Here is a 72089-nt window from a genome sequence, read left to right as displayed (position 1 = left end):
CAAATAAAAGACCTATTTTGTTCAATATGTAATCTTTTTTTTTTGTTTTTTTATTTTTGCAATCTCTCTTAATTTAATAACCTATGGTCAAACTCATAGGATATTAAGGGGGCATCATTGGTATATATACCATTAGCTTAAAATATATATATATATAAAGTATCTGGATATAACCAAGTACGCGAGCTTAGATAGTTCGGACATAACCGAATTATCAAAAACAAAGTATTTGGATATAACCAAGTACGCGAGCTTAGATAGTTCGAACATAACCGACTTATCAAAAACATAAAGTATTTGGATATAACCAAATGCGCGAGCCTAGATAGTTCGGACATAACCGACTTATCAAAAACATAAAGTATTTGGAGATAACCAAGTACGCAAGCCTAGATAACCGAGTTATCAAAAACATATAAAGTATTTGGATATAACCAAATACGCGAGCTTAGATAGTTCGGACACAACCGAATTATCAAAAACATATAAAGTATTTGGATATAACCAAATACGCGAGCTTAGATAGTTCAGACACAACCGAATTATCAAAAACATATAAAGTATTTGGATATAACCAAATACGCGAGCTTAGATAGTTCGGACATAACCGAACTACCAAAAACCTAAAACGTTTGGAGTTAACCAGATGTGCAAACTTTACAGGTTTGGAACAAGTCGAGATAAGTAGGAACCTAAACCTATTTCGAAATAAGTCGAGATCGAGGCTGGAATATCTTAAGAGAAAAATAGTTTCAAACTCTTAACCTCGGAGCAAAATTTGAGGATGAGTAAAAGTGACTAAACAAAAAAGATATAACCAAATCATTTACGTTACATACCATATAAGTACTTCCGGGTTCATGGTTAAAGTAACATCCGACCTTGATAAATAACGAGGTCGAAAGCGGATAATTCGAACAAACTATGCATGAATGCATCGAGTTTCGAGCTTAAAATCCAAACTATGTTTGTATGAATAAATAAACATAACTGATTCATCAACATAAAATGTGCAAAATATTTCGAGCCAAGAAATGTAAAGCATGTAAAAGAATAGTTAAAGAAACTGTATCAGCCCCGTGGGCATAAATTAAAAATAATTACAAAATAGGGGGACGCAGCCCCAATAAATGACTCCCTCGAGGTCAGATTTAAGGAAGAGGAGTATCCTTGGCCTTCTCAGCATCAGTATCACCGGACCCTCCAGGACGAATAGCATGACTATCCTTCTGAGCTGCCTCTTGAGCAGCCACACTTGCCTCAAGACGAGCATTCCACCGCTCAACATATGTGGCCTCGAGAGGGCCCAGGAAGCTGGTATCGAGGTCGGCATTATCAGCCCAAAGTTTGTACATGGCTTGGTCGACCGCTTTCTCCTTCTGCTCCTTATACTCATCCAGGAGGCGGGCCTTCTCGCTCTCCATGAAGTTGAAGGTGACAGATTTCTCCTCTTCGAGCTTGGCATTGGCCTTCTCGAGCTCGGCATTCGACTTTTCCAGCTCCTCGAGACGGGTCTTCATTTTTTCAAGTTCAGACTTCGAGTCTTTGAGCTCGTCAGCCATCTTAAGCTCGAGATCCTTCGATTTTTGGGCCAGATACATGCTCGTTTGCACCTCGTTGGTCAGCTTATAGTTGAGCTGTGCTGAAACGACAAGGGCCTGAAAAACAAAGACCGAATCAGAATTGCGAACTGAGGCATAAATACTTAAAATAGAGTTGCGAAGGCTACCGCGGCGGTGAGTTCGATACTCTTATCATAAAGAGTATTGCAGTCCAAGGCCTTGTGCACGAGATCCCAGTGGTCGGCGCCGAAGCCAGCAAAGCTCTGACCCACTCGAGAAAGGACATCCGAGCTGAGCACAGCCCCTTCTGTCCCAGTGGATCCATCAAGCACGTACTCCTCAATATGAGTTCGAGCCGTTGGCAGCTGAACCTTGGAGGTATAAGGTTTCTTCGGGGGCCGAACAACTGCTAATTGGGTTTCGGTGGGAGGCAGCGAGATGGGCGCGGCCGAGCCAAACGCATCAACCTGAACAGTCGGTTCCTTGGCTATGCTCGCAGTAGTCTGGGCCGTGGGGGTCGTCTCGTGGCGTCTGGGTACCTTGGATGATCGGTCGAACCTCCCTGGTATTCTCGAACGCTTGCTCCTCTAGGGGCCAGCTCCCCCATCGCTAAAGAGCACAGCGTCGAGGTCGGGATTCATGGCGCCTGCACAGTTAAAATGAGTTAGACAATAATAATAATTTTGAAAAGAGAGGGAAACCAGGAAAAGAAAAAACCTAACTGGAACTCGCCCCCGAGCTCGAACTTGGGGACCAAGAAATTCCCCCGTCTTCAGAGGAGGCGGGGGGAGTGCCTTCCCTATAGGTGGGTGATAACCTCGAGAGGTCCCTATAATCGTTGGTCCCATATTGAACGGCTATCCCGTTCCACATCTCGTCCGTGGTGTACATGGTGTCGTATTTCCCAAGCCCACTATCAAACCTATGGACGCAGTCATCTACCCAACTCCATATGTAGAAGTGGTATCTATCCTGTGGGCACGAGACTAGCCTATTGGGCCTGTGTTTTAGTAAGGTCGGGGACCACATTCTCGAGGTAGGAAGGACTTTACCTTCATCTGAATCCGAGCTCGAGGCTTCGTCATTAGCCTCATTCCCAGACAGCGGGCTCCTTGGGCGAACTGGAAGTGGCGGCCTCGTTTCTCTCCTCGAGGGAAGGGCACCTGTGGGTAGTGGCACCTCCTCCCAGTGTTCATATTTTTTATTGGACCAGTCATAGGTTGGCTGGCCCTCTCCCAACAGCCCACAAGCTCGGAGCTTGCCCCTATGTAATAGGTACGAGAGAGACCTCCTGCCATAAGGGAGTTGGAACAAGGCCTCTCTGTGCCTATTCATTACTTCATTAGGGGTGGGACGCTGAAAATTAGCTTAAAAGCGAAACACATTTCATCTAAATATGGATTTAAGAACTAAAGTCTCGAGCATAGAGATAAAGGTAACGAGAATACTTACGAATCCGCCTGAACGAATAATGTCGAGACGGGGACAGACCATCTGTCCAGAAGAATGCTCTTTTGAAATCAGGCGGGTGGTTGGGAAGGTCCCCAAAAACCTTCGTCTCCTTGGGGTAGCTCGAGAGGTAGTAAAAGCCATCCCCTCCCCGAGCTCGGGAGGGGTTACTTTTTAAACAAAAGAGATATAAAATCTCTTGAGGTGAAGGTCCCTCCCACCCCAGCTCGTGGTACAAGGACCTCAGGGCAGACAGCACCCTGTACGAATTGGTGTTGAGTTGGAACGGAGCCAACCCAACGAAATCAGTAAAGTCTTTGAAAAAAGACTTCAAGGGCAGCAGTGCTCCTGCCCTCATATGTTCTTGGCTCCATGTCGCATATTTCACTGTGGCGTCACGGCCGCCAGGGGCGAAGCAGCTTGTTCTTGACCAGTCAGAGGTCGACACTTCAAGGTGCCTGACAAACCAAGGCCATGGAAAGCCAGGATTTCAGTTATTTGATTGGTTGTGGTAACCGTGCTCCAGTAGAGCTAGGCCTCGAACATCTCTCTCCTCGGCTGTGAGGAGGAAGGTTCCCCCATTAATGAAAATTTGAGCTCTCCGAGGGGGTATGCGACAGTAACCTTTAAAGCAAGATCGAGAGGAATCAGCCTAGGGCCTGAATTAGATTCCGGATAGATGGCCTCCCGAAGAACTCTCCTCTTCCCCTCGATGACTTCGTCTATCTGACGGTGGTAGTGAGCTCGAATGTCCTCTTGCTCGCGCGCAAGCTCGTATTCTCTTATCTGACGTTGATTCCGGGCGAACAGCGATTCGGGGCTCGGGGATTTTGGCTCGTAAGGGATTGCCAGCAATGACCCCCACCGTCTTTCCAGATTCTGTGACATCTAACGAGAAAGAAAAAATGGTGAGGGCCATGCATGCAAGAATCACGAGCTCGATGGAATGAGCTCGGAGATTTAGGAACGAGACACTAAATACTAAGACCCTTATTGAGGAGTCAGGGGCGTGTATTCCACGAAAAAGAAAAGGAGCGTGGATAATTTTTTGAAAATCCTGAAATTCAAGGGAAAGAAGAGTGGCGGTTAACCAGGAAAGGCGTCTTTGGGTTTCGTGCATTTGTCAAGGCCCATGTTTTTATCCGAAAACTTAGTGTACAAGAAACGTTGCCTAAAAATTTCAAAACCCAGAAAAATTGGAACCTCACTCAAATATGAAAACTGGGTATAAGCCAGTGATGTAAATCCAGTACGGGAGTCTAAAAAGTATCTGAGCCTATCAGATCAAAACCTCCTATCACATTATGCTAAGGATGTAAACTAGTATATAAACATACACTGCAAGAACAGTTTGAATAAAAACTGACAAAATGGGAAACAGAGATTGCTTACTTACACAATAATGGCGACTGCAGGGAGATTGTTGATTGAAGAAGAGGTTGCAAATAGGAACTCACTGACTCGAACAGACCAGGATTCTTTTGTTTCTTTGGCCGAGAAAACATGCACAGATTGGAAGCTTTTTATGAGGAGGTCTCTGGTTTCTTTTTTCTTCTTTTCTTGCTCTTGGTAAACGAAGGTAAAAATGAAGACGAAGAGTAGGGCCTTGTATATATAGGTGGGAAAAAGGCATTAATCTGGAACGTTGAAAAAAATCCTTGCAAAATCCAACGGTCAGGGATCAGTGACAAGATGGCGCCGAAAAGGTGTCAGACGGACGATCGTGGGCGTGTTTCCAAGGTACTCAAGTACCAAAAATGAGCAATACCTGGTTGACGCGTGTCCATTTTCAAAAGTGTGACGGTACAGTTCTCAAAGAAAGTAGTTCAAAAGTTTCCTTCTCTTAGGATTTGAACATATACTTTTGAGGGGGCAAGATGTTATACCCAGATTTCGAGCCATGTTAATTATGACCTCGAAAGTTGGCTTCGCAAATCAGTGAACCCATAGGTTTGGAAACATGCTCCAGGATTGTATGTCGAGCTTGCAGGATATAGACGACCTCGAGTATGGTGACCTTGAAGTATTCATGATCTCGGAAGACAGCTCCGGGAACACACTCATCTTCGGGGACAACTTCGGATCAGGGTTCCCGAGCTCGACGCACATACGATCTCGAAAAGCCATGTGACCTCGGAAGATGTCTCCAGCTCGAAAGGTGACAGGAAACCTGGGAGGCTAAAGCCTTAGAGATACGCGATAACCACCTTGAATATCTACAAGTGTTATAAATATGAGATGTAATCCTCATTTATTATTGTAAATCCCCTAGAATCATGGGATATTATTTGGTCAGTTATACGTCCCCTGGCCTTCAGGGGACGTTTCCTTTTATATCTGATTATAGGCATTTAAAGCCATTAATTTTATTTACATAAAAAGAGTAACTACCCAAAATATGTGGGATAGTATTCTGCAGCCTTCTCTATAAATAAAGAAGGCATGCACCATTGTAAAGGACTGAAATTCTGATCCTTGAGAGAAAACTCTGGAGAATTCATTCTTGAAGAATTCCTAGAGATAATCTTGAGTTTAATAACAAAGACTCGTGGACTAGGCAGATTTAACTGCTGAACCACGTAAAAATCGTGTGTTTACATTGTTTTATTTCAATTGGCCATTTTCAATTATTGTTTTCGTGCTCTTCTTTCACTATTTGATGAAAAACGGCGTCAACAAACTTCATTGCCAGGTGTCGGATTGAGGTGATGGTCTCAAAAGCCATCAGCGCGGGTTGTCCCAAAATCGCGTTATATGCAGCCGGACAATCAATCACCATGAACTCAAGTATTTTAGAAACTGTTTGTGCATCTTCTCCCAGTGTAACCACCAGTCTGATCATCCCTATGGTTGTCGTCCCTTCACCTGAAAATCCGTACATAGTCATTGAGGTCGCCTTTAGATCATTTATGGACAATCTCATTTTCTCTAGGGTGGACCTGGAAAGTACATTTACTGAGCTTCCATTGTCTACAAGTATCCTTTGCACCCATCGATCGGTGAGCTACACAGTTATCACCAGCGGTTCATTATGCAAGAATTAAATGTGGCTAGCATCCTCTTTCGTGAAAATGATTGGTTGTTTTTCCAACCGTTGTTATTTTGATAACCACTACTCTGGGACAAATTTCACACTGTTATGAGTTTTCAACTCATTTATATACCTCTTTTGTGCTCCGCTGCTCGTGCCTGCAAAATGAGGTCCTCCGACAATATTATTTATATCTTTTCCTACTATTGGGGGAGGGTCAATTCGGTTCTGATCTATCTGAGCTTCGGGCTGACTTGTCAAAGCTTACGGAGCTGGATGAGAATTTTGTCTAGCAGGTTGATTTGGAACAACCCAATTTCAGGCGTACTGGGCTAATGTTCCAGCCCAAATAAGAGTCTCAATCTCATCCTTCAGCTGTCGGCTATCATTGGTGTTATGGCCGATTTCATTGTGGAATCAACAAAACTTTGAGGGATCTCTCTTCGCCCTCTGATGCCTTAAAGGTTCTGGTTTCTTCCACGGGAGGCGATTAGAATTTTCCAAGAAAATATGTTCCCGGGTGTCCATTAGGATAGTATAGGTGGCATACAAGGGTTGAATTTCTCCACAGACTTGTTCTTCTTTGTGTCGTTCTGGTCACCCTCACCCTCACCATTCCCCTTCCTCTTTTTTTTTCCCACCTGGTTATTCTGGGTAACGGATTGAGTCATAGCTGCAACACATGTCATCGCTCCAGCGAGTTGGATAGGGGCTTGGCTGGTTCCTGCGACAGCAGATCGTGCCTTTTCCAAGTTTATCCACTCCTGAGCTCAGGCCAAGACTCATATACACTTTTAACTCATTTTCGCTGGAGTTCTTGCCATAGGTCGCCTCCCACCATGATTCCTATCCTCATCACCATGAGCTTGGAGCTATCATCAACGTCCTTAGCTCGTGCTGGAACATTGGTGAATCTGCTCATATATGCTTTCAAGGATTCACTAGGTTTACATTGGCCAATGAATCGGCCTCTACACGAGCTGCCTGTGAAGCTCATAATGCTCTCTTAAACTCAGAAGCAACTTCTTCCACGAGCTTATCGAATGTTTTTTGTACGTTTTGAACCTTTGCCTTGCAGGTCCGACCAGAGTCACAGGGAAAAATATACATCTTAGATCGAACCCAACATTGTGGGCCATCATCATTGTATTAAACATCTTGAGGTGGTTGGATGGATCTGTGTTTCCATCAAATGTTGGCATGTTTGGCATCCTGAAGCCAATAGGATACACAGCTGCTGCAATATTCGGGGTGAAAGGTCTAAGCTCCTCATCAGAGCCACAATCATCAATCCCCTTTCCAGATAAGATCTTCTTCATCTACTCCTCCATCAAGGCCAGTCGCTCAAGGGTCAAGTCCTTGGTCTCTAGGTCAGTTGGGGGCTGTTCAATAGCTCCAATCCTATTGTATAAGTCTGATGGGTTGTTGTTGTTGGGAAACTTATACAGGATCTTTATTTATTTTTATGTATATCTAAATTAAACAAATCAATATGAGATAGCCTAAAACATGTTTCTAAAATTGAATTCAAAGAGAAACAAAGAATAGAATACTTACAGTATACGCAGCGGAATGAAAGAGTCATTCATTCAGTTTCTCTAACTCTTGTATCCTCTCTGTCGCAGAGTATTATCAAGAAACTGAACTGATCTTCTATTTTCTTCACAATCTTCCAATGTATCCTTAAAATCACCTAGACTAGTGTGGGAAATTCTCAACACATGAGATATATAGAGAGAGAAGAAGAGAAAATAACAAAGAGGCTTAGAAAAGGACTTGTGTTTAGAGAGAATCTAAAACTATCAGAAAACCAGTGATTAAACTTATGTTTTGACTTCTCTCTAAGCACTCCTTTTATAGACTCAATTAGGCCATTTAATTTAATTAAAAAAATCAATAAAATAATAGTCATTTTAAAGCCCTAGGTCGAAATTATCATGGGCTTTAGGCCCGTGAAATTTCCCATGTGATTATAAGCCCACTGGACTTAAAAATCAAGGATTGTATTATTTTCTATTGATTTAATTAATTAAATAATTATTTAAATCCTTTATCAGATTAATTTTTTATAATTTGAACATTGATTTAAACTTATTTATTAATTTAGATACCAATTTATCTTAATTAATAAATATGCCATAATTTCTCTTTTCTTTTCAAAATTACACAACTCTGTGAAACTATCCAAAATTGACCTGGTCAACTTTGATAATTCTAATTGATAATTAAATTAATTAATTGAGACTATCTAGATGATTTTATCCAAGGTACAATGGGGACCATGGGCCTATGAAATCAAGCTCCAACAAGTTATCATAAATCTAACAAATAAATTTACTAACTTATTAATTCCTCGTGACTCCACTATAGACTCGAAATTGCACTCTTGAATTCATAGAACGCTCTATAACAAATATAGATACGCTATTAATTATCCATTGTTACAACCATAATTGTCACTCAATCCTCTATAGATGGTCTACAATGAGATAGGACTAAAATACTGTTTTACCCCTCATTGTATTTTATCCTTAAAACACTTAGTTTGTTATAAATGATATTTCAGTAAACTAATTTAATTACTGAAATGAGATCTCTATCATTTAACACCTTGAATCAAACTAAAAGGAAACCATCGTTTCACTTCTTCATCAGAAGTTATAGATGTTCATATCTATGATTAACACTCCCACTCAATTATACTGCCGAGTTCCCAAGATGTAAGTATGGGCTAGTCCGTAGGGTAAGCTGGTAATGAACAAGTCATAGAACTCAAATAATACAATCAGTTAGAATACTAACCACTCAGAATTGAGATTGAATTGACCTATGATCAACTATATGATATGACTAGAATAGATAATAACAGTATGTTTATTTATCTTATCAACAGTCAATATCGGTCCAGTCCGATGTAACAAATACATTTGATCTTATCTACTTTGCTAATGTTCTGGAAAGAACATAACACTGTAATGTGTAAGTAGATCATATCGTAGATTGGCAAGTCAATGTAAATCCTGTGCACTGACTAATCTTAGGACTAACTTGTTTTGAACATATAATCATATTTATATTGCACTGTGATTACGTCACTATAAATAAGATTAGCTATATGCTCAGGATTCAATAGAAGTTTATATTATTTAAATAATCATGAAAATAAAACATGTGAGCAAGGTGATTGACCAAGTCAAAAAATGATTTTTATTCTTTTATTGATAATAAAATGAGATTACAAAGAATTTAAGTTTTAATTAGGGCATAAAACCCCAACAGTTGTCCCTCCAAACTTGAGCTTGGTTTGGTGGGACATTCCCATTGTCGCGTACGATAGACGGACCTCCATCTTGTCAAGTATAACTCATATCATCGTTGTGAGCTGGATACCTTCTTTGCGAGTTCAAATGATCGCACAGGTCGAGTTGTGGATCGTACCGAGGACGTTGCACTGAGATAAGGTGATTTCTCAGATCGCTCTCAGACCTGCCTCCACGTTGGCTCCCCGTCCAGTAACTTCCATTTGCAAAACTTACAGCCCACGGCTGAGATCGAGGACCTGGATTCTTAGCACGTGTCCGTGGGGCGTAAGTATCCACTGACGGGGGAGGATTTCTCCTACTATTCCCACGATCTGGAGCATCTCGTTGTGGGCGTGGTGGTGTAGGATGTATAATCGGTGATGTTGGATGCCTTATTGGCGAGGCTATCCTTGTTCCATCAAGATGAACTAAATTTGCCCGCCTTGGGTTTTGCTTGCAGCACAGGTGGATTCGCTGGGGAGTTTTGTCTCCGTGAGCTTGTCCCAGCTCACCCTGGCGGGTTGTTGTGAGCATTTCTGGACATATGTGCAGAAGGCACGGAGCTGGGGGTCGCAGTTCTGACCGACAGACTGACATGCTGATGATGATTCCTGTGGTGACCAGTGGGCTGAGCACTTCAATGGTTTCGCTCTGAAGGTATAAAGCTCGTAGTGGCCGTCCTGATAGAACGACTAGGTTTGGATTGGTTATTCTTGTGGGACTTATGAGACCCACTTTGCCTCTTTCTGAAATTAACGTCGGTTACAAGCGGGGGTAACCGAGCCAGGACCTCCTCGATCTATCTGTTTTCCCTAGCGAGATGGCTCCTTAATTAGGAATTCTCCATCTCGACAGTAGTTAAATATCCTGGATTAGGATTTGGTGAGAGTGACGCCGAACTCCTAGCGTCGTCTTGGTCCACCGGTTGCTTCGCAGGATGTTGCTGAACATGTGGGCCCCTTTCAGTGGGAACAGCGGTATGATGGGCCTCCTGCCCACCAGGCTGCTCCATTTCATAGTCATGCATTGATTGAGTAAGCACCATGATGAATGTCGAATCAAACTTGTAAAGCACTAATTACCTCTCATCGAAAGCACCAAACTATTGACACGATTTTTCGCCAGCAATAGATTGAGAAATATAATAAAGATATTAGTGCTTAATTGTAAACCGTAATGAGATAATAAGAATCCTTTCCTACACACAAATTTTACGTAGTTCAGTGGTTAAAATCCACCTAGTCCATGAGACATTATTATTGCTTTTCTCTCACAATTTATGCAGAGTTTCAGTAATACAAAAAGGCAGTCCCTTTCCCTGTCCATTATCCCTGATATTTATAGGGGAATTTCCTGGACAGGTTTAGGTAACCGCGTGAATAAATATAGTATACATGTAATACAGATTATTCCCATTTACATTGGGATATGATTTGATAACAGAATATAATATACTCATGATATCTCGGATGATAAATGATAAATGATAAATATGTAATACAGCATGGGCATTAATGAGCATATAAGGAGCCTCCGAGTCTCTTGGGATCCTTCAGTATGCATTCTAAAAAGATTCCACGAGCTAAATATCTTCATTGAGCTGGTACAACACATAACCTTAAGCAAAAATTAATTAATTAAAATATGGTATTTTTAAGGTATTTTATGATAATTTAAATAATTAAATCATATTTATTTAAAAATAAAAAGACATACATATCATTTTTTTATCTTATAAATTTGTGTGATAGTTTTTTTTTATCAAGTGATTGGATGTCTTTTTCTTCATCAAATTCACCAAAGGACATTGCGATATACATTAGAAACTAAAAATAGTTGATGCGTGTATACTATTCTCTACATTATGACTTTTTCTATTCTTATTTTATTTCTATTATTAATTTCTTTTTAAATATTATTGTAATTTGTATATATGTCATGTAGTCATAGAAATATATACATTTATGTCAATATTGTGTTTAGATGTCATATATGTAGAGATTATTGATATAAATATTTGTGTATACTATAGAACTATAATTCATTCTATTATATACATTTTTTATAAAAAAAACGGTGAACCAATTTTTATTAAAATTATAGACAATGTTTAAAGCTTTAAAACGAAGCAAACATGCCTTGCACGTTACTTCTACTCAGTACTTATATAGATGAGAGTTATATGAATGTGATGTGTCTTCTTAGAATCAATAATAAATGATTTATCCATATTTTCATAATTTATTGTTTTTCTAATTTTTTTTATTTAACAAAAAATTAATTAACAATTTAAAAAATCTCATGTAGTACCACATATTTTTAGGCTATAAATAAACTCTTCATTGACTTTGATTTGTAATTTGTTCAAATATTAATATATTTTTTCTTATGATGATTGATTTAACTAAATCTTGTCCAATAGTTATTTTTTTTTTGAGTTTGTCAAATTTATATTAATATTTAACATATTATTTATATTTATATATATATTTAATTTTGTAGAAATACTTTTATATATTGAAAAAAATGATAAATATATAGTGTAACAAGAATGTATATATATATTTATCACCTATTTTAAAAAAAAGTAATGTTCACAATTTTTTAAGCATTATATAAAAGATTTTATGGTGTGGTGATATTGAGTTCGTTTGGAAAAAAAAAACACTCTAACATGTTAATAAGTTCAAGATACTCAAGAAAATTAAGACCCTATAATATTAATTTTTTTTGTATCATGTTTATCCTTTGCGCTAATCATATAAGATAAAAGAGAAAAAAAATGAAATTATGATATAGTTCCTCATATTTTTTATATAAGAATTAGAAAAAGTATTAGCAAATTAAAAAAAAATGATTTATGAGACAGTTTTAAGTAATGATCTAATATATGTGTATGTGTATATATAATTTCGGATGAATTACACAAACATATATAACATTAAAGAAAAGTGAAAGAATTACTAAGTGTATACAAAAATTATAATTTTCTATCATTATCAAAAAAAAAAAATTAATCTCCTTACTCATATTGTATTGTTTTTTTTTAAATATTATAAATCTGTATATATTTATATAAATGAGAGTGTCAAGGAGAATGTATTTTCTTAGTTTTTCTAATTTATTTTAAATATTATAAATCTATTTATTTATATAAAGGCACTCTAAAATTTCTCTAAATTACTCTATTTATTTTTTTATTCAACTTTTTCTAAAAATAATATATTTTATTCTATTTAAAAAATATATTAATTAACTCTCTTTTATTTTAATTTACTTTCTAAACATCTATCTATCTATATATAATAATAAATTAATTACTATTTGTTATACCCAGATTTCGAGCCATGTTAAATGCGACCTCGAAAGTTGGATTCGCAACGAATGAACTCGTAAAGTTTGAAGTATGCTCCAGGACTAAATATCGAGCCTGCAAGACTGAGACGACCTCGAATGTGGTGGTCTCGAAATATTCACAATCTCGAAGGGTAGCTCCCGAGACGCATCTATCCTCAGGGAAGACCTCGGATCAAGGGTTCCAAGCCTGACACATGTACGATCTCGAAGCCATGTGACCTCGGGAGATGTCATTAGCTCGAAAGCTTATGAGAAACCTGGTATAGTAAGGGCTTGGAGATATATGATAATAACCTTGAATATCTACAAGTGTTGTCTATAAGGGACATGTTCTGCATTTATTATTGTAAATCCCATAAAATCATGGGATATTATTTGATTAGTTATACGCCCCCTGGTCTTCAGGGGACGTTTCCTTTTATATCGGATTACAGGCATTTAAAGCCATATAATTTATTTACATAAAAAGAGTAACTACCCAAAATATGTGGGATAGTATTCTGCATCCTTCTCTATAAATAGAGAGGTCATGCACCATTGTAAAGGACCGAAATTCTGAACCTTGAGAGAAAACTCTGAAGAATTCATGCTTAAGAATTTTCAGAGATAACCTTGAGTTTAATAACAGAGACTCGTGGACTAGGCAGATTTAACTGCTGAACCACGTAAAAAATCGTGTTGTGTATTGTCATATTTTAATTGGCCATTACTAGTTATTGTTTACGTGCTCTTCTTTCACTATTGACGAAAAGCGGCGTCAACAGTTTGGTGCTTTCATTGAGAGCCTTAAGCATTCATCCCTGAAAAAGTCATGGCCACTAACAATCAGAACATGCCTGAAGAAAATTACCCAAGACGTCTTGGAAAACATCCAATGGAGAACCCGGATGTTGAAGAGAGAAGTGGGTCCTCTGATTCTCGGGGACCACCTCCTCCACCAAGAGATGAGGATTTGTATTACAATCCTGAGCGGTATGTTCCTATTGTGGAACTTGAAAACCGACAATTGAAGCAGCTGTTGGCAGAGGCCAACAAACGGAATGAGGAGTTGACAAGGATAGCCGCAGAGGCGCAGGTGGCTCAGCCCCCGCCTCCATGCGAAAACCAAGTCCCTCCTCCAAGGGACGTGCATGTTCCTCCCCGTAGACCCTGTGGGCATCCACGAAAAAACGTTGCCACAAGGAGGCCGACTCAACCTCCGGCACCAGCAGAGCCATCTGCTCCACCTAGGCCCCAGAGGAATACTCGGGCTCGGGCCCCGGCTAACCCGCCTGTGGAAGTGCCTGCAGGAACTGAGAATAACCGAACCCCTGCAGAGGCTTGGACTCAGATACCTGGGAGCGCACCAAATGCGACCGACCCATCTCGGGCAAATTCTGGACCCTCTAGGCCGCGACATGGGTGGCAGCCACCATCGCCTATACGGTTCCCTCCATCACCCATAAGATATCCTTCGCCCCCCCGCAGGAACGCTCAACCCGTTCGAGATCAGGGCAAAGGGCGTGCGGGGGGAAGACAAGGAAACGGGGAGGCTTTCCAGGAGCGGAGAGGCGCCCCATCTGAGAAAAGTCAAACGTCTCGGTCTCGCACGGTGGAGACGAGGCGACGTGGGAAGAATCCATCACGAAATAACCAAGCAACAAGTTTTACCAGTGATGATTCCGGAGATACCAGGTCGGCCAGTAAGCATGACCAAGGTCGTAAGAATACTGGAAGCCGCAAAAATCGCCCCGACCTGTGAGATCACCTGAATCAGAGTCGGGGTAATGGTGACCAGACAAATCCGGACCTGAGGGATCGCTTGAATAAGCGTAGAGATCCCTTGCGAAGACGCGAGCCTGGGATTGTGATCGACGACAACCGATTCCAGACAGTGCCTCTTGCGGACCCAGTCCAAGAAAGAATTGACCAGCTTGAAAAGGCTTTTAAGCTTTTGAAAAACGAGCAAAGGAATGATCGATATGAAGACTCTGACGAGGAACTCGAACCGTTTGCTCCTCATATTTCCAATACTCCATTTCCTCAAGGGTTTCGGATTCCTCACGTCCCAACATTTGAAGGAAAGACCGACCCGTGTAGTCACCTGAGCACGTTCAACACCATCATGAGAGCCAGTAACGTGGGTTACGAGCTCAGGTGCATGTTGTTTCTAGCATCGTTGACAGGACCTGCCAAAAGTTGGTTCGAAAAATACAAGAGACACTCGATAACTTCTTGGGAGCAGTTGTCTAAAGACTTTAAGAAGCAGTTCAGAGCAATGATGGGGGTCAGACCGGAGGCATCCACTTTGACTAACGTCCGACAACAGCCGGGCGAAACACTAAAAAGTTACTTAACAAGGTTTAATCTGGAAGTCGCCCGAGCTCGGGACGTGGATGACAGTGGGTACCTAATGGCTGTCCGAGCCATCGTAATGCCGGGAAGTGCCCTTTGGGATGACATGCAAAGGAAACCAGTAAGGTCCATAACCGAGTTTAACAGACGAGCACAAAGGTTTGTCAATGTAGAGTAAGCAAGGTCAACGCTCAATGCGACTTCCCAGCCCGAAACTACAACGATAAACATCAACTCTGCCTCAACCTCGGCGGACCCAGCGGCTCCAAAACCCGTCACGGAGAACCCCTCCAAGAGGAAAAAGAACGAAGGAAGTAACCCCGAAGCCGAGGGAGGAAAGAAAAAGAAAGGGGAGAGATATTTCTCCGTGTATAGAGTACACACCGAGCTCAATGAGTCTCGGGAGAACATATACCTGGCTAATGAAAACCAGGTCCCCTTTAGGCATCCAGACCCGATGAGAAATCAAAAATCCAAGAGGGACTCCAGTAAGTATTGCCGATTTCACAGAGGCAACGGCCATACAACCGATGAATGTCGACAACTGAAGGACAAGATCGAAGGATTGATCTCGAGAGGTTACTTCCGGCAATATGTTAAAAACCAGAGTACTAGTCAGACGGCCGCAAGCCAGAGAGTAGCCGCACCTCCGACAACACAAAACAATAATTCCCAAGCTCGGGAAGAAGACAGGCCCCCGCCAATAGATGGAGAGGATGTAATAACCATCTCGGGAGGGCCTCATCTCGCAGGAGTGGGAAAGAACGCCCAAAAGAGATATGTTAACGAACTGAAGACCGGGGACGGGTCTCCTTATGAACCCGAACCTAGGGCCCCAAAAAGCCAGAGGATTGAGACACAACCAATAACCTTCACTGAGGAAGACGCATCCCATGTCCAGTTTCCTCACCATGATCCGCTGGTCATTACTCTTCAGCTGGCCAACAAAAGGGTCCACCAAGTTCTCATAGATAATGGGAGCTCAGTCAACATTCTTTATAAAGCAACCCTCGAGAAGATGGGACTCTCCCTTCGCGACCTGAAAGCGTGTGCAACTACTTTGTATGGCTTTTCAGGAGAAGGAACCGCCAGCATGGGATCCATCGAGCTCCCTGTGACCTTGGGAGACTACCCAGTCCCGGCAACCAAGATGATGGAGTTCGTGGTAGTAGACTTACCATCAGCCTACAACGTTGTAATGACCCACTACTCTAGACTATTTGGACCATTAACGAAACTATACCTAAAACTTACATTTTTACGAAAATACCATAATTTATTGAGTAACTTGCAAAATGAGAGTTATTTACAAACAAACAGAATACTAAGAAGGATTATGGGATCCCATTGTCTTTAAAAACAAAAGATGATTTAAAAATAAAAGACATTACATAATAATGCGGAAAATACATGTAAAACCATAAAAAAACATAAAAGGAGACTACATCCTCGAATCGAATAACGCTCGGCCCCTTGACTCCATTCATCATCGATACACATTCTCCAAGCGTCACGAATCTTTCCGCCTCTAAACTTATTTTCCTGCACATAAACAGAAAGGAGTGAGCCTAATGCCCAGTAAGGAAAACCTAACACAAAGTCACATACATAATTTCATAAGAAAACATAAAGACTTAACATAACACATATAACATACACTTATTATAATGGCCATTATTACTTGGGGTCCCATAGACTAAACAAGCATATGCCCATGGGATTAGTGGGGTCCTACTAGCTAAGTAGGTCATATGCCCATAACCCATTTGGGGTCGTGTTAGTCATATGGGTCATATGCCCAAGCCTACAAACATACACATATATCATAACACTTTTAATAACATAAAACATATAGATAACATAATCACATAACATGTTGATTCTAGCCTATTTCCTTACCAAAGTTACCGAGATTATGGACTGAGTTGGGATTGTTGGAACACTCCTAAAACCATAAGAAAGAGTAAGTCTAAAGAAAGGAGATGAAATGAAAGAGATGGAAAGACTAAACCATAGAAAACATACTTACCGACTTATATGCTTAAAAGCTTGGATTCCCTAACCAAAATAAGAATAAGGTTAGGGGACTGAGTAGAAGGTTTTGAGAAAGGAAATAACATAAAAATACAGAAAAGAACTAGAGTTTTGGGTTTACCTCAAAGATTGCAAGATCAATCTAACATCCACCGAAATACTATAGCACTCACTTCCCAAAGTGTTTAATAAGCTTATGATGTTTAAGCTTATAGTTTTTTTTTCCCCAAACCAAGTGTTTACACTCTCACACTCACTTAACACTAGCAGCCTCTGAACTTAGAGCAAATGGTGAATAATGGCTGGGTACTAGGTCCTATTTATAGAGTTTGGGAATGAAACTATCTTGATTTTACTTGAATAAAAATAATGGCTTTTTAAGTGAAAATCATTTGAATAATCGTTCAGCAGAGGCTGAAGACTCGTTCAGAAGATGCTGGACTGTTGAAGGAGTTTGAATGGCTGAAGGGAAAAGAATTCAAATGTATTTGAATTCATGCTGGTGGAGGCGATATATCGCCCCCTATAGGCGATATATCGCCTGGACCTTTGTTCCCGAGGCGACCGTGCATCGATTCGTGTTTTTCGTATCTACGTGCTGCGACATATCGCCCCCTATAGCTGCGATATATCGGCATACGCTGAATATTTAAACACGAATTTACACATTTTTAGCTGAGTTTGAATGGAGTAAACAGCCTTGACTAAGCCCTCAATGTGCTCAAAGCTGCTGACTGGCCCTATACATTCAAACTTTTACCCTTATTTAATTTAATCCTCAAAAATACTTAATCCTTAATTACCATTCAAAACATGTGCTTAAAATCCTATTGGTTGATGTCTAAACCTTATAATATAATAATATAATCCTTAATATCAGACACATTAATCAAACCTTAGGTTATACTTAATATTCTTAAACTATAGGTTAAACTTAGAAAATCTATAAGTACTACTATGAGTGTCCAAATAACTCCCGGTCTGAATCAAAAATCCAGAGTAACAATGATAACACTAAACATACTATAATACTACTAAACAATTAGCTAAGTAAAGTTCTTGGACTCTACAAACGTGCTGCTCAGGAGACCCGCCCTGGTTGGGCTGGGGGCAGTTTCATCAGTAAGGCATCTGGCCCTTAAGTTCCCAACCCCTAGCGAAGTCGGGACATTGAAAGGAGACCAATTAGCAGGGAGGGAATGCTACAGCATCTCCTTGAGAGGAAAGAGACAGACGAGCGCACAAACACTCGTCATCATACAAAACCAAGATGGAACGGTCTTAGAGATTGACAAAGAGATTGATCCAAGGATTGAGGAGAAAGTTGACCTCGAACCTTTAGAGGAGCTCGAAGAAATTCAGCTCGAGGAAACCGATCCCTCGAAAAAGGTGAAGGTCGGAAAACACCTCCAAGATGAGGCAAAATAGCAATTAATTTGCTTTTTGAAGAAAAACCAGGATGTCTTCGCGTGGTCACACTCAGACATGGTGGGGATAAGCCCGAATATAGCAAGCCACGCACTGAACATAGACAAAAGCTTCCCCCCGAAGCAACAAAAGCGAAGACAGCTGGACGAAGACAGAAAGAAAGCACTAAAGGAGGAGGTTGACAGGTTAAAGGCAAACCGATTCATTAGGGATGCCTTTTACCCTGACTGGGTAGCCAATCCGGTGTTGGTCCCAAAGCCCAATGGGACGTGGCGAACCTGTATTGACTACTCAGATCTCAACAAAGCTTGCCCAAAAGACTGTTTTCCGTTACCAAGGATTGACCAGCTCGTGGATGCCACGGCGGGACACGGACTGATGTCGTTCATGGATGCCTATTCTGGATACAACCAGATTCCCATGCATGCCCCCGACCAAGAACATACGAGCTTTATAACGGATAAAGGGCTATACTGCTATAATGTCATGCCATTCGGGCTCAAGAATGCTGGAGCCACATACCAGCGGCTCGTAAACATGATGTTTTCAGAACAAATAAGGAACAACATGGAGGTTTATGTTGATGACATGCTTGTCAAGTCTCAACTCAACAAGAACCATGTTGATGACCTCGAAGAGTGCTTCGGCGTGCTCAGAAAGTGTAACATGAAGCTAAATCCTCAGAAGTGCACTTTTGGGGTGTCTTCAGGAAAATTTCTGGGCTTTATTGTAAACTCTCGTGGAATTGAGGCTAACCCCGACAAGATCAAGGCCCTAATTGACATGCCCTCACCTCGGAGGCACAAAGATGTCCAAAGTTTAACTGGCAGGATGGCAGCCCTAAGCAGATTCATCTCGAAATCTACGGATCGTGGTCTTCCATTTTTCAACTTATTAAGAGGAGGTAAGAAATTTGAATGGACGGAGGAATGCGAGCTGGCCTTTCAGGAGCTCAAAAAGCACCTTGCAGAACCACCCATCCTGTCAAAACCTGAAACGGGAGAAATACTGTACCTATACCTTTCAACCACCGAACACGCGATAAGCGCAGTGCTCGTTTGAGAAGAAGAGAAGGTGCAAAGACCTGTTTACTACATCAGTAAGAGATTACTGGGGGCAGAGTCAAGATACCCATTGATGGAGAAACTCGCGCTCAGTTTAATTCATTCATCTCGTAAACTCCGCCCCTACTTTCAGGCGCATCCCATCCATGTGCTGACTGATCAACCGCTTAGGCAAGTCTTGTCTAAACCAGAAGCTTCAGGTCGACTTCTTAAATGGGCTGTTGAGCTCGGACAGTTCGAGATCACCTACCATCCAAGAACGACCATTAAGGCACAGGCATTGGCGGATTTTATAGTGGAATGTACTGGAATAGCGGACGACGAGGTAATAACCACGGCCCATGAGCTGTGGAAACTTTACGTCAACGGCTCATCAAATGAAAATGGAGCGGGGGCAGGGGTCATTTTGGTTACCCCCGCAGGGAGTAGATTTCATTCTGCCTTAAGATTTGGCTTTAAAGCGTCGAATAATGAGGCCGAATATGAGGCTTTACTCGCAGGACTTCGTATAGCAAAGGAGCTCAAAGCTAGAGCTATACATTGCTACAGTGACTCCTAACTGGTGGTTAATCAAATCCTAGGAGAATACCAGGCTCGTGGAACAAGAATGGCAGCTTATCTGGAGAAGGCAAAATCCGCATTGGAGTGTTTCGAGTTTTACGCAATCGAACAGGTTCCCTGAGAACGGAACTCAAATGCAGATGCCTTAGCTCGACTCGCCACATCCACCGAAAATGAAGGGCTGAATGTTGTACTCATAGAACACCTATCAGCACCTAGCATTAACGAGCCAGAAGAGGAAGATGTGTGTATGATCGAAACAGAGCCGACCTGGATGACCCCAATAGTTGATTATCTCAAAAATGGAGTCCTTCCAAAAGATCGGAACCAGGCTCGAAAATTGATGTATCAACTTCCCCGCTACACCATTTTGGACGGGAGGCTATACAGAAGGGGATATTCCATGCCGTTACTTAGGTGCGTAACCCCTCCCGAAGCTAAGAAGATCATTGAAGAAATTCATGAAGGATTTTGCGGAGATCACACCGGGGGGCATAGCCTATCCAAGAAGATCATACGCCAAGGATATTTCTGGCCAACCATCAAAACGGATTCTTTCGAGTACGTGAAGAAATGCGACAAATGCCAGAGATTCGCCACAATACCCCGAGCTCCACCATCCGAGCTGACCATGTTGACTTCCCCATGGCCTTTTGCGGTACGGGGGATCGATCTCATAGGCTCTCTCCCGACTGGCAAAGGCGGAGTAAAATATGCAGTGGTCGCCGTGGATTACTTCACAAAGTGGACGGAGGCTGAACCATTGGCGACTATAACCTCAAAAATGATCCTTGATTTCATGGTAAAATGCATCGTGTGCCGATATGGGGTACCAAGGAAGATCATATCCGACAATGGAACCCAGTTCGATTGCGATTTGTTCACCAACTTTTGTGAAAAGAACGACATAATAAAGAGTTTTTCATCAGTAGCCCACCCTCAAGCGAATGGCCAGGTCGAGGCTGTAAACAAATCTCTCAAAAGTTCTCTGAAGAAAAAGTTGGAAGAAGCGAAGGGACAGTGGCCTGAAGAATTTCCCCAAGTCCTTTGAGGATATAGGACCACAGCTCGAACATCAACAGGGCATACCCCGTTCTCTCTAGCATACGGTTGCGAGGCAATGTTGCCCATCGAGGTCGAAATCCCAACGATCCGAACTCAGACTTACGATCAAAATTCAAACCACACTCAGCTCGAGGAAACCTTAGACTTGATTGAAGAAAAGAGAGAAGAGGCTCAGCTGAGAAACACTGCTTACCAGCAACGAACTACCAGGTATTTCAACAAGAGGGTTCGAGATCGAAAGTTCGGAATGGGAGATCTGGTGTTGAGACGCGTATTCTTGGCAACACGAGATCCAGCAGCTGGGGTGCTCGGGCCGAATTGGGAAGGACCATACCAGATAGAGTCAATCATCCGTCCCGGAGTGTACAAACTTACGAGATTGGACGGGAGCCTGGTACCGCGAGCATGGAATGGCGAACACCTCAGACCTTACTATCAGTAGTGTAGGAAAAGTGTTGCCTATAACCATGATTTTCTATCTGTATTAGTTTATTTGCTTTTGAATTCCATCAAATAAAGATCTATTTAGTTCAATATATTATCTCTTTTTATTTTTTCAATCTCTCTTAATTTAATAACCTATGGTCACACTCATAGGATATTAAGGGGGCATCATTGGTATATATACCATCAGCTTAAAAAATAAAAAATAATAATACATAAAAGTATTTGGATATAACCAGATACGCGAGCTTAGATAGTTCGGACATAACCGAATTATCAAAAACATAAAAGTATTTGGATATAACCAGATACGCGAGCTTAGATAGTTCGGACATAACCGAACTATCAAAAAACATAAAGTATTTGGATATAACCAGATACGCGAGCTTAGATAGTTCGGACATAACCGAATTATCAAAAACAGAAAACGTTTGGAGTTAACCAGATGTGCAAACTTAACAGGTTTGGAACAAACCAGCCAAAAAACTAATCGACGATAAGTAGGAACGTAAACCTACTTCGGGATAAGTCGAGATCGAGGCTGGAATATCTTAAAGAAAAATAGTTTCGAACTCTTAACCTTGGAGTAAAAACCGAGGACGAGGAAAGGTAACTAAGCAAAAAAGATATAACCAAACCATTCACATTACATACCATATAAGTACTTTCGGGTTCATGGTTAAAGTAATATCCGACTTTGATGAATAACGAGGTCGAAAGTGGATAATTTGAACAAACTATGCATGAATGCATCGAGTTTCGAGCCTAAATCCACACTATGTATGAATAAATAAACACAAATGATTCATCAATATAAAATGTGCAAAATATTTCGAGCTGAGAAATGTAAGGCATAAAAGAAATTGTATCAGCCCCGTGGGCATAAATTAAAATAATTATGAAGATCAAGGGGACGCAGCCCCAATAAACGATTTCCCTGAAATCAGATTTAAGAAGGAGGAGTCTCCTTGGCCTTCTCAGTATCAGCAGCACCGGACTCCTCAGGACGAATAGCATGACTATCCTTCTGGGCACCCTCCGAAGCGGCCTCCCGAGCAGCCTCTTCCTTCTCAAGCCGAGCATTCCACCTGTCAAGAAGTGTCGCCTCGTGAGGACCTAAGAAGCTGGTATCCAGGTCTTCGTTGTTGGCCCACATTCGGTACATGGCCGAGTCAACCGCCTGGTTCTTCTTCTCTTTGTACTCAGCAAGGAGACGAGCTTTTTCATCCTCCATAATATCAAAGGTGGCGGCCTTTTCATCTTCGAGCTTCTTTTTGGCCTCCTGGAGCCGAGTGACCTCCTTCTTATGATCCAAAAGATCGGCATTCTCCTTCTCAAGCTCCTCGAGCTTAGCCTTCAGCCTCTTGAGCTCGGAGGCCATGCCCTCGAGTTCCTTAGCTCCTGCATCAAGCTTTGCATTGGCTGCCTTCAGATCATCGCTTGCTTTAAGGTGGAGATCCTTCGCCTCCTGAGCATGAGACTTGCTCGAGTGAATCTCGTTGTTCAACTTATAGTTGAGCTGGGAAGTAAAGGCAAGAGACTGACAAAGGAAGAAATCACCATTAGCTCCAGGTCAGTATGATTATAACCAAGAAGTAGGACTGTAGAAGGACACTTACCGCGACAGCGAGCTCGATACTCTTCTCATAAAGGACAGTGCAGTCTTGGGTGTCGTTCAAGCATTGCCATTGGGGAGCTTCGAGACTGCCAAAGCTCTGGCCGATCCGGGACATAACATTCGAGACCACCGTAGACCCATGAGACCCAGCGGCATTGTCAACCACATATGCATCCATGTGGGTGGAAACTGATAGCTTTTGAGCTCGAGAAGCAAAAGGCTTTCTAGAAGGAGGACCAAGTGTCGATCGAACCATTACGGGAAGTTGGGGCTCGATCGTGTTAGAGGCATCGACCTCCGAGGTCGATGCCACAGTTGCGGCACCAACCTGCGAAGACGGCGCCGTGATGGAGCCAGAAACAAGAGGAGCTAGGGGAGGAGGTGTCTTCTCGGACCTTTTGGGAACTTTGGCGGACCGGTCCACCTTTCGCGATGGTGCCCTGGGACGCTTGGTCCTTTTGGCACCACCGCTCTCGATGATATTGTCAAGGTCGGAGTTCATGGCACCTGCACAGTTCCAATCGGAGTTAGACATAATGATAATAAGCTTGGAAAATAAAAACAAAAAACCAAGTAAAGAAAAGACCTAACTGGAACTCTTCCCCGAACTAGAGCTCGGGGACCATGAAATTCCCCCATCTTCAGAAGAAGCAGGGGGAGTACCTTCCCTATAGGTGGGTGACAACCTCGAAAGGTCCTTATAATCGTTGGTCCCGTATTGGACAGCTATCCCGTTCCACACCTCGTCCAAAGTATACATGGTGTCATACTTCCCGAGCCCACTATCAAACCTATGAACACAGTCGTCTACCCAACTCCATATGTAGAAGTGGTATCCATCATATGGGCATGAGACTAACCTATTGGGTTTATGCTTTAGTAAGGTGGGGGACCACATTCTCGAGGTAAGGAGGGCTTTACCTTCATCCGAATCTGAGCTCGAGGCTTCATCATTAGCCTCATTCCCCGACGGCGGACTCCTTATGCGAACTGGAAGTGGGGGCCTCACCTCTCTCCTCGGAGGGAGGACGCTTGTGGGCAAAGGCACCTGCTCCCAGTGTTCATACTTTTTATTGGACCAGTCAGAGGTGGACTGGCCCTTTCCCAAAAGTCCGCATTTTTGGAGCTTGTCCTCATGTAAAAGGTACAGGAGAGACCTCCTACCATGAGGGAGTTGAAGCAGGGTCTCCTTATGTCCCTTCATTGCCTCGTCAGGAGAGGGACGCTGAAAATTTGCTGAAAAGCAAGACACATTTCAACTAAGTACGAATCTAACAGCTAAAATCTCGAGCACAGAGATAACGGAAACGGGAATACTTACGAATCCGCCTGAACGAGTAATGTCGAGACGGGGTCAGACCGTCGGTCCAGAAGAAGGCTTTTTTGAAATCAGGTGGATGATTGGGGAGGTCTTCAAAGACCTTCTTCTCTTTGGGATAGCTCAAAAGATAGTAAAAGACATCTCCTCCCCGAGCTCGGGAGGGGTTGCTTTTCAGGCAAAAGAGATATAAAATCTCCTGAGGCGAAGGCCCTTCCCACTCCAGCTCGTGGTAAAGCGACCTCAGGGCAGACAGCACCCTGTAAGAATTGGTGTTGAGCTAGAACGGAGCCAGCCCAACAAAATCTATGAAGTCCTTGAAAAAAGACTTCAATGGCAACAGTGCCCCCGCCCTCATGTGTTCCTGGCTCCATGCCGCGTATTTCAGCTTGGCGTCACGGTCCCCGGGGGCGAAACAGCTTCGTTCGTGGGCGGCCGGAGCTCGACACTTCAAAGAACCTGACAAGCTGAGGCCATGGAGGGCCAAGATGTCAGTTATCTGACTAGTCGAGGTAACCGAGCTCCAATAGTGCTCGGCCTCGAACGTTTCTTTCCTCGGCTGTGAAGACGAAGGCTCCCCCATTAGTGAAAATTCAAGTTCTCCTGGACTAAACGCGACAGTGACCTTAAGTGCGGGGTCGAGGGGGATCGGCCTAGGCCCTGAGTTGTACTCTGGATAAAGGGCCTCCCGAAGAGTTCTCCTCTTCTACTCTATAACCTCGTCTATTTGACGGCGATAATGAGCTCGGATATCCTCCTGCTCGCGCGCAAGCTCATACTCCCAAATTCGGCGTTGATTCCGAGCGAACAGCGACTCCGGGCTCGGGGTTTTTGACGAGTAAGGGATTGCCAGCAACGACCCCCACCGTTTTTCCAGATTCTGTGACATCTAACGAGAAAGAAAAAATGGTGAGGGCCATGCATGCAAGAATTACGAGCTCGATAGAGCGAGCTCGGAGTTTAGGAACAAAACAAGCTCGATACTAAAACCCAGTAAAAAGTCAGGACGTGTATTCTACGGGAAAAAGGAGGAGAGTGGACATAGCTTTTTGAAAAACCCGAAGTATCAGGGAAAAAAGGTGGCGGTTATTCAGGAAAGGTAACATGGGGTATCGTGCATTCTTTAAAAACCAAGATTTTGTACCCAAATATCTTGGTGTGCAAGATACATCTTTTAAATTTTGAAAACCCAAAAATGAAGAAACCATGTTTGGGTTTGTTCTACACAGAAAATTGGATTTGAAACCAAAGATTCAACGCCTAGTATGGGAACGTAAATGTAGAAGCCTATTGATCAAAAATTTCCTAGCATATAATACTAAGGAAATATATCAACACATTCCCAGAAACAACAAGAACACCATGGACAGAAACTGGCATAAGGGAAAATAAAAATTGCACACTTACACAATAATGGCGATTGCAGAGAGATCGTTGACTGAAGGAGAGGCTGCAAATATGAGCTCACGGACTCGAACAAACCGGAGGTTCTTTGTTTTTTCGGCTGAGAAAACATGCACGAGAAAGAGGTTCTCTGGGATGGCCTCTGGTTTCGTCCTTTCCTTTGCTTTATTTCTGATGCGTGTAAAATAAGAGGGAGAAGAAGACCTTGAACATATAAGGGAAGAAAAGTGATAAAGAGGATTGATCTGGGCCATTGGCTAGAATCCTCATAAAATCCGACGGTCAGGGGTCAATGACATGATGGGGCCGAAAAGATGGCAGACGAATGATCGTGGGCATGTTTCCAAGGTACTCAATTGCCGTAAATGATCAATAACCAACTGACGCGTGTCCATTTTCAAGAGTATGACTGTACGGTTCCCGAAGAAAGTAGTTCAAAAGTTTCCTTCTCTTAGGATTCGAACAAATACTTTTGAGGGGGCAAGATGTTATACCCAGATTTTGAGCCATGTTAAATGCGACCTCGAAAGTTGGATTCGCAACGAATGAACTCGTAAAGTTTGAAGTATGCACCAGGACTAAATATCGAGCCTGCAAGACTGAGTCGACCTCGAATGTGGTGGTCTCGAAATATTCACGATCTCGAAGGGTAGCTCCCGAGACGCATCTATCCTCAGGGAAGACCTCGGATCAAGGGTTCCGAGCCTGACACATGTACGATCTCAAAGCCATGTGACCTCGGGAGATGTCATTAGCTCGAAAGCTGATGAGAAACCTGGTAGAGTAAGGGCTTGGAGATATATGATATAACCTTGAATATCTACAAGTGTTGTCTATAAGGGACGTGTTCTGCATTTATTATTGTAAATCCCATAAAATCATGGGATATTACTTGATTAGTTATACGCCCCCTGGTCTTCAGGGGACGTTTCCTTTTATATCGGATTACAGGCATTTAAAGCCATTTAATTTATTTACACAAAAAGAGTAACTACCCAAAATATGTGGGATAGTATTCTGCATCCTTCTCTATAAATAGAGAGGTCATGCACCATTGTAAAGGACCGAAATTCTGAACCTTGAGAGAAAACTCTGAAGAATTCATGCTTAAGAATTTTCAGAGATAACCTTGAGTTTAATAACAGAGACTCGTGGACTAGGCAGATTTAACTGCTGAATCACGTAAAAAATCGTGTTGTGTATTGTCATATTTTAATTGGTCATTACTAGTTATTGTTTACGTGCTCTTCTTTCACTGTTGATGAAAAGCGGCGTCAACACTATTAACTCTATTTTCTTTTATCTTAGCTTTTAAAAATCTATCTATATATAATGATAAATTAATTAACTAATTTAAATAGAGATATTTAAATGCCTTTCAAATGAGATATTTTTAAAAAATATATATTATAATTAAAATAAGACATGCATGCATATATAAATATATTTAAATAATTTAAAAATTAAACTACAACAAAATTATATAAAAGAAAGTATATTCTGATTTACTTTATTTTAGTCAAATATTTTTTTTGAAAATTCAACACGAACTCTTTGTTCGATAAATGTTTAATAATTTATTTTACCATTTTAAAAATAAAGAGTCCAAATAAGTAATTGTCCAAAATACACATGGTTCAAATAATCTATATATATTCTTAACGTTTTGACAAAATACGAGGTCCAAAAGTTAATTTTTTTTTAAAAAAATAAAGGGTCCAATCGAGTAATCGACTAAAATAGAATGCTCAAAATTTTCACAAAACATGTTGTATATATATAATTTACTTTTTTATAAAGAATTTTGAACATTTTGAATGCATACATGATCCAAAGGTTAATTTTAAAAAATAAAAGTTAAAATAAGTAATCGGTAAAAATAGAGTGTTCAAATAATCGATCAATCTATTTATATTTTTAATCTTTTGACAAAACACAAGGTGTAAAAGTTAATTTTTAAAAATAAAGGGTAATCAGCCAAAATAACCATTGCACAAAACATAAATTTATTTATACATAATTTATACTTTTTATAAACAAATCATGCAAAGTGTATAATAATAATAAATATATAAATAAAATTACGTATACAACAAGCTGTTTGAACTTTGTTTTCGACATTTGAATTATTTCTAATACAGTAAACACAATCATAAAAAAAATTGGAGGCAAGACGCGTTCACGTATCCATGTAAAGAAGATGTTGTATGGGTGGAGTGAAAAAGACTCCTTACCACACAATCTTCCCAATAAAATTTAAAAATAAAAACGACAACTTAATTAAACAAACATGTTGACAATGGAAAATTTGATTGATCATTTGCAATTTCAGATAGCTCATGATATCTTTTTACTGCATTTGTGTGACGCATAACTTTTAAATATGTTAAAATTTACATACTAAAAGGTTTAATGTAAAGAACACCCTAAACTAATACTTAATAAAACATTCACATAACATTTTTTCATAAAAGAAAACCACTTATTATAAAGGTCTCAGTGGGGACTTGCTTAAAACTATGCAAGTTGGGCCCATTAATTTTAAAAAGAAAACATGAGTTTTTATGCAAAGTTCAAAAGAAAACAAATCCTATAATTAAGTCCCACTGATAATTTAGAAAAGTCTCTTAAAACATAACATAATTAAAATGGCGTCCTAAAGTGATCGTTTTTCCGTCCATAGGATGCCCCACGCCATACACCCCACGACGATAGAACTCCTCACGTCACCACGCGTGCCACAGAGAAACTTATTTGCTACCTGGAAGGGAAAGTAAGGGGGTGAGCTAAAAGCCGAGTAAGGAAGTACAAACAATAAGCAAGTAAGGATACAACAAATACAAACAATACCATTCATCTTAAACATCATGGCATCATCATATCATAACATTATCGTAACATAAACATCATAACATATCATAACATTATCGTAACATAACATCATAACATATCATAACATTATCGTAACATAACATCATAGCATATCATAACATTATCGTAACAAAACATCATATTCACATTCATACAAAATTCCTTATGAACATGGCCCGCTAACTTGTCCATGTCACCCTTTGAGGTAAACAAGAGTCTCTGGTCCTTGAATAACCTCAGCGCGTCCGCCCTAGGAGTTACGTCTTTATATCCTTAGTAACTCGGGTTACGTCTTTATATCCTTAGCAACCCATTTGATGTGTCGCGTTCATCACACTAACATCCATTCATAAACATATCATATTCATACAAGCCACATATCATCACATTATGGCATTCATAATTCATAACAATTCATTCATACAACAGTCTTACCATTCATAGCATAAAATCATAGAATCTATCTAACTTCCTTACCTCAGGTCCGAGCTAAGAAATTTCACAATCTCTCAACGAGCCTATACCATAACCAAAACAACATTTCTTAGGTTCATAAAATTACTATTTTGCCCTTTCATACAACTCATGTGTGCATGGGCCATGCACACATAATAAGAGTTACACATAACATGCAATTATTCTTAACTACACATAAAGCCATAAAAGAATAATGCTCATTTTACCTAGTTTACATGTATGATCTTTCTATAAAAACCACATGGTTGAATAATAGACATAATTTTGGACATAAAAGTGGATTTGCATGTAACATGCATACGTGGGAACATTGCGTAATTGTGACGTTTTAAAAACGATAATTCTACATGTTTTACTTTTATCGTTTTAAAATTAATAGACTTATAACATGCTTTATTTTTCTTAAAATTTCTAGGTTTGATTAAATTTCTCAAAACATTATTTTATTTCGTAAAATAATTTTATTTAGCTTAAAAAAATAAAATATATGACAATTTCATTTATTATTCTCAAATTACAAAGAATTAACAAAAAGCTTGGAATTTAATTAAAATACCTATGATTAATATGTTTCTTTAGAAAAATCAAATTTAATATTGGTTAATTGTGTTACATAAATGATGTGAGAAAAATATATTTTTAAGTGTGGGAAAATATATTTTATTTAAATTATTTAAGACTTAGTTTTATGTAACATAAATCCATATGTGACAATTAAATAATCATTTTTAAACTTTTTAAACCAAACTTTCAGCCACTATTTAATTTCTTTAAAAAAAATCACAAATAGATTAAATTTAAATATTTTTCTCAATCAAAATAAAGAAAAATCATAACTTATCAAAATATGCATTCATACCATATTAAAATATCATTTTTAATATTACTATAATTTAGGGTATTAATTTTATTTCAAATACTCATCAAATTCATTTTATTGAAACACTTCACATTTTTTACAAAAATTACAGCAACCATTTTTATCTTTAAAAATCACCATATTCAATTTAAAACCTCATTTTTTCTAAAAATACAATAAAAATTCTGTAGGTATTTATTTGAGTAAAATATCATTTTATTGTGACTTAAAATACCCTTTTTAATTTCATAAAATTAACATAACACCAAGGACATTAATTATGCATGCAAATCATTTTTTTTATCAAACTTTTACCCAATTATTTACAAAAATCAGCAAGCTTAATTTCTCATGAAATTCATCCTTTATCTAAAAAATTTCACATAATATCATACATGTCCAAAATCTCATCATGCTCATATTATATACATAATTCTAAGAATATTACTAACATATTCACATGCAATCTTATAAAATCCCATTTTTCTATTCCATTGAATCTACACATGAAATCCAACAAAACACTAACAATAACAATAACATACATTAATTCATAAACACCATATTTCATACATGCCTTATAATAATCCTAACATGTTTCTATCATTTTTCCTTTTATGCATATCATGATTCATTGGTACATAAAATCATATACATATTATAATATTTTTTTTACAATCATCATTATTTCAAAACATACAAGAAAACAAACATGATTGAACTTTTTACCCCTAGGCCTAAACACTTAAGATCCACCATAAAACATCACAAACATTCTCATCTACCTTCACATAAAACCTAGTATGCATCTATCATCATTTTTTTTTTTGCATATTTTACATAAATCAATGATCTAAAATAATCATAGCAACATGAACATAAAATATAATCCTCATATAAATCTCATCAAACCCATTTTCCTCAATCATTCCCATGAGCCATTTTAACAAAACATATTTCTTAAAAATACAAATCATAATCACCAACCTACAATAATCAAACCATTAACACCACCATAAACAACCTCAAAGATAAACCCATCAAAACTAATATATAGGCTAAGAAAAACCATTACCTCTCTTGATTGTTGAATCAATAACACTCTAGCAAGAAAACCTTGTCACCTATAGAGGATTTCCAAACACCATACATCCAAAGAAAGAAACCACAAAATCAACCTTAGATTAGAGATGAGGAGAAGATCCAAATGCACATATGTGAAACACTAGTAGATAGATTCTTACCTAGGGTTCGAAACCGTCTTCTTCTTCTCCTTCTCTTTCTTTTCTTCTTCCCTTCTTCTTCTCTCTAGAAATGGCAGCCCTTCATGCCACTCCCTCTCTCTCTAACCTCTCTATATGTCACGGCCAAATGGCCTATTTTCTTCATAATCCCCTTTTTAATTCCCATTTCCATAAAGCCATCACCAAAAGGAAATGGTAAGTTTCCTTTCTTCTCTATTTTCTTTTAATTTTATTTTATGATAATTGATTGGAATAATGGTGATTTCCCCAAATTGATTATCCTTATCCAATCTAGTTTTATTCTCCTTAAAAAAAATGGAAAAAATATCAACTAATCCCCAAATTTTCTACACGCCATCTACTTGCCTCTTTTTGTAGTTTATTTATTTTTTTCTTTCATTTAAATTAAATCAGTCAATTAAATATAATATATGGTAATTTAAAATGTGTAGAAAATTCACACATGTGCACCTTATTACCATGTACTTGCACACACTAGATCACTAGGATGCATCACTATCTACCATGCACCTTAGTGCATTCAACCAAATCTCACGTAATCACATCAATTGTCACACTTATTTAAAATGTAACACTAATAATATAATAAACATGTTACACAATTATTCACTTATTAAAATAAATAACCAAACAAACAATTAACAAATTTAAATTCAAAAAGATTATACCAAACAATTCTAACTGTTATACCCAGATTTCGAGCCATGGTAAATGTGACCTCGAAAGTTGGATTCGCAACAAATGGTCTCGTAAGGATTGGAGTATGCTCCAGGATTGTGTATCGAGCCTGCAAAGTACGATATATGACCTCGAGTGTGGTGACCTCGAAACGATCGCGATCTCGAAAGGTAGCTCCGAGAACACACTCATCTTCGGGGACGACTTCGGATCAGGGGTCCTTAGCTCGATGTACGTACGATCTCGAAAGACACGTGATCTCGGGACATATCATTAGCTCGCACGATGACGTGAGACCTGGGATGCTAAAGCCTTAGAGATACGCGATAACCACCTTGAATATCTACAAGTATTATAAATATGAGATGTAATCCTCATTTATTAATGTAAATCCCCAAGAATCGTGGGATATTATTTAGTCAGTTATGCGTTTCCTGGTCTTCAGGGACGTTTCCTTTTATATCTGATTATAGGCATTTAAAGCCATTTATTTTTATTCACAAAAGAGTAACTACCCAAAATATGTGGGATAGTATTCTGCATCCTTCTCTATAAATAGAGAGGTCATGCATCATTGTAAAGGACCGAAATTCTGATCCTTGAGAGAAAACTCTGAAGAATTCATGCTAAAGAATTTTCAGAGAAAATCTTAAGATTAATAACAGAGACTCGCGGACTAGGCAGATTTAACTGCTGAACCACGTAAAAATCGTGTGTTTGATTTGTTTTATTTCATTTGGCCATTGTCATTCATTGTTTATGTGCTCTTCTTTTATTGTTTGACGAAAAACGGCGTCAACACTAACAATTAAATAAAATAACAAACAATCAAATAAAACAAACAACAACTAAATAAAATAAACAACATTTAAATAAAACAAATTCATCACACTTAACATTTAAATAAAATAAATCACAAAATTTTAATAATTCAAAAAAAGAAAATTTTGGTGCACTACATTTAAGACCATTTCTAATGAGAGATGTAAATAGTGCGCTATATTTGACACAAAAAATCAATATATTATATATTTAGCGCAATTTTTAGCATTATGTTCCAATGCACAATTGTAAAAACTGTTGTAAAATTTAATATTTCATTAATGTTAATTTGATATTTATTGAAAATACATAAAAAATAATCATTTTTCTTTATATTTTATTATTGATAATATAAGATAATAATAAAATAATAAGGTAAAAAATATAATATTTAATGCAAATAAATAAAATTAATACTAAAATAATATAAATAAAAAAAAGTGTAATTGGGAGGAAAAGTCTACTATTCGATCTTGAGTTTGAACCAACCTCGGGTGCAGAGTTTAAAGCTCAAGGTCAGTAACCACAACAAGTGTCTATAAATATGACTTCGTGCTTTTCTATAGAACTACTATAACATCTTGCACCAACAATAATTAACAAAATTACATCATTTTGATAAAACTTTAAAATTGTAAAATCTAAACACAAAGGAGAAAATAAAAAAATAATTTTAAGTTTGAATATTTTTAGAAGTATTATTTTTTTTAAAAAATCATATATTTAGTTTTTTTTTTTTTTTTTTGAATTTACGTTGCGTGTTTTCCTTTTCAATTACACTTGATGTAGTTCTCATAAATTCTGTAAGATTAGACGCATCCTCTTTTTTTAGTTATTTTATTAAGCCAATATTTGTCTTTTGCATAAATGTAAGGATTACAAAGAGATGGTATGATAATAGTAATCAAAAGTGAAAAAATTGTAGCTCCATAACTTTTATTTTATGATAATTTTTTATTGATGCAGCATATATTTTACAACTATTAATTAAAAAGTGTTTTTATATATAATTTTTCTTTTTCTTTACTTCTCTCTAAATAAAGCAATTATAAAATTATAAAATTTCATTTTACACATCTTCTAAAATATTTACTTTTTCTATCCCAATAATTTTAACTAATCTATATATATATATATCTTAATATGTGTTCACGACGGAAATTCTTGATTTTAACGGTTTTTTATTTTTTTAAGATTAACTTTAACGGAATATTTTTATATTTAAATATTTAAACTTAAATAAAATAAAATAAATAATTAAAAAAACTAAAATAAAATATTTTTGAGATATTATACAATAATAATTATTTAAAAATAATAAATAATTAAACAAATTAAAATATGATATTTTTGAGATATTTTACAATGATAATTATTTAAAAATAATGAGATCATATGTTTTATAACTTAAATATAATTTAATTAAACTTAAATTCACTTATTAGAATAATATCATATTAAATATATAATATAATTAATCTACTGTGAATTAGCAACAATTTTTTTTAAAAAAAAAAACTAGCAAGAAACTTAAATTTAAATTCCACGCATAATATTTAATATTACATTAAACATATAATATATAATCTCTTGCTGTCCCTCCCAAATTCAAAAATTAGAACAAATATAAACTTAAACAAAAATAAATAAATTATTTAATTAAAATATGATATTTATTTGAAATTTATATAACATTAATATAAATTTAACAAAAATAATTAATAAATTCTATAAATAAAACTAAGCAAACGTGCAATGTACGTTGTTTGTATCTAGTATATATATTTATATATAAAAAAGAGAGTTTCAAGGAGATTATGTGGCACTCTATTATCTCTTCAAAGGACTAATTCTATTTTCTCTATTAATCTAATTTTTTTAATTCATTTACAAAATCCATTATTATTTTTTAATTTTTAAATTCATATACATTATCTCTCTACAATCTCTTCAAAACACTAATTTTATTTTCTCCATTAATCTAATTTTTTAATTCATTTACAAAATCCATTATCTTTTTTATTTAATTTTTAAATTATGTGGCACTCTACAATCTCTTCAAAGTACTAATTCTATTTTCTCCATTAATCTAATTTTTTAATTCATTTACAAAATCCATTATCTTTTTTTTTTAATTTTTAAATTCATATACATTATCTCTCTACAATCTCTTCAAAACACTAATTTTATTTTCTCCATTAATCTAATTTTTTAATTCATTTACAAAATCCATTATCTTTTTTATTTAATTTTTAAATTCATATACATTATCTTTGATTTTAACACCTAATAAACTTACAAAAATTTAAATAAGATAATAAACTTACAAAATTTTAAATAAGACATTTATATAAGATATTTTTTGAGTTTTTATTATTAACACAGAATAGTTGTAGCTATACTATAAATACAATAATTTAATTATTATTATTATTATACATATTAATTACCAGAAAAATATAACCGTGCCGCATAGCACAGTTTTTTAAATAAAAAATATATGTGTTTTAAATAATTGGTTATTTTGTAACATATATCTAGCTAAAAAATAAACAGTTAGCTATAACCGTAAATAGCTATACATGTAGTTAGCTATGATTTTCACTTTAGTTTAAATAATTAATTTTCACTTTATTATTTTAAATAATTGATGTTCACTTTAGTTTTTTGCTTAGCTAGATATATGTTAAAAAATAAATAACGTGGTTACACATTGGTTTTTTTATTAATATATGTTAAAAAATTAGAAAAATCTATAAATTAAATTATCGGTTACACATTGATTTTTTTATATATAAATTAGTTTCGGTGACAAAAACTAAGCATTATTTATCATAAATATCTCAAATATGAAGTACATGATATTATTATGGTGTAACCATATGTTGATTTTTTTACCATTTAATTATTATATAAATTAATAATATTATATATAAATATCTCTTCATGATTTTATATATATATATATATATTCTAAACCTTCTCTATAACTCTCATATTTTCTTCTACTCTAATTTCTTTTAAACATAATGCCCAAGTCATTTTTATGCATTATTTACTATTTATAGCAAAGTAATAAGCCTCAAATCTCAAAGCCTCTTTGATTCTTCTTTTCTTCTTCTGAAAGTTTTTTCAAGGTATTATTTAGTGGCTATTACTTCAAACACTCTCTTCTTCACTCCTTCTCTTCTTTTTAATTTTGCAAAATTATAATAATTCTTTTTCAATTATTATTACTACTATTGCTTTTACATATTGTCACTTTTAATTTGAGTAACCAGTTTTCCTAATTAACTATTTTCATGTTATTTAATTATGATACAATCTACTTAGGATAGTTCCAATTTTAGCAATAAGAAAGATTTTGTTGGATATGAAATAACCAAAAAAAAAAAACTCAGATCAGACCTTTTTTCTAGTTTAATGGACGCTATTCATCATGGTGATTCAGATTGCTCAAAAGTGGGGAAATCAATTATTTTGCGTCACACATTGGGGGACCACGATATAGAGTACAAAATTATCAAGATGCTATGACAATTTGTAAATGGGCAGGATATCTTGATTTATTTCTTATTTTCACTTGCAACCTAAAGTGGCCAGAAATAAATGACATGATCCATTTAATAGGCCAAAAAGACGATAACAATCGAGTCGATATCATATGCAGAGTATTTGAGATAAAGCTATTCCAACTAATGCACGATCTGAAAAAAGAACAACCGATTGGAAAGATAATCGCATGTAAGTTTATTTCACATTTGTACCCACAACGAACTCAACTCAGTTATTTATGAAAAATGTTTTTACCAACAATAAATTCACAATTCCCACCAAATTTTCAAAATTTTAAGTTTTTATCTAAGTTGTCGCAGGTATATACACAATTGAGTTCCAAAAAAGAGGACTGCCTAATGCACACATACTACTTTTCTTGCATTCGACATTGAAAAATCCTTCAGCAGACCATATTGATAATATAATAAGCGCGGAAATCCTAGACTTAAATGTTGATCCTGATGGTTATAATGCCATCATAAATTTATGATTCATGGACCTTGTGGAAAACTTAATTCAAACTCTCCATGTATGATGCAAGATAGGTGCACACAACATTTTCCAAAAAAATTCAATGATCAAACGACCATCGACACAGATGGCTTTCCAGTCTACAAAAGGAGAAATACAGGTATTCATGTCAAAAAGAAAGGTGTCCTTTTAGATAATCGATATGTAGTCCCTTATCACAGGAATTTGATTGTCAAATTTGATGCACATATTAATGTCAAGGTTTGCAATTACTCTAGATCAGTCAAATACCTTTTCAAATATGTTCATAAAGGGTCTGACAGAACTACTGCAACAATGGAATCTATTGACGCTACCTAAGAAATAGATGAGATAAAAACATATTTAGATTGCAGATATATCTCGGTAACTGAAGCTTGTTGGAGAATATTCTAATTTGACATACATTACAGACAGCCAGCAGTTGAAAGATTACCATTCCATTTACCTGGAGAGCACACAGTAATATTCGAAGAAAACAAATGTGTTGAAAATGTTGTTTGCATACCTGGAATAGAAAAAACAAAGTTCACTCAATAGTTGGAGGCAAACAAGAATTATGATGATGCATGAGAGCTAACTTATTCGGATTTCCCTATAAGTTGGGTTTGGAATTAAAAGGAGAAAACATGGACTAGGAGAAAAAATAGATTGGAAATTGGAAGAATTTACTTCACGCATCCTTCGACTGGAGAACGCTTATATTTGAGAATGTTGTTAAATTTTGTCAAAGGGAGCACTTCTTATGAAAGTATTAGAACAATAAATGGGGTGACATATCCTAATTTTAAAGGAGCATGCTATACTTTGGGATTGTTAGACGATGATAAAGAGTAGATAGATTGCTTGAATGAAGCTGAAATATGGGCAACTGGAAAAGAATTAAGACATATTTTCGTCACGATCCTCATTCACTGTCAGGTTTCTGATGCATCACAACTTTGGAAATCTAATTATATTGCATTGTCAGAAGACATAACTTCATTGCAAAGGAAGAGATTTAGAATGAATGATCTTAAGTTAACTGAACAACAAGTTGAAGCATACACATTGTTTGAGATTGAAAGTATCATGCTGAAGATGGGAAAAAGTTTGAAAGATATAGATGGAATGCCCCTGCCTAATCCATCTTTGATAAGAGACTTGGGTAATAGATTGGTTAATGAAGAGCTTGATTATGACCGAAATCAATTAAAGATATTGCATGAGAAATCATTTGCTGCTCTAAATCCTTGCCAAAAATCAACTTAAAGCAATAGTACATTCAGTAGAGAATGAACAAGGCAATTTATTTTTTATCAATGAACATGGTGGTACAGGTAAAACATTTTTATGGAATACAATTACTGCAAAGCTCAGATCACAATAAAAAATAGTCTTGCCTGTAGCAACTTCAGACATAGCTGCTTTGTTATTGCCTAATGTTAGGACAGCTCATTCACGATTTCATATTCCCTTGAATGTTACAGTAGAGTCGACTTGTGAAATTCAACAAGGCACCCTACTAGTTGGACTTCTTGTGAAAACTTCTTTGATCATTTGGGATGAAGCACTTATGGCAAATAAGTTCTGCTTTGAAGCTTTGGATAAGACCTCAAGAGATATTCTAAGAACAAGGTTTGAAAACAAAACTAACAAACCTTTTGGAGGACTTACAATAGTATGTGGTGGTGATTTCTGACAAATATTACTAGTTGTCCCAAAAGGTATAAGAGCTGATATTGTTGATGCTTCTCTTAACTCATCATATTTGTGGCCATTTTTCAAAATATATGAGCTCAACCAAAATATGAGGCTCTATAATGGAAGCTTGACTGGTTTTGAGGCTGCTAAAATAGCTTATTTTGACAAATGGATGTTGCAGATTAGAGATGGTTCATTATATGATGACATTAATAGACAATTAATTAAGCTTCCTTCTGGTATCGCCATAAATCCATCTCAAGATCCAATGAAATCCATAGTTAAAGTTATCTACCCATCACTTTTACAAAAGTACAACGATCCTGCATATTTGACAGAAAGAGCAATACTAACACCAAAAAATGAAATGGTCTATGAACTAAATGAGATGATTATGAATATTATAACAGGTGAAGGGGGAACATATTTTAGCTCAGACAGTATATGCAAAGCAAGTGTAAAGACGAATGATGAAGATCTTTTGTATCCAGCTGAATTTTTGCATGGTTTGAAATTTAATGGCATCCCTAATCATGAGATGCGACTTAAGGAAGGTGCTTCTGTAATGCTCCTTAGAAATCTAAATCAAACAGAAGGCCTATGCAATGGCACAAGATTGATTATCAGGTATCTTGGTAAATGGTCCATTAGAGGCGACATCATTTATGGAACAAATATTGGTGAAAATGTCACAATTCCAAGAATTATCATGTCTCCCAATGAATCAAGATGGCCATTCAAGCTTAATAGATGACAAGTTCCCTTGGCACCATGTTTTGCCATGACAATCAACAAAAGCCAAGGACAATCTCTTAAACATGTTGGCTTGTACCTCCCTAAGCAAGTATTCACCCACGGTCAATTATATGTTGCTGTGTCCCGAGTTACCACAAGAGAAGGATTGATCATACTAAATGCTGATGATGAGGTGGGAGACCCAACCTTAATAAAAAATATTGTTTACAAAGAAGGATTTCAAAATATCCACTCATAAAAAATCTATTTATTCTAGAAAATGATATAGTCTCCTTATTCATGTCCTTCAAATTCTTACCTTATAAGGTATAAATTTTACTGGTGTATAATTTAATAAAATAAATTCTCCATTCTTGCTGTTGTACATAGTTCAATTCTATCTTTAGCAATATATATATATATATATATATTGAAGCTACATGTGTTTATATTATTGTAAATTACAATATCAACTTCATTACACAAACATAGTAGTAAAAAAAATATGAGTATTAACTAATTTCAATATTATTCCTTACCTTATTTGTTTCACAACTCATTTAATCAAAATAATACTATATATGATTTTTTTTTCCTAAATCATGAATTACATTAAGTCTTTTATTTATTTACTAAATATAATATTCATTATTAGTCTAAAATGAATCAACAATATATATATATATATAAATGATTCTCAAACATCAAAAGGTCATGATTCATACTATATTACTAATTTAGTGAAAATGTTAACAACTCCTTAAGTTATAAATTCTACAATATATATATATATATATATATATATATAAAACTTAAAATTTTTACAAAAAAAAAACAAAAATCTCATTTTCCAAAAAATAATTATAATACTAATTATTATAAACCTCGCGCGGTTATATTGCCTAGTTAATATATAAGTGATATACTAGATATTTGGAAAGTTTGCTCAAAGATAAAATTTTCCTTTTTTAATATTTATATTAATTTATTAAAATAATATATTTAATAAAACTGACCAATCACCATTCGTAATGATAGTGTGGTTTCACTTAAAAAAACAATAAAAGTATATCAAATTATTGTGTAAAAAAGCGTTTATCCTTAATAATACTAAGTTTATAATGGTCTCGATAATATTTGTTTTAGATATTGTCCTAGGCTTCGGAATGGGGTAACTCACTCACTAGCAAGATTATCTTTATCTCATGAGAGTTCTAGAATTTTGTGGCTAAAATATCCCAATTATATTAATTCTATTGTATTGGCTAATGATGAGCCTTGATTTTATTGAATGAATCATTCTCTTTTATTCTAAAAAAATAAATAAATAAAAAATTCATTTAGTATTTTTTTGCCTGGGGAACAAGCTTAGTTTTTCCGTAATTATACTTTATTACACCTAGATTTCGAGACCGGAAATTATGACCTCGAAAGCTGGATTCGTCAAGTATGAGCTCGAGATATATGAAATACATGTTTATGGTCAAGTTGTAAAATCTCCGAAGTAAGATGGCAACCTCGAAGACATGTAACCTCGAGATTCTTTCTAGACTCGAAAGGGCATCATCGGGATACATCCGTTATCGAGTGTCTTCAGATCGAGTAGTCCAAGCTTAAAAAGCACAAACTCGAAATGTGACAGCCTTGATGATATTTATCTGCTCCGAGTAGGTCTTGGAATAAGATGGCCAATTCGTAACAAGTCCGTAAGCCTTGACTGACACGATGCTGGTTGCTAACCTCGGAGATTCGATGAGTCATCTGATATAACACGTTCTGTATGTTTAAATATATTTGTTGTTGTAACATCCAAACATTAAAGGGATATTAACATGTTTGTTATCCGTTTCCGGGTCTTCAGGGGGTGTTTCCTTGTATATAGGAGTTACAACATTTAATGTAATTACTTGAATTTGTATGCAGAGTATCTTCCCGAAATATGTGGGAATGAACTCTATAACCTCTCTATAAATAGAGAGGTAATGATCACTTGTAAAGGACAGATCATCTGATATCTTGAGAGAAAACTCTGGGTGATTCATCTCTGAAGGATTTCTAGAAAACTTCAAGTCTTAATAGCATAGACTCGTGGACTAGACAGATTTAACTGCCGAACCACGTAAAAACCTTATTGGTCCATTATATTATTCATTCGCACCGTAGTTCATATTGCTTAATTACTCTACGATTTAAGTTGACGAAAAGCAGTGTCAACATACTTATTTAAAAACATTGCTATTTGATATTTGTAATGTGGTGCCTAACACCACTTTATAATAATTGGTGCAATTTAGTGTGAGACCTAATACAAAATTGTACTAATAGTGATTTATCGTGTAAAGTGGCATTAGGCACTACCAAGTGCCGCTTAAAAATTCTCCTTATTTAATGACATTCATACTGTTGGGCTCAAAATATTCGGCCCAAATGTTTTGCTATTTTAAGATGAGTAAAACCGGGTGTTTAGGCTTGAGAGAAGAGCCGAAGTCAGAGACCATGGATCAGAGGCGAACCCTGCTTTTGTCCTCTGCAAGGAAATTCAGTTATTCGTTTAACCAATTAGGGAGTAGACTTAACCAACTGACTTCTTAGTATTTTTTACCCTATAAATATCATCGTTTCGTTAGAGAAAGGGGATGAAAAGAGGAATCTGACTTAAGCATTGGAGTATCTTTTTTGCAAGTACTCCCGGACGGTTCGACGATCACTAGAGCCATCCACACTCTTGGAAAGAGATCGGAGAATTAGATTTTGAAGGCAAGTACCTCCCAAAACAAAAAGAACAAAATTGTTGCATCAGCACATACATTCATTCCTGATTTTTATAATGATAAATATATTTTGGAACAAAGTCAATAAAAGGATTTTTTTTTCAAAAAAAAAAAATGAAAACCACATTACAAAAATGAGGTTGCAAAGTGAAATGATAAATGAATATGGATACATTATTGCTAGTAATCTAGTCCCGTAGTTGAGGGTAATATAATGAAAATTAAACAAATGATACCTATTTTTATTTCATATCTTTGTTTGGATGTATTTTTTTTATTAAAATATAATTTCAATGAAAAGTTTTTTCATCGTTATAATAAAATGACTTTCTTAAAAAAAAAAAAAAAACCATTTTGATAAACAATTAAAAAAAATGTTAATTTTTTACTTGTATTAAATTTTATTTTATTCCTATTTTCATCCTCATCCTCATTCACATTCTTATTTTTCTATTTTTGTTACTCCCAACCAAACCTAATTATGTGAAAAATGAGAGAAAGAAAAATAACATTTAAAGATTATAAAACAAATACTTAAGTTAGAATAAGGTTTTTTTTTTTTTTAAATTGAAGTTGGAGTAAGTTAGCTTCAAATTTCTTTCATAAAAAAAATAAATAAAGAACTAGTCAAAATTAACTTTCAATCAAAGTCTTTCCAGCAATAAAGGTAAAAAAAAAAATCTAAATAAAAGTGATAGAACTAACATATATACATAAAAAGTCATTAATAATATTAGGGTGGGGATGACTCCAAAGGATTAGCATTGAATATTAGTAGTAAATCAGGAAAGACCTTGATCTTTTCAGCTGTTAATTAATGGGCTGAAAACGTTTGCATTAATCCAAGAAATCATTTTCAAATTGGCTGTTCGGTAGACCCAAATGATATTTTCCACTTAATAACGCCTACTGGCATTTCATTCAACTTGGCCTTGTTGCTTAAGAACTTATTACGTGGCCCCTTAAACCATACACGTGTGGCGATTTTATTTGTCAAAATGTTCAATGGGGTGAGTGAGTCAGGTTGACTGACTTAGTCCATTAAGACCAGTTGAGAGGTTCCATGCTCCACAAATTCCGAAAAAGATTGGTCTTCCAATTTTATTGGGTTCTTTTTTTATTGAATTGAAAAAGGATATACTTCGTCGCCTGAGAGATTCGAACTCTCGCGGGGAAACCCCATGTACTTAGCAGGCACACGCCTTAACCACTCGGCCAAAGCGACATTTCTGCTAACTGGAAAGAATATATAAATTATATTCCTGATGTAATTACACTAACTAGTCTACAAAATATTGGAGATTTTTTTTGTTAATTCTTCTGGTTAGCATATGAGGTTTATTTTACATATATGTGTATTTTTATGAAAAAATGTCATATTTTAGACAAATTGTTATTGTTATACCCATTCTTTGGGCATTTATGACATTTAAAAAAATAGCAATTATAAAGGGATGATAAACAAAATACTTTGCTTTCATGTTCTCACAAAGCACAAAGTACTTTTTGTTCTCACGAAGATTAAAGTACATCATGTTCTCACGAAGAAAAAAAGACATCTTGTTCTCACGAAGTACAAAGTACTTCTTGTTCTCACGAAGAACAAGCTACATCCTGTTCTCACGAAACACAAAGTACTTCCTGTGCTCACGAAGTACAAAGGCAAACTATTACACGCTAACAGGAGGATCTTGTTCGTTCAACACACAAAATCCACGCTAACAGAGTTAGTAAATGCGTACAGAGTTGTCATTTATCAAAATATAACTATATTTCTGTTGTAATGTATTATTTGTGGCCAAACCCAATAACTTAGGCCCATGTTCTAATTGTAACCCTAAACTCCTCACTATAAATAAGAGGAGATGGGATAGAAACAGGGGAGACAATCGATAATGCCAAATCTCCATTCTTGTATAGTCCTTATGTAATGTAAAGAGAATGAGGACTATAGAATAACTGGCAACGCAGGTTTGCCGGAAACTATGGTTCTTCAAGCTTAAATATAAATAAAAGTGACGAAGTGGACGTAGGTCATCTTTTTGGGTTCGAACCAGTATAAAATATGGTGTTATTTATTTGATTATATCTCTATTCTTGAATCCATGATCTTATGTTCTCAAGTTGACGAAAAATGGTGTCAACAATTTGGTGCTTTCGTTGAGAGAGAAGATTCAAGATAAAGAGGTTCAATCTAACGAAGTCTATGAATAAAGACTTTGATGAAATCATTGCCACAAGACTCCCAACTTCGTCAAGGGCCAGATCAGTCCACATGTTCATATTTATCTAGGCCATCTACGAAGCAATTGCAAGTTGTAAGAAAATACCATATTCATCATGACAAATCACAGATCTATGTGAAAAATAATTTCACTTAATTGCGTCAAAATTGGGGCATAGGGCTGGAATTTAAAAATCCAGCGATTCTGAATTACAAGGTGAAGCAATCACGGTGGTTCAAGGAAATATCCACTTATGGCAGTGGCTTGTTCAAGCTGTTAACAGTGATAAAACCATTGCTTGGAACCCTATTTGCATTTATGGAATTGATGGATATCACAACGAAACTTCTAAACCTAGGAAAGATCTCTTGTTCGTTCACTTGTATACAACACATGAGAACAAAAAGTGCAACTTGATCACCTATGACTATGCAATTTGTTCGCCTATAAGTATAAACTATAAATATTCGAAAAACAGCTATGCACTCGTGCATATGCTCCAAAGGTGAACATGGAGTAAGAAACCCCAGCTATCTGAAAAAGTAAATCTATTCTCCCATTAAGGCCTATACTAGGTGAACAGGAAGTTAGGAGGGCCCGGAAACCTTGCAAAACTAATGTATGGAATTTTGCTTGCTTCTATGTATTTATTAGGGGCAAAAGCAACCAAAGAAGGACTAGAATAACATGCCAAAATCATGTAAAGAACCTATTCGTTTCAATATTTCCACATGGAAAGAGAACTTGTTCGCCCATTGTATCTTATACTATGCGAACATGAATATAAAAAATATGTTTACAATTCTTCAAAGCTGTTAAGAGAGCCCTGTTCTCACGCCTAAGAGAATCTTTTTCTCGCACCTAAGAGAGCCTTGTTCTCGCGCCTAAGAGATCCCTATTCTCACGCCTAAGAGAATCCTGTTCTCGCGCCTAAGAGATCCCTGTTCTCGCGCCCAAGAGAATCCTGCTCTTGCGCCTAAGAGAGCCCTGTTATCGTGCCTAAGAGAATCCTATTCTTGCGCCTAAGAGAATCCTGTTCTCACGCCTATGTACAAGAATCTTGTTCACCCTATATCACAGGAAATTCCGAGATGACGTATACGAGCTATCAAGGACATCAACTCGTAAGCTTCATAACACCCGAGATCAAATTCTCGATCTCATGGCAAAGAGTGTCTATCTGTTCGTTTAGAAGCCTTTAAAACTATTAGAAGTGAACGGAGCTTAAAAAAAAGGGATCTTATGGAAATAAAAGCTCAAAATCAGCAGTCAAAATTCTGAGGCCGGAGACATTCGAGCCATAGATGGAATTTATGTTCTAGCTGACCTATATGTATCCTTTGAGCCAACTCATATAAGTCGTTCGGGCCAATCACCCCTCTGCACAAGTTATCCGGGCAAAATTCGGTACTCATACCGGAGCCGATCATCACTCCACAAAAGTCATTCGAGCCATAAATGGAGTCCATCTCCGAACTGAACCACAGTTTACAATTGAGTTGGGGAAAAAGTTCATCTTCGAGTCAGTAATCACCAGAGCTGAAACTACAACATAAATTTATGTTCTCAACCATACTTGTTTTCGAGACAAAGATCATATAAGAAATTTTGTGGTTTTCGAGATGACATGAACGCCTATTTGAGATGACTTGGATTTTGAGGTCCTATCTGCTCATTAAAAGCTCATGCTACATGATGACTTGGATTAAGCTCGGGACCATTTCAAGGTCACCACAAAACTCTGTTCGCACACACAAGGGACAACTTGACTTAACCCTTCAATGAAATATGTTCACGCATGTATTCTTACAAGGGGCGAACAGGAAAAAGGGAACACATCTCAAAAGATTATGCTCGAAGCATTCGAAGTTGCCTTTGGATGGTTGGACCGAAAGCTTAGGCACACCACTCGAAAGATTATGCTCGAACCATTTTGAGATCAAAAAAGAGTAGGAGACATCTCAAAATTTTGCCTGTTCGTTTTACCCTTGAATGAAACTTGTTTGAACATACTTCCACATCCACACATGGGGCAAACATGATATATATAAGGCATTCCGAGGAAAAGCATGTAATCTTTGCTGATGAGATTTTGAGCTTATCAATACGCATTATCAAGATAACTTCCGAGCTGACTTGAACAAGTTGTCTCTGAAATAACTTGTACATAATGCAAACACATGGAACGAACAATCCAAAGAGATCAAAGGAGCTTGTTAGCATGAGCTTGACTATGTAATCAATTTGGATTAACCAACATAAATAAATCAATATAAGGATAAAACTGGATTTCTAGATTAACCAAAAATATTCATAAATCTATACAGTTGGAATTGTTTACAAAATAGTTTCAACCTTGCAACCTTGAGACCATACTGGAGGATGAGGAAAAGTTACTATCACTAAGCAAGAAATAACTAGATTAACGAGGCTACACGAACAGAACACTAACTGTTCACACATAAGTAGGTTGGAGCATGTTTTCACCTATTTACACATCTACATAAAGAAAGCAAGAAGAAAGAATTGCAGGGCTCACCTCGGAGTCATGACCACACCAACCCAAAGATGAGCCTATTCGCCTAACTATGTATATTCCATTTTTGTTCGTTTATGATATACATAGAAAATGAACAAGAATAAAGAATAATCCTACTCGCTATGGAGACATATTCTGTTCGACATCCACAAACAGAGTCTGTTAGCTCGTGTGCCTTAACAAGGAACCAACTGATAGTCCAGCTCTGTTCATTTACCTTCGCAAACAGGTACTAACAGACTAATGAAGTAAGGGCAATAAGGAACTTGTTCACCTGATATTACTTCTAGGATATGAACAGGGATAAAAAATGGCAAAGCATGTAAACTCTCTTTAAAAACTCTATTGGCGTCATCTCAATATCGTTTCATCTCCAATCCGACACTTTTCTCCAGATCGGGGTTTACCGAGCTAATTTCCTATTAAGGGGACAAGAGAAGAGTTGGCCCCAAGATGTTAGGAGAATAAATAGAGATGCTTGTCAGAGATCAAATCACGAGCCAGACCTTGAAGACAGGCCTAAAGGGGTATTCTGGTCGCCTACCCGGTGCAACCAAACCTGCAAGGGGTATGAACAAAGATCCTTTCTCAGAGGGATCATTGTTAAAGATTGCTTTATAAAGTGATTGTTATCAGAAAAGAAGATAACCTTGAATCTTGATTATAATCATGAAAGAGGATAACTTCAAATTCCGCATTATAAAACCAGCTCGAATTCGAGGAGAAAATAATCCTAGACTTATAACTTGGTTACTTGGGGGGCATACAGGTGTTGGATATAACCATACCATGAGCTCAGAAAAAATCTATGCATCTTTTAAATAAAATAGTTGTCTCAAAATTTTGGAAAAAGATTAAAGTGTGGAGATAACCTAGCATAAATGGAAAAATATTACAAATTTTTTGTGCAACAAAATTTTGACTAATATTCTAACCTATCATGCTTCTATGGATAAAGGAGTATGAGTTTCGAGCAGTTATAAGCTCATCAAACTTATATGTTTAAATAAGTATGAACAATGATTATGACAATAAACGAAACAAGTAGACGTACTTGAAAGTATAAATAACACAATCAAGCTTTGAAAAAATCAAGTTAGTATAAAAGGGAAATTTGGAAATAAAAATCAAGCAAGAACAATAACTCGGATTTTCAAAGATGATTCCAAATAAAACTTAATAAACTAACAAGAAAAAAACCAAAGTTATAAAATCTTGGTCCTAACCAAGAATAAGGCCTGAATACTAACAAGTAGCTACTAAGCAAACATTTAAACCTGGCTGAACCAGGTTCAAACCGAGTGATACACAAACTCGGAAGCATTCTCAGAAAAGAGGATAACTTTGAACTTTGATTAAGGATAACTTCAAATTCTGCTAGTTTAGAAGATAACCTCAGAACCTAATCATTGTTAGGAAAGAGGACAACTTTTAAACCACGATCGATCACAATTAAAGGACAACCTCCAATTCTAGTCGCCTACTAGTTTGAGGAATAACCTTTAGTGACATGTTTGCATAACTTAGCTTGTTCAACTATGTTTATCAACATGAAATGAACAGAACGATTCTGTTAGCCTATGGTGACGAAAAATGAATTCTGCTAACAAGTGATCAAGGACCGAGACTCCTCAATCACTTGAGGGGCGTATAGGGTATAAGAACGCACAAGATAAGATAATTTTTTACAAATTTTTCCAATAAAAGTGTTATGTTCGTTCTACCCAAAAAGTGATCAAGGACCGAGACTCCTCAATCACTTGAGGGGCGTATAGGGTATAAGAACGCACAAGATAAGATAAATTTTCATTTGTTTTTGGGTATTACCAAACCTAGCCTAGCCTTCGTCGTGTTATGTTCGTTCTGCCCAAAAAGGAAAAACTGTGTTTGCTTGTGTCTTGTTCGTTTTACCTACAAAGGAAAAATTGTGTCTACTCGCCTGAGTCTAAAGGTGAGACAAAGACAAGCCATGAAAAGAGAAAAAGCAGATATAAAAACACACAAGTTTTTTGCACCATTCACAAAAGGAAAACTAGTTTGTTCGCTGGTACATGTAAAAAGCCTCAGTTCGCATCATGCACAAAAGGCAAACTAGTCTGTTCGCTGGTACATGTAAAAAGCCTATGTTTGCATCATACACTAAAAGAAAACTAGTTTATTCGCTTGTACATGAAAAATCCTATGTTCGCATCATACACTAAAGGCAAACTAGTCTATCCACGCTAAGAACAAAAGGCAAAATGGTTTGTTTGTTGGCATGCAAGTACAAACTACAACAGAAAACAAAGAGTCAAGAGTATGCAAGTATAAAATACTCCAACATGAGGTGCATTAGAGACTAAGCTATCGGGACTCTGGCTCAAGGGTCTGGTCACCCGAGGTAGCTAAAAGGTCAATAGAATTGCTGGTAGCGAGATCTTCAAGCCTTGAAACATCACCATCCCCCGACTGTACTAAGGAGGTGTGAACAGAAGAGTTTTCTTCATCAGCAAGTCTCTATTCGCAAGCCTCTAGTTGGGACTTCTCTCCGCCATTCAGAAATTTTAAATCAATACCGCGGTTGTGTTTCCAGACCTAAAAGAATGTGTTATTTAAGATCTCTCCTTCTTCTTCAAGGGTTTGAAGACGATCAGTTTTCGCATCAGCTTTAAGTTGCTCAACCTCAACAGCATGAGAATTCTGAAGACGGTCAATCTCAGCCTTTATTTGATTGATCTCGGTACAAGAATAGCTTTAGAGTTGCTCGAGCTTAGTCCTACAACTGTTGCTCTCACCACTAATAATGTTTATCTTAGACATGAGGACACGACATGTATCTTCCTTATCCTTCTTCAACTACTCAATAGATTCAGATAGGTTGGTCAAGATGATCATTGTCTGCAAGAGATAAAAAGAGATCAATATAGAAAATTAAGCGGAAAGATAACAAGTACAATAATAAGAGAAGATCCATACCTAAACAGTGTTGGAAATAGAATGGCGAACGATCTCACTAGGGACGCAAACTCTGGAGAAAGACCATTATGCCCGTAGTTGGTCACTCTGGATTACCTCTTCAAATCTAGGTACCACCATTTGAACACGAGAAGGTAGTATAGGAGATAAGGACCGGGTCGTGGGAACCACAATAGCAGTCGCTGCAGGGGCTGGTTATGTAACCCCAACTAGAGGCTAACTCTCGCCTGAACGAGCAGAAGAAGACTCTGCAAGGGTCCCCTTATCCTTGTTCGCTAACTGCATCCTCCCCTTGTTAGCCCTTGCACCTACAACCTCAGGGTCACCGAACAAAGCTCAAGCATTCATGTCTCATGCCAAAAGAAAAGTGGTCAGATAAGATGCAAAAAATATATAACAATCATAATGCAGTTAAGAAAAAATAGTATACCAGAAGGACTATCAGTAAAAGTTTCCTCTGGAAAGTATTCATTTAACCAATGAGGGAGGGACAGTTCCTCATTTTTAAGGGATAGACCAAGACCTCCCACATCACTAAAAGGTTCAGAAGAGAGAGGCACTTGCGATAAGTCAAACTCTGAACAGTTGAGCATCCTATAACAAAGATTGCTTCCAGAAGAACAAGCAGATGAAACCTCGAAATGAACTGACCTAGGCTTGTCACAAACAACAATAACCTCCTCTGATCGCCTCTCATGTATAGACTCTCGAACCTCAGAAAAGGGAACGTAGTCAAACTCTGGAGGCAACGATAGATGATCCAATGATTGGTGTGTTCGATTAGACCGACCAATGGTAAATTGTCATCATTGATAATGAAAGACGCATTCCTATACTTGCCACCCAATCGACGTAACTGAGAAAGACGCTCTCACATCTCAAAGGTTTGAGCCGGTCTCCTATAACGACCTGACACATCAAAGTATGCGAACAAAGTGAGCATACATTGAAGGATGCGAACAGACAACCTTATCAAAGGAAAACGACCAGACACTTACCAATATCACAGAATGAGATATACTCGGACTTGATGACATTGGTAAAAAAGTATTGACTAAAGTACCAACCAGGGTTGGAGACACCACTCATGAGGACTTCTCCACCAAAATAGCTACACAAGTGGTAGAATCCTTCATAACCTGATACATGGTTGGACTTGATATTGAACAAGTAGTAAACCTCCAAAACATCAGGGGGAGGCCAATCTAACACTCTATACAGAATACGCAGTAGTACCAATAATCTGTAACTGTTCGACGTCAGTTGAAATGGAGCTATTCCAAAATAGTCACATATTTCCACAAAGTACGAATGAAGTGGAAGGAAGGCACCTGCTTGGCAATGCATGGGACTCCAAGCGGTATACTCGTCCGGTGGGGAGCCTAATCACTCATCATTAACAGGGACTCTAAGTCCGAATTCGCCAATAAATCCATACCGTTGACACCATTTTTCGTCAAGTTAAATTTGAAGAGCACTAAACAATATCTCATAAAAGAAGAAAAGAACAGTGGAATTTTTACGTGGTTCAACAGTTAAAATCTGCCTAGTCCACGAGTCAATATTATTGATCTTAACTCTCTCAAAGCTTTCTCAGAACAATTCGACAGATTATTCTCAGATACCGTTTGTGCCTGAATACAAATGAAAATTACCAAGCTATTTATAAGCCTGGCCAGGAGAATATCTTCCCCTAATTCAGGGAAGTTACAACTAATTATTCAAATCTGGAATAAATATAAATAAATACATTAAATACATAATATCCCATGATAATTGGGATTTAATACCAGTTAACAAAAAATCCCTAAGGAATAGGGATCTCCTAACAGCTGTTGTGTGCAAAACGCGTTGCTGACCTCGAACGCAAGGTTAACACGCTTTCGAGATTGACCAATACTTCGAGCTCTTTATTCTAGTCAACCTCCTCCCCAGCTAATGGTTTCATCGAGCTCAATCTTCGGAGACCAATATATTTGAGCATACAACTAATGCTCGAATAACACCCATATGCATTAGAGAAGAGTCTTTCTTTCAAGCTTGAACCTTAAGCTTGAGCCTTTTAAACTTATGCTCGATCGCCAACAAGAAGAGAAATCATGCATATTTATACAAGTGTTCAACCACTGCTTGTTATTTTTGAGTTTACGCTTTATGAGCCTACATTTCGAGACTCATTTATTCATCCTCGAAATTTGGGTTTAACACATACTTATCTATTAAATGAGACAGGTAGCTTGTAGAAAATATGGATCTCGGTGTTACAAAACCATCTGAGCTAAAGATTTCACCAAGCTCTTTTCTGGTGTATTCAACCTTTTTCCTCTTCCTTAACAATCTAGATTTCTTGGGAGACATGAACTTGGTCCCAGATAAGAAGTGGATAGGGACAAATAGACCCCTATACACTTCGAAGAACGAGGCCTAACCGAATTGTAAAAGATATCGAACTCCTCGAAGACCAAGCAAACCAAGTACCTGGAAAGGAAAAGAAAGAGTAAGATTATGTTTGCACATACACATATGAGGCTTGTTTGCCCATAAAGTGTACAACTAGGGCGAACATAACCAAAAATAAGGAAAGCAAGGAAAAGAGTGGTCGCTTATTCATATAATGAGCAAACAGGGCCCATAAAAAACAAATGAAAATAGCAGTTGTGTTATTTTCATAGAAAAGTTTCAATGTTGGCCTATCAACTAGTCATGTTAAAACTGGCTTAAATGAAGCAAACGAGGTTTCAATATGTGTGAGTAAATTGGTCTATTCATTTCCCACAGTAAATACGAGCCTCGGAAACTTCTTGTTCTATGTATAGGAAATTAACAAGGATGAAGTTGGAGATGTCATAAATTAACGAGGTCGAGGTTGGAGATGGCATACAAAACCATTTGGATTCCTATTCGTTGGTTATGTTTACAAAAGGCATATGTCGTTTTCATTCACGAAAGCCACCAGTACCTGTTCGGTACAACTACAATGTCTTTAGAGACAAGTTGTTCGCGAGTCATTTAAAGGTTTTGGGTATATATCCTATCACCTACACTTATCAAATGAGAAAAGAGACTAATTGTTTGCTTAGGAGTCTATTTGCATATATGAAAATAGAAACTGAGAAATTCAATGTAGAGACTGTGTTCTTCTACTCATGGATCTGTTTGTTTTCTATATATAAAGGAAAATCACTTTTACGTGCCTTTGGAAGTAATGAACAGAACAATAATTGTTCACATACATCAGAACCAAAGAGGAACTCAAAACCAACAAAACAAGAGTCATGTTTGCTTGTATCAGAAACTAGTGGAATGGTCATATGTGTGTACCCGAACAAAAACTAGTTGTCGTTTATGTGCTTATAACCAAGGGCAAACAAGGGACATCTGTTCATGTGAGTGCATTGGAGATAAGTTGCTCGTGATTCAATGCTATTTGTGTATATTAAAGCCAGTTCATTTTCACCCTACATCAAAGTTTGTTTTTTTGTACATACATTTGCTTGTATATAAGGAACGAATAGAGGGTATTCGTTTGCTGAAGAAATCCATGTTCATTTGTGTATAGTAAGCTAAGGGCACATGCATATGCATCTTCGGGAAACAAACAAATATGAACATAAACGAGACTGACAAGTGAGCTTGAAATGAGGACTTACCAATAATGATTGATGCAGACGAACGATGGTCTCGGTAGGGTAAGCCAGAAAATTATGCCACCTCAAACGGTTTCGAATTTGTGGTTCCAAAGAATCAAGATGACAATGCTCATCAGCGGAGCTGCTTCTTCCCCGGCAATGTCAGCGTGAACTCAACAATGTCGGCGTGAACTCGGCAAGTAGCAAAAGCTTCTCCACCCACGGTATTCCTTCTCCGACGTCATAAAATTCACTCTGACCAAGCTGTAGGTTCTGCTTCGTTCACGGCGCAAGGGAAGTTGGCAGCTGTTTACTTTGCAATCGTGAAAAATTCTAGGTGTACAACAATTGGCTAGGTTTGCAAGACAATGGGCCTAAACATTCTTTAAAATAATGGGCCTATAACACATTTGAGGAGTGCAAGTGTAAACGAGCCCAACAAGTTGCTGTCAAGGAAAATGCCTATGAAACGATTAGAGAACTGTCCGTTTTGGGTGTTAAAGAATAATGGGGATATTTAAAATGTCATTTAAAGTGTATGACCAAAAAATAATGGGAAAATTGTTCACATAACTAAGTCAGAATTGTGCAAAGCACGAAATCTGACTTGGGGGGCAAATGTTATACCCATTTTTGGGCATTTATGACATTTTAAAAAAATAGCAATTATAAAGGGATGATGAACAGAATACTTTGGCTTCATGTTCTCATGAAGCACAAAGTACTTCATGTTCTCACAAAGCACAAAGTACTTCCTGTTCTCACGAAGAACAAAGTACATCCTGTTCTCACAAAGTACAAAGTACTTCCTGTTCTCACGAAGAACAAAGTAGTTCATGTTCTCACGAAGTACAAAGTACTTCCTGTTCTCAGGAAGCACAATAAAGCACAAAGTATTTCCTGTTCTCATGAAGAACAAAGTACATCGTGTTCTCACGAAATACAAAGTACTTCTTGTTCTCACAAAGAACAAAGTACTTCCTGTTCTCACAAAGCAAAAAGTACTTTCTATTCTCACAAAGCACCAAGTACATCCTGTTCTCATGAAGAAAAACGTACATCCTGGTCTCACAAAGTACAAAGTACTTCCTGTTCTCATGAAGAACAAAGTACATCCTGTTCTCACAAAGCACAAAGTACTTCCTGTTCTCACGAAGTACAAAGGCAAACCATTACATGCTAACAGGAGGATCTTGTTTGTTCAACACAAGAAATCCATGCTAACAGAGTTAGCAAAGATGTACAGAGTTGTCATTTATCAAAATATAGCTGTATTTCTGTTGTAATGTATTATTTGCAGGCCAAGCCCAATAACTTAGGCCCATGATCTAGTTGTAACACTAAACTCCTCACTATAAATAAGAGGAGATGACATAGAAACGGGGGAGGCAATCGATGATGTCGAATCTCCATTCTTGTATAAACAGTCCTTATGTAATGTAAAGCGAATGAGGACTATAGAACAACCGACGACGCAGGTTCGCCAAAAACTATGGTTCTTCAAGCTTAAATATTAATGAAAGTAACTAAGTGGACGTAGATCATCTTTTTGGGGCCGAACCACTATAAAATCCATGCTCTTATGTTCTCAAGTTGACGAAAAACGCTGTCAACAATTATGTTAATTAATATTTTTTGATGCATTTTAGTGTTAATTAATTTGTATTATTTGTAAGGGTAGTAATGTTGTTGCACGTGCTCTTTTAAAAGCCTCTCGCAAATAGGTATTCTCAGGGCATGTGATTATTCTTGTGACATATATCACTTTGGGAATTATTCGCAAGAAGATTAAAGGGAAAATGCTCATTTGATACCTTGTGTCTTATCGAAATACAAACTTGGTACGCTCTGTTTACAAAAACTACATAGTTTGGTACCCTCCGTATGTTTAAATTTTAATATTCTTATATTACCCCTCATTTTAATGATTTATTTGATTTCAATTGTTTATTATTTCCAAATGATTTAAATATATTTTCATAATTTATAAAATAAAATAAATGTTTAATTAAAACTTTAAAATAATTTTAATACACAAAATAATTTTGATTAATTAAAAATTTTAAAAACTAATTAAAATCTTATTAATTAACATTAAATAAACCTAAATTTTAATTTAATTAACAAATCACTCAAACTTTGAAACAAAAAAACGTGGGTGAGATTGGGAGAGTGGAGAACTGAGATGGTGAGGGTGAGATTGGTTGAAATATGAGTTTTTTTCATCAATTAAATTATAATTTATAGTTATTAAAGTTAATTAATAAGATTTTAATTAGTTTTTTTAATTTTTTAATTAATTCAATTTATTTTAAAAATAATTTTGTTTATTAAAATTATTTTCAAGTTTTAATTAAACATTTATTTTATTTTATAAATTATGAAAATATATTTAAATCATTTTGTTGACGCGGTTTTTCGCCAATAGTAGATTTAGAAATCTAATAAGGATATTAGTGCTTATTTGTAAACCGTAATGAGCTTATAAGAACCCTTTCGGACACACACAATTTTACGCCGTATAGTGGTTAGAATCCACCTAGTCCACGAGACAATATTATTGCTTTTCTCTAATAATTTCTGCAGAGTTTCAGTAATACAAAAATGTCGTCCCCTTCCCTATCCATTATCCCTTATATTTATAGTGAATTTTCCGGATAGGTTTAGGTAACCATGTGCACTAATATGGTATACATTTAATACAAATTATTCTAATTAACATTGGGATACGAATGCATAATAGAATAGACTATATTGCTTCTATCTAGGATAATAAATGATAAATATGCAATACAGCCTGGGCATTAATAAGCGTATAAAGATCTTCCAAGTGTCTCAGGATCCTTCAGTATTTGTTCTGACCAGGTTTCCACGAGCTGAATATCTTCATCGAGCTGGTGATCAAAGACTATTCGAACCTTAGCTTGGAATAACTTCAGAGCCCCCAAAGGGGGATCTGGCCTGTAACGACCCAAAATCACTAATAAGGCTTAAGGGCCTTGATTAGTGTGCCGGGAGGGTACGATTGGTTTATGTGTGAATTAAATAGTTTAATGCACGATCTTGTGATAAGTATGTTTGTATGGTTATATGAATATACATGTGAAATGCATGTCTACGAGTATTAGTATGCATGTAGGCCCCGTTTAGTTTAAAGGGGTATATTTGTAAATTTAGCCGTTGAGGGCGTAAATGTGATTATATGTTATAATTATGAGGACCACATTATTATGTGGGTAAATCTGCAGCATGCGAATTGAGGCAATCCTAGGGAGCTTGTTAGCGGGAAAGTCACAACGGGACCTAATACTTGACTTGGGGTAAGTCAAAGGGTATTTTGGGTATTAGATGGTTATTTGGGTTACTGGGTTATAGAATTAAATAATTGGAGATATATTTGAGGTTAGGAAGCTTAGGTGGGAATACTGGGGAATTTTACCATTTTTCCCTCGGGGACGTTTTCGGTACCCCGAGCCTCGGGATTGACTTAATTGCTTAAGGATAGACTAAGTAAGATATAGAACACGGTGGAACAAAAGCCAAACCGACCTTCCCTCCTCTTCTCTTTCTCTCTCAAAGGAAACCACAAGGAACCATGAAGAACTTGGCTGGAATTCAGAGAATTGGAGCTATGTTATAGGAGATTAGCTAAGGATTCAATCAAGTGTTAAGGTAAGCCATAAGTTTTATGCATGGTGGTTAAATTATGTGATTATGGCTGACTTTTAAAGTGCTTATGGGTTTTGGCATTAAAGGTTGAATTTGGGCAGATTGCTTGGGAGTTAGCTCAATGAGTGTTTGGAGGATTGATTCTTCAGTGAAGGTAAGCTCCAATTTATGATATAGTGTTTTGAATTTTGGGTTTTCTGACTGGTTTTGGTGTTCTTGAGTGTGTGATTTTCAGAAATTAAAATGGTGTTTTGATGAGTTTTTAGATTAGGTTTCTGCTGGCTTATGCTACTAAAATCATGCTAGAATGTTGGTGGTAATTGGAGTATATTATTGGGATGGTTATGGGTGGTTTTGAGTGAGGTTTGGGTGTTAAAAATGGTGGCTTTTCTAGGTTCTAAGGGGTCGGGCCACGACATAGTTCTTGGTGTGCCATGACCCGCTGATGTTGATGAGTGCTGGAGATGGAGGGCGGGCCGCGGCATGGGGTATGTAGGGCCACGACCCGTGTCAGTTTTTGGGCGAGGCTGAGCCTCTGGTTGGGGTCATGCCATGACATGGGGGGCTTGAGCCGCGACCGTTAAGGTCATTTGTGGCCTTTTGGAGTTTTTAAGCGCGGGAACATAACCTAGGGTGCTCGAGATCGATTCTACTACAGTGTTTGGTGGAATTCGATGTCACGGAGGCTAGAACCTTATCCGGAAACCATTTTACAATTATTAATGGTATCCCTTATCTTGGTTGTGACAAGGTACTAAGCTAGGGCTCAGGAAATGGATCGTGCTCAAGAGGCGTCTCTCGTAATCAGTATACTTGGAAATTAAAGGTAAGAAAACTACACCCGGTTGTGGATTTATAATGGGACTAAGGGTTCCCTGTTTTGTATGCTTTATAAGGGATGGCATTATGCCATGTGAATAATAAACAAATGACCTAAGAGTGCCGGAGTTTACATTGGCGCACAGGGTGCGGCTTAGCCACTGGTAGCTGAGGACAACTTATTATGCACTGAGCTCGGTTTAAGTGGACCAAAGTTAGTGGGGTGAACAGAGGGTGCGACCTAAGGGCGTCGACCCTAATTATCATTTGATTTGATTATTATTATTGGTTGATGAATTTGTCATGTTGAATAGCTTAGTGTTGGCTTGTTAGTTTTCTGGTTATGTCTATGAACTATGTGATTAATGTGGTATGCTAAGTGTAAGAACATGCCTTAAGAGTTATCTAATTGTTATCATTTTTTGTGATAAGATGTCATGTTTTCTTGCTGGGCCATGGCTCACGGGTGCTACGTGGTGCATGTAAAGGCAAGGGTAAGCTTGATCAGCCCTGAATCGGAGAGCTCTGAAGGCAGAATGTACATGATCCACTACAACAATATTGAGTATATATTACATTAAAGAATAGCATATTTTTAAAAGTGCTATTATTAATGGGGATTAAAAAACACGGAACTGATGAATAGTGGGGATTACATTAAAGAATAGCATATTTTAGGCGGCAAATGAAACACTTTTTGCCGCCTGAAATTGACAAAAGAGAACAGCAAATTGACAAAGGAGAACAGCGTGCCTCTCCCTCTCTCAAATCCCTAATCTCTACCAGTGCCTCTCCCTCTCTCAAATCCCTAATCTCTACCAGCGTGGAGTAATCTCTACCAGCCTTTCTCTCATTACATTCAGTCTCAGTGCATTCAGTCTCAAATCCCTAATCCCTAATCCCTAATCTCTCAGTGCATTCAGTCTTTCTCTCATTCGCTCTCCCTTGCTCTTTCTCTCATTCGCTCTCTCACATTCTCTCGGCTTTCTAGCCCTCGCGCCGTTGAACCACACCACAACCACACCCCTGCTGAAGCCTCCCTCACGCCGGTACTCACGCAACTGAAGCACACCACGACCACGACCACGCCCGTGCTGTAGTCGTTGAGTCTCTCGTCCCCCCCTCTCTGTTTATCTCTCCCGCTGGCTTTGAGCAAGAACTGGAGACCTCCGTTTGTCTCTGTGAGGTATAATTTGTTTTTTTTTTTTTCAGATTTCAATTTAATATCAAAAAACCATTTTGAATATTATCAATATATATATGCTTGTGTTGGAATAATTTTTTCGATTGGCATTTGGAATTTGATGTGATTTTATGCATAGATTATATATTTATCAAGTATTCACAATCCAGATTGATGTTTTGATACAATGATTCACAAATTTGCAGGCCCTTCCAATTTACTTGGATAAAATGTTCAGTCAGTATGTGGCTATAATTCTCTCTGTGACTTTTGTTCTATTTTTTGGAGAGGTATTTTATTTTTGTTCCATTAACTTTCATGCTTGGTTTAACAGTAAAGTGTCAATATTTTTGTTGGCTTATTATGATGGAAACTTGATATTCATTTTTCTAAATCAGGTTATCCCTCAAGCTATATGCACTAGATATGGACTTGTAGTAGGTTCCAACTTTGTTTGGCTTGTTCGGATTTTGATGATAATTTGCTACCCAATTTCATACCCAATTGGAAAGGTACAATCTCCAATGGAAAGTTGATGTTTAAACATTTAAATGTGAACTTGGAATTTGCATTTATCAACCCTCTAATCTATACTATTTTAAACTGGTGTTTTAGTCATTAAATTTAAGTATTTTTTCAGTGATTAAAAATAAATTATAAATGTAAAGCAAAATTGTGGAATCTGGTTGCAAAATGATGGATTCTTAATGATATCAGATTATAAGGGATTTATATCTATTTTTTGCCTTGAGATATACACAATGCAGATTTTGGATTGGGTATTAGGACATAATGAAGCTTTATTTAGGTGAGCTCAGTTAAAAGTCCTTGTCTCCATCACAGCCAAGAGGTAAAGTAAAGCTGTTGAGGATAATTAATATGCTCTTTAACTTAAGGAATAGCTTTACAAGTTGAAAATACGAATTATTGCTATCATCTACCACAGATATATCTTGGCATTAGTTCTGATTTCCTTATCTTGTCATAATAGGCCGGCAAGGGTGGTGAGCTTACACATGACGAGACAACAATTATAAGTGGGGCACTAGATTTAACTGAGAAGGTAAGGTCTTAACAGAAATATCATTATTCCTTACATTCATTTCCTTCTAAGTTGCATGTATGCCAGTGATAGTATTATATCCAACTATTATATGAGGTGGACGTAAATCCTGGTGAATATGAAAGTTTATTTTACTTCTTCTACTTCTCTCTCTCTCTGAGTCTTTAGAACTATACCAAAGAGGCTAAAACTTATTTTTTTTAATTGTAATTTCATTTTGAAGTATAGCTATTTGAAACTCTGTGCTCATGCTAAATCTTTCTCTCTCTCGAGCTCGCTTATTCAATATTCTGTTTTAAAGTTGTTTGGATTTTTTTACTTTACTCCCTAGTCATCTTATCTTTTGGTTTAAAGAGCATTCTGAAACTTTTCTTGTCATTATAGTTTCATTTTGATGTATAATGATTTCACTCTTTATGCTCATACTGAAATTGTAACTTGAATATGATAGTAAGCTTGCAATAATGTGTCATGATTAGAAAATCAGCATCTTCCTTTCTTTCTATTATTAATTTTTTTTTAAATCTTAAAAAACAGACAACTGAGGAGGCTATGACACCCATTGAATCAACGTTTTCCTTAGACGTCAATTCAAAGTTGGACTGGTGAGTTTTGGTCATGAATTCATTGTTCTTTCTTTCTGTCAATTGGATTTTACTGGTTTTCACAATTTTTGCTTACATGCTGTTTTTAGCTGATTTTCAAAGATTCAGTCACTCGACCTTAGAAACTATTTTTTTATAAAAGAAGAAAATATAGAAAGTTTTGTTGTTGTTGTAGTGATAGATTGTGTTAAAAGAAGGATATTTTAGCTGTGATATCAGTCCTAGGCTCCTAGCATATCATCTTAGGAACACTATCCCAATTAGTTGCTGGCTTGTCAATAGTTCTGTCACCTTTTTACACAAAGTTTCACTGAGGATAGTTTGTACATTTTATTTTTATTTTCGCATACAGTGCTCTGGCATATCATAATGGCGTGACCCATGTTTTACTGAAACATGTCTTATGCTGCAATTGAAATGTTAGGAATGTTTGAATCACATGACAGCTCAATGTGTTTTCTTGTCGTACAGTTATTTTCTGTTTTCTTAGCAGAAGTTTGTTGCAAAATAAAATTATATTTTTTTACTTTATTTCTCATTTTTCTCCTCCTTTTATTCAATAACACAGGGAGGCTATGGGAAAAGTTCTTGCTCAGGGGCATAGTCGAGTTCCTGTCTATTATGGGAAAAGTTATTTGCTAAATCAATTTTTTTTTTTAAAAAAAAAATCTAGACATGGCTATATATCTCATTGCCATCTCACTGGTTATACGATCACAGAGAAAACTGGCTCTGGTTCAAAGATGTCAACTTTGAATGATCATCCCCCACTCTGCTTTGTTACTAAGTGCCGCTAATAGAATTATCATTCAACTAGCATTAAATTGTTAATTAAATCATGAAGATCTCACTCACTATATCATGATTAAAAATTCAGGGAGTCGGGGAACCCTTTTGTGGAGCAAGCAGTGCAGTACTTTGTGGCAGCTGCATATGCTACAGCTGACAAGGACAGGAAGGAAGTGTTACAAAAACTACTACTGCAAGGTAATTTTTACTTTCTCCCCCCCCCCCCCCCCCATAGCTTACCTTTATACCAACTGGAAGGTTATGAGAACACCAAGATTCTGATATTTCATCTTGATTTTTCATGAAGGTCTTGATATCACCATTTTAGGTAGCAATGACTTTTATTCATATCGGAATCACGTAATTACCTTTTCAGTGTTCTATATATTACATGGTTTTCTTCCTGTCAGTGCTTGGTATGGTTAATGAACATGTTTTCTTGATATTGTCAAATCCATAATTTACAAAATCATCGGATATAACCTTTGAGCACATTTCAACATGCTGCTAAAATTTATTAGGGTGCTTTTTCTCTAAATTATTTTATGAATCTAATTGAAGATGTTAATGAGGCTTGTTGGTTGTAGATTGAAGCACGTGGACTCCCTTTGTTGCCTGAATCATTGGCTGCTCTTCCTCCTTTTGCATCAATTACTTTCAATTCTGGGGAATCCAGCGGAGAAAATAGCAAGCCAGAAGTTGCAAAAACTGGATTGGGTTCATCTGCTGCTATGACATCTTCGGTGGTTGCTGCTTTGCTTCATTACCTGGGAGTTGTTGATCTTGCTCACGTGAAGGGCACTGTAGATCTGGATGTGGTGCATATTATAGCTCAAACTGCTCATTGCATTGAACAGGGGAAAGTTGGCAGTGGATTTGATGTTAGCTCTGCAGTTTATGGTAGCCATCGTTATGTCCGTTTTTCACCAGAAGTAATCTCTTCTGCTCAGGTCTTTATCTTGTCTCCTCTTTCCACAAACAAACCTGTTGCTGCTCGTTAATTTCATAAGGGAATATGTCATTGTTACAAATTTTTTGTTCTAACAAACATTTATATGAAAAGATACAGAATTTAAAATGCAATTTCATCCTTTTAGAATAACAAACATCACATGTAAATTTCTAGTTCTTATATTGCAGGTTGCCATAAAAGGTGCTCCCCTGGGAGAAATGGTTATCGAAATTTTAAAAGGAAAATGGGACCATGAGAGGACAAAGCTATCCTTGCCACCATTAATGAATCTTGTAAGCATGCGTTTTATACTATCCACTTGTTGCTATTTGAGGTGTATTTAATCTATTAATATTAATTTTCAGTTTGCCCATGATGATGTACTACTTTTTTAACTCTCTAAATCAGTCTTATTAGTTGGAACCGTTACTCATGTTTATCTAATTGATTGCTGTAAATGGATTTTGGTTGCATTTTGGATCCTGTGATTTTGGTTTATAGCATTGATGTGCACCTTTGAAAGCTTTTTGCTAAAAATAGATGCAACTCTTGTGAGTCTTGTCCCTTAAGTGATTGGTGCTTTTACAGTTACTTGGAGAACCAGGAACTGGAGGATCATCTACACCATCAATGGTAGGTGCTGTTAAAAAATGGCAGAAGTCTAACCCCGAAAAATCACAGGAAACATGGACAAAGTTGTCAGAGGCTAATTCTGCACTTGAAACACAGTTAAATACATTATGTAAATTAGCAGAAGAACACTGAGATAAATATAAGAAACTAATTAACAGTTGCGGCTCACTTAAACCTGAAAAGGTATGAATCGAGCTGCTCTTTTTTCTTTTCTTTTCTTGTCTTTTTTTTTTATTTGAAACAGAACTGAAAATATTGATAGAAATCAATTTTATAGCTGAAATTCCCACTGGCTTAAACTTTTCTGGGGAAATCATTTGGATGTGTGTTTTAGTTTTGATTGTGGTACTTGTATTCTGCCTTTACCTTGACCATCTTTATCGGCTTTAATGTTATTCTGAACGTCTGCAAATAAATATTTGGTTTTCTTGATGATCTTTATTCTAATTCCATTTGTTTATGCTACCAGGATTTTTAGGATGATCTTTATTCTTGATGATCTGAGTAATTTTTAGGATGTTCTAGGCGTCTACAGTTTACTAGGCTTTGAAAGTGCTTATAAATGAATGATTGTTTGTAGGGTCTACTTTTGTTTACAAAAAGTAACTTTTTTTCTTTGGTTGTCTTTCCAAATATAAATTCCCATTATGACATTGCATATTATATAAAGGCAGATGCATAGAACTTTTAAAGAGCAGTCACTATGAATTAAGTGTGGTGCGATTATTATTTGGTTGTTATGCTAGTCACTTGTCCCTCCTTAGTGACTCTCATTGTCTATTTTGCCATTTCTGTCCTATTTTTTCTTAAGTTTTCTTAGTTCTTTCTGCACTGATGTTGTTCTATTTTGATGTATTTATTTCATGTATAGGTATTATATATATACAAGGATATATGTACATCTGTTTGTGTCTCCAGATTTAGTTCTTTCCCTCTCACCCACGATCTCATTCTCTCTCTTTCTTTCTCTGTTGTTGCAGATGTTAGCATGGAGGTGGGACTGTGGGGATGGTGTTGTAACAGTGGGGACTTCAATGCGACTAGGGTACTGTTGCCGTGAAGAAAATGGTTTATTTTGATTACATCCCCACTTATCTAAAAGGGTAATGACGATTTTTTATTCTTAGGAATCATCTTTGATTATTTTTTATAATAATTATTATATATTAAAATAACTCATGAGTTTGAAGAAAAATAATACAGTTTTGGTTTTTTCTTCTGTTTATCTGGATTTATGGCTTGATAGAGATGATAATGGGTTTTAAGTCTCAAATACAGTAGTTTTAAGGAAAAACTGAAGTTTAGGTTTATATTTTTGCATTGAATAGTATTTTTATTTTTTTCTATGAAGTTTCAGGAAAGATAAATACAACATTTAAATTTGTGATTAACTTATTTAGTTCTAGTTGGCCAAATTCTTAGAAAATTTACAGTTAATGTAAGATGTTAATGATGTTGGGTATTATGGTCTTGCAGCTAAGCTTCTATGGAGGGGTGCTGAGTGTTGGAATGAGTGTTTAAAGCTTTTGGGCGTTGCTGAAGCAGCAGAAGCATCAATGGATTCTGACCAGTTAAGCTCTGGAATTTCAGATTTTGATACTCACTTTCAAGGCCTCAGAGTTCAGAAAAGGTCTCTTTCTCTCTCTATATATATATTTATATAACTGCAGTTGTCTCAGCTTATTTCTATATTCTATTCCATATTTTTCATTTGTGAAATGTTCTGTTTTAACTAGTGTGAAGTATATGGTTGTTAGGTATGCATTTAACTGGCCTTGATTGTTTTCCTTTACTATTCCATTTATCAATTCAAGTTTTGCATCCCTATTCTGTCATCAAAAGCTTTATTCAGCTGTTGTGTATTCATGACAGACTTCTATGATATTTCTATGGTATGTGATATCGCATTGATTGTTAGAGATCTCGCTAGTTTATATTAATACTTTGTATTTTCTTGATTTATCTCTTAGTGATGATGACGACTCTGAGAATGAGTCGGCACTTGAAATTCAGCCATACTTGATGGAAGAAAAATGTAAGACTGCAATTCCTTTGTTAATAATGCTGTATTGTTTTTTTTTACTCCCCTCATTGAAGTGCTCATGCTTTTTGATATTTTTTTTCCCTGGAGTTTTAATGATTTCTCATCTCCTTCTTCTTTTTTATTGTTTAAGTCAGATTTGGACTTTCTATTTTCTAATTTTTGGGTCATCATCTGTAGTGTCGAAGCACTTGATAATCACTTGACTGCTATCCAAAGGGACCATGAACTCAGGTCCCAGATAGAAGAAAGGAAAATAAGAAGTGATGCGGCTTATGAAGGGGCCAAAAGAAAAGAGAAAGCTCTCCTGGAAGAAAATGTATCTTGTAATTTTTTGTTTTTCATTTTTGAAGTAAAAAATGTTCAAGATTATAATACTTTATTATGTTATGCTTTCAAACTTAAGTTAGAACTAAGATCTCATGAAATACACACATTCAGAGTTTGAATTAGTTATTGTTTAATGTAATACTTATGGTTTATCAATCTATTGAGAATTATATTTTATGATTAATTTTGATTTTTTTTTTTATCAAAATACAATAATGAAAATTTTTTAATTAAAAAAAAACTTATAAGTACCATTATCACAATAAAAAACCTTAATATGTTATGATTTAGAAACATATTATAACCGTAAAAAATCGTTATGGTTTATATAATATAACAAACTAAAAATGTTATCAAAATAATCAAATGTAACAGTTGAAAAGTGTTATGAAAAAAGTACAAGATTAAACTTTAAATTTATAATTAAAAACTCTATCTAAATGTTATTATTTCAATTTTATAGCATCTAAAAATGTGTTATTGAATAGTTTAAGATAACACCGAACATAACATTCAAAAACTGTTATAGAAAAGACTGGACTTTTAATAACAGGGGCTATGTTAGCATTTTCAGAAGTGCTATCAATAGTCATTGTTAGCAGTTTTTAAGTGTTATGAATACTGTTTTTTCTTGTAGTGATCAGCTGCTCGGCCACCACAATTGAGGAGGAGAAAGGAACAGGAGGGCCATAAATATCTGTTTTGCCCTTAGAGTGGCTAGTGGTTGTTTGTACTCTGGAAATTTTGTAAACTGATTTTCAAATACTGTTTCTTTTGGGATCCCTTGTTCAAAATGTTTAATTATACGAAATATATCTTTTGTGACCAAAACCTTTTAACCCTAGTTCATTAATGGTTTTATAGACACGTTTTTAACTAAATGACTTGATTAGCAAGTCCTGCACCTTTATAAATACACAGTGTAGCGGTCTTGGCTATCCAGGGCGTTACAACTTGGTATCAAAGCGTCCTAGGTTTAAAGGTTCCTGAAGACTGGCTGGACATGTACATTCGCTGCTAGAGACAAGCTCGATTCAGGGTTTGGTAATGTGTATATGTGCTTATATGCTTGTATGCTTGGAAAGAATTATGATTGTTGTTATCTGTTGGATTAATAGGAAGCATGAGATACTGATAGGGCCTGGCCCTTGACTGTTGTGTGATAATGTTGAGGCATGCTTATTAGCATTGCTGTGCATGTAAATGAATATCTGAAGGATTAATTGCATATTGTGTATGGATGGATGTCTATATCTTAACTGTTGTGTGATGATGTTGGGGCATGCTTATTAGCAATGTCGGTGCATGTGGATAAATGCCTATATCTTGATTGTTTGTGATTGATTATGTTCCATTGGTGGATTTTGGAGAAGCTTTTACCCTGCATCATGGTCTGATTGTCGAGTCATTGATTGCAGATTGACTTGGATAGCTATGCGTCCAAGAAAATCTACGCGACTAGCCGGCACTAGGTTTGGGACCGGAGGTAATGACCAGGGCCAGATTCCTCCGCCCGCTCCTGAGAACTGGCAGCAGATCATGGCAGAGATGCAAGCGCGACTTCAGAGCCAAGATGAACAGATTCGTCTTCTACGACATCAGGCTCCAGCAGGGAGTGCTGCACCTATTGTGCCACCTGTAGTGGCACCAGTTATTCAGCCAGTAATGGTTGGGAATAGATGGGAGCCATTGTATGAGCGGTTCTGGAAGCAGCATCCCCCAACTTTTGAGGGAGGACCTGACCCACTGAAGGTCGAACAGTGGATGACTATGATTACTACTATCCTGGACTTCATGAGGATAGAGGGATACGACAAAGTAGCCTGTGCCACATATATGTTGAGAGAGGATGCCCGCATCTGGTGGGAAGTGGCATCACAGACCAGGGATGTCACTGCTTTGAGTTGGGATGGATTCAAGGACTTGTTTAGTCAGAAATACTACAATATTGCAATCAGGGCAGCGAAAGTTAATGAGTTTGTGGGGTTGGTGCAGGGCAATATGACAGTTACTGAGTATGCCCTAAAATTCAATAGACTTGCAAAATTTCCACCAGATCTTGTGCCTATAGATGCAGCTAGGCAAGATTCGAGGGCTTAATGCTATGATACCCCAGGATGTGAGGATTACAACAGTTGGGGGAATAACTTATGCCCAGGTTGTTGAGAAGGCTCTTACCGTTGAGGAAGCGGAGAATAAGATTTGGAAGGAAAGTGCAGCGAGGCGTGAGGGTCGCAGAATGGTGCCTCCTTATTCTGGGTCAAGTAGGGGCGGAGGCCCCAGTGATGTGAAGAGGAAAACCCCTGACACTTTGACCATTGCAAGTCCTGATAGGAGGGGTCGGGGTGGTCAGGGTGGCCGTCAGGGTAGTAATGAGGCATGGAGGAGTTATCCGGTGTGCCTGAGGTGCAGAAGACACCATCAGGGCGAATGTCGGGTGAAGGTCTGCTATGTGTACAGAATAGTGGGGCATCTCAAGAAGGATTGCCCAACAGTGAAGAAAGGGGAAGCAGGAAAGGTGGACAACTTGACTCCAGCTCGAGTGTTTACTTTGACACAGGCAGAGGCCGAGTGGGAGGTGCCCAATCTGACAGATATTATGTACTTCTTTTGCCTCAAGGCCAGTCTCGACTAGAAGGGGCGAGGTGACGACTTTTACTACCTCACTCGCTTCCCTAATTCAGCATCTATCATCGACCTCCCTAGCCACACAAATGACTATAAAGACCAGTTCTTTATGTCAAATGGGTTCAAGAACTGTGAGCACCGATACTTCAACCCCCTTTGTAAGGCCTCTAACTTTATGAATTCAGTACGTGAACTCTCTTATCACTTTCACTTTTTTTTGCTTAAGTATTCTAATTGAGTTCCCTCCTTGTGAAGCTATATTAGCGAGGACAGAGCAGTCTGAGACCCTTGGGGGTCAGTACGAGACACTGTCTAGTCTTCCTTCGAAGGAGAAGGACTGTCGTTAGGTTGTGAACGATGCTACCATGGTGGCCTACAACCTGATCAGCAAGGGCCAGATGCTGGCTCTTAGGACCCGAGGTCATCTTCCTGTTATTCTCGAGCGCCTCTCTCCTCAAGGAGTCTTGCCTACCATTGAAGACATCGATGAGGAAGAAGACGTGGCACCACTGGTGTGCAAAAGGTGAGCTCCTGAAGATGATCAGGGGCCTGATCCAGATCGAGCTGTGTCCGGGCCAGCAGTCGGCCCCTCTGGCCAAGGTAACCCATATAGAGAATTAGATCGGGTTGTTGCCAGTTTTAGGCTAGTTCTCTTCAACCCCAACCAGGTCGTTAGTCGCCATCCTACCGACCCAGACCTATACATAACACTCCTTCAATGTGTGGATCATTTGGTGGTACGTTATGACCATAGCTACCCCAAAGGTACCATTGTTGTTAACAACACTCTCCATTTTAGGTCCTCCAATTTTTAGGAGTATGGGACAAACCGTAGGACCTGGCCTTCCTTGCATTAAGGTGTATACGCCCCTGGTTTTAGGCAGTATTTAGACGAGTCCAGCTCAGAGGAAGAACCTAAACCCCCTAGGACTCAGGGTGTAGTAATTTTAGACTCTCCCCCACCTCTAGTAATCCAGGAGTTAGAGGTTATACCTAGCCCAGTCCATAACCCTGAGCTGATCATAGTAGACTCCTCCCCAGCTCAGAGGGTAGGGTTCCTGTTCTTGTTTTTATATTACTTTGACTAATTATCCTTTGTATCTGATTCTTGTGCTCGTTCATTTTCAGGTGAAGAGATGGAGCTGCCAAATGCCTCAGGTTTAAGAGGTGCCTTTAAGGATGGAGAGGCCAGAGCTGGTCTTGTGGTGAAGAGGTCCAGACTGAAAAAGAAACACACTCCCAAGACTGGGACTTCGACCGAGTCTCTAGTTGTTGACGATGAGAACTCGTCAACTAAGTTAAGTCGGAAAAATCACAGAGCTAAGATTATGCAAAGAAAAACTCTCAGAATCTAAGTATCAACTCTAAGAACAATTGTAACAGAACAATGGTGAAATCAATTTTCATTCATTAAGATGCACTTGCTACAGTAAATTTTCCAACCCCCCTTCAGGTGGAGTTAGAGTCCATTTTATAGTGGGCTCTAATGGCCCTGGGTACATGGTGGTCCAGGGGACCAGATGGTACACGAGTACACTAAGAGGAGAGTGGTTCCAGGGGTAGTGGTGCGGCTCTGGTACATGGTCAGAGTTCGTGGGAGCACCTCAACTTTTGTACCCGGTCATGACTCCACTACTTACCTTGTACGGGTGTCAGAGACGTGGTGGGGTGTAGCCACACCTTGTACTATTCCCAACCGCCACTATTTGTCGGGTACAGGTGTCAGGCCTGTCCCATGATCCTTGCAGGCATGTACGTACCCCTTTAGAGGTACCTTGTTCGTATTCTTTTTGTCTCTTGTGGGCCACCTCAAATATTGGCATCACGCATGCGGGTCCTTTGGGCGAGACCCATTGGGGCGAGGTCACCATATATGCGTAACCCTTCGGACGAGGCCATCACGAGATGCCCTCCGCGAGGCTGCTGGGCGCGCCAAGACATTGCACGCGAGACGGTGTGTGCGGCCTAGGCATGGCCTCGCGTGGACGTGCTGAGAGCGAGGCGTGCCTTTCGCGCTTGGGGCGTGTCCGAGCGAGGGGGGCCTCGCGCCTGGGCGTGTCCGAGTGAGTGAGGCCTCGCGCCTTGGCGTGTCCGAGCGAGGTGGGCCTCGCGCCTAGGTGTGTCCGAGCGAGGCGGGCCTTGCGCCTAGGCATGTCCAAGCGATGCGAGGCCTCGCGCCTAGGCATGGCCGAGCAGGTCATACGGGCCCCCCACAAGATGCCGAGATTGTGGCAGGGCCTCGCGGGGGCGTGCTGAGAGCAAGGCAGGGCCTCGCGTGACCCCTCGGATTTCTTGGTGCGTCTTTACTAAGTCTTCCTATGAGACACGAGCCGAGGGAAAGGTATCAGGTGGCTCGGATCGCTTGAGGCTACATGAGGACAGACCCCCATATTTTCCCTTGGTGGAATTGGAGCATCCACACTTGCCCCCCAGTCTAGGAGAGGACCTTTAGGTGCTCTTGTAGACTATTCTCCTTGATACTTATAAATAGGCCTTCATGCAAGGCTTAATATTTTCACCTTACTCCGTTGGTTTAGTGGTTTTGAGAATCCTTCCTCTTTCAAGAGGTAAGGGGTTCAATCCCCCACATCCTCATTTTCGCCATAGTTTCCCTCTTTTTTTTTTTTTTTTACATATGAGCTAATTTTTTGGTATGTCTATTTGGAGGCTAACACATCCTTTTTGTCTATTTTTGCAGACGCGTATTTTTGACCATTTGGTACTTTTGGCCCTCGACCTCTTTTTGACCTCGACAGCGCTCCATTTCACCTGCTTGAGGTATATTCTCTTTTTCCCTCACATTCATTGGGTCCAAATTAGCATTACTCGGGATGGGGTACCTTGGCCTGAGCTTGCAGTGAGTTTGCCCATTTGCATGCCCCTTTTTTTTATGCCCCGTAGCGAATCATCTAGGGCGTTTGCATCTAGAGGTTCTAAGCTCATTCCTTTGTGTTTTGTAGCCATCCCCTCATTTACACGTGAACCCCTTTTTGGCTTTTGGAACGAGGCCTCATGGCTAGTGATGGTCCGTTCGACACACCTCTGGGGGTTGAGTTTATTGACCTGTCCTCAAACTCAGAGTCCCTTGAGGAAAACCCTTACCAGAACTATAACTCCTTAAGGCAGGCCCGTACCCGCCATCTTGAGCACATGGCTGAACTTAGGCGTAAAATTTGGGTGGTGGAGAGCGAAATTGACTCGGTGTCGAGAGGAGACGAGCACCTTTCCCCCCAGACCTTAGTGACCATGTAGCGAGCCTTAGGGTGACCCTTTTAGAGTTGTAGAGGGAGTTGGAGTTTATGGAGGGACACCTTCCGCCTGAGCCCTCCAGCCCATCCTCGCCTGATGACTGTCATGGGGCTGCTTCTGCTTCTCCTCAGCCCTTAGTCTCGGTTTTTCCTTGCCTAGCACTTCCGCATTCGCTCCCCCGATGGAAGACTCTTGCTAGGAAGAAAAAATGGAGGGTCAAGTGTTCTGTCTCTTTCTTACCTTTTTCTTTTGGTTTTGCAGATATGCCGAGGGCACGACGACAGGTAGCCTCCCATGAACCAGACGATGCTCCTTTACTGGCCTCCGAACTGGTGTCGCATGTGTCCGAGAATAGACTAAGGGAAATTGTGCATCAATATCGTGTTCCTCCGGAGTACGCTCTATACACTCCTTTGGAGACATGCCGGGCCAACTGCCCCAAGACCGGCTATGTGGCCCTTAGCGAGCACATCCTGAAAGTGGGTGGTACCATCCCGCTACACCCATTCTTTTTTGCGGTCCTCAACTACTTCGACCTAGCACCACTTCAGCTGGCACCCAATGGCTGGCTGACTTTGAG

General features: G+C 37.7%; 2 protein-coding genes, 1 non-coding gene and 1 pseudogene across 3 annotated transcripts; 3 read left to right on the top strand and 1 right to left on the bottom strand.

Moving 5' to 3' along the window:
• Positions 1-38016: 38016 nt before the first annotated feature.
• LOC133833654 (uncharacterized) lies at positions 38017-38692 on the top strand. Its single transcript, XM_062263451.1, has 2 exons — positions 38017-38158; positions 38388-38692. The coding sequence occupies exons 1-2, from the start codon at positions 38017-38019 to the stop codon at positions 38690-38692; spliced, it is 447 nt and encodes a 148-aa protein (XP_062119435.1).
• Positions 38693-38800: 108 nt separating this feature from the next.
• On the top strand, positions 38801-39448 carry LOC133833638 (uncharacterized). Its single transcript, XM_062263450.1, has one exon. The coding sequence runs from the start codon at positions 38801-38803 to the stop codon at positions 39446-39448; it is 648 nt and encodes a 215-aa protein (XP_062119434.1).
• A 3895-nt stretch (positions 39449-43343) lies between these two features.
• Positions 43344-43425, bottom strand: TRNAS-GCU (transfer RNA serine (anticodon GCU)). The gene has a single exon. It is a non-coding gene; the product is annotated as a tRNA-Ser (tRNA).
• An 18642-nt stretch (positions 43426-62067) lies between these two features.
• On the top strand, positions 62068-63465 carry LOC133833622 (phosphomevalonate kinase, peroxisomal-like; annotated as a pseudogene).
• The last annotated feature ends 8624 nt before the right edge of the window (positions 63466-72089 follow it).

The sequence above is a fragment of the Humulus lupulus genome, chromosome 1 (assembly GCF_963169125.1).
Source record: "Humulus lupulus chromosome 1, drHumLupu1.1, whole genome shotgun sequence".
Lineage (NCBI taxonomy): Eukaryota > Viridiplantae > Streptophyta > Magnoliopsida > Rosales > Cannabaceae > Humulus > Humulus lupulus.
Note: the sequence above shows the minus strand (reverse complement) of the source record. Positions and strands in the feature narration are given on the sequence as shown.

Bases quoted from the DNA above. Each gene is read 5' to 3' on its own strand.
- LOC133833654 (XM_062263451.1), top strand. From the start codon at position 38,017: ATGAATGATCTTAAGTTAACTGAACAACAAGTTGAAGCATACACATTG. The intron at 38,159-38,387 runs GTAATAGATTGG...AATAAAAAATAG, and splicing joins ATCTTTGATAAGAGACTTGG to TCTTGCCTGTAGCAACTTCA.
- LOC133833638 (XM_062263450.1), top strand. From the start codon at position 38,801: ATGAGGCTCTATAATGGAAGCTTGACTGGTTTTGAGGCTGCTAAAATA.